At 48.4% G+C, this 69352-nt stretch overlaps 6 protein-coding genes and 1 pseudogene across 12 annotated transcripts; 2 read left to right on the forward strand and 5 right to left on the reverse strand.

Moving 5' to 3' along the window:
* Nucleotides 1-10520: 10520 nt before the first annotated feature.
* SLC37A4 (solute carrier family 37 member 4) lies at nt 10521-14982 on the forward strand (the record flags this gene model as incomplete). 2 transcript variants are annotated; one of them, XM_079709080.1, is made up of 9 exons in its annotated part: nt 10521-10668; nt 11539-11771; nt 12088-12331; nt 12825-12983; nt 13229-13314; nt 13829-13942; nt 14137-14202; nt 14567-14705; nt 14816-14982. In XM_079709080.1, 9 exons carry the CDS (start codon nt 10521-10523, stop codon nt 14980-14982), a joined length of 1356 nt encoding a protein of 451 aa, XP_079565206.1. The 2 variants fall into 2 exon arrangements, with proteins under 2 accessions (XP_079565206.1, XP_079565207.1); XM_079709081.1 differs by lacking the exon at nt 14137-14202.
* Nucleotides 14983-16510: 1528 nt separating this feature from the next.
* Nucleotides 16511-19282, reverse strand: TRAPPC4 (trafficking protein particle complex subunit 4; the record flags this gene model as incomplete). 5 transcript variants are annotated; one of them, XM_079707522.1, is made up of 5 exons in its annotated part: nt 16511-16774; nt 17280-17406; nt 18048-18151; nt 18898-18943; nt 19108-19282. In XM_079707522.1, the coding sequence occupies 5 exons, from the start codon at nt 19280-19282 to the stop codon at nt 16696-16698; spliced, it is 531 nt and encodes a 176-aa protein (XP_079563648.1). The 5 variants fall into 5 exon arrangements, with proteins under 5 accessions (XP_079563648.1, XP_079563649.1, XP_079563646.1 ...); XM_079707523.1 differs by having other exon boundaries at nt 18048-18096; nt 18876-18943; XM_079707520.1 differs by having other exon boundaries at nt 18769-18943.
* Nucleotides 19283-19649: 367 nt separating this feature from the next.
* RPS25 (ribosomal protein S25) lies at nt 19650-21495 on the forward strand. Its single transcript, XM_079709561.1, has 5 exons — nt 19650-19776; nt 20020-20115; nt 20685-20868; nt 21258-21356; nt 21446-21495. Exons 1-4 carry the CDS (start codon nt 19774-19776, stop codon nt 21350-21352), a joined length of 378 nt encoding a protein of 125 aa, XP_079565687.1. The 5' UTR covers nt 19650-19773; the 3' UTR covers nt 21353-21356; nt 21446-21495.
* Nucleotides 21496-21534: 39 nt separating this feature from the next.
* CENATAC (centrosomal AT-AC splicing factor) lies at nt 21535-30624 on the reverse strand (the record flags this gene model as incomplete). The annotated part of the gene is made up of 11 exons (XM_079709560.1): nt 21535-21669; nt 21753-21885; nt 21958-22047; nt 23641-23671; nt 24923-25028; nt 25181-25245; nt 25587-25649; nt 25729-25795; nt 29678-29776; nt 30199-30362; nt 30505-30624. 11 exons carry the CDS (start codon nt 30622-30624, stop codon nt 21606-21608), a joined length of 1002 nt encoding a protein of 333 aa, XP_079565686.1. The 3' UTR covers nt 21535-21605.
* On the reverse strand, nt 26775-27072 carry LOC307056154 (enhancer of rudimentary homolog; annotated as a pseudogene). Its single transcript has one exon. The product of its transcript is annotated as an enhancer of rudimentary homolog (transcript).
* A 9097-nt stretch (nt 30625-39721) lies between the features above and the next one.
* On the reverse strand, nt 39722-48343 carry FOXR1 (forkhead box R1; the record flags this gene model as incomplete). The annotated part of the gene is made up of 6 exons (XM_079708394.1): nt 39722-39750; nt 40218-40456; nt 41297-41523; nt 41765-42012; nt 42114-42188; nt 48283-48343. The coding sequence occupies 6 exons, from the start codon at nt 48341-48343 to the stop codon at nt 39722-39724; spliced, it is 879 nt and encodes a 292-aa protein (XP_079564520.1).
* A 7020-nt stretch (nt 48344-55363) lies between these two features.
* On the reverse strand, nt 55364-57223 carry UPK2 (uroplakin 2; the record flags this gene model as incomplete). The annotated part of the gene is made up of 5 exons (XM_079709310.1): nt 55364-55500; nt 55903-55973; nt 56233-56371; nt 56560-56694; nt 57148-57223. The coding sequence occupies 5 exons, from the start codon at nt 57221-57223 to the stop codon at nt 55364-55366; spliced, it is 558 nt and encodes a 185-aa protein (XP_079565436.1).
* Between the last annotated feature and the right edge of the window lie 12129 nt (nt 57224-69352).

Here is a 69352-nt window from a genome sequence, read left to right on the forward strand (position 1 = left end):
AAAATCACTATTAGGTCTTAATTCTTCGCCTGTGGGTAGGTGAGAGGATGGCCATGGGTAGTTGGTTGACAGACCTGGTAGTGGGAAGGGTGTCCTGGCTTATTAGAGGGTCTCCAGCCTTTTCTGGTCAACCTTCCCTCCCTCCATCCCTCTTCCACCACGAGATCAATGCCACACAGGCCAGTGTCTGCAGAGCCTTGGTTACCACGTTTGATTTCTGAGCATCTGTCTGTGCTCTTGGCCTCCTCCAGGGTTTTTTCTCTAAAAACCCCCACCCCCATGCCTCCTCCCCGTGGGTCTCCTTGGCTTCCTCTTGCAAGCTGGGCAGTCCTCTGCCTCTAGGCCAGAGCCCTTCCATCTGGACTGCCTAAGTCAATCTAGGTTGACTCCCACCCACACGTACAACCCCCGGTGGCCAGAGTAGGCAGGGAGAAAGTGAAGAAGGGAATCCAGCTGCCTCTCCAGGGAGTGAGGTGTGTGAAAACCCTGCAGCTCCCCAACCTGTGGACTCTGGGGCCTAGGAAAGCTGTGTGCAGTGGCTGGCACAGGATGCCAGCGTCCTGCAAGCACTGTTGAAAACTGTGTCTTTCTAGTAGCCTGGTACTCCGTGGCCCTTTGACCTCCTGCCCCCATTCTCTCCGCTCCTGTTCTGCCCTCTCAGACAGAGCCTTTCCCTCACTTCCTGGCCCCCTGGGCTGACCAAAATGTGCTTTCTACTGTGAGCCCCTGTCCTAAGACCCTGGGGGCAGGAGAGACCATGGCGTGAATGTAAAAATGCCACCTCGCTCCATTGGAGGCAGGCCTTGGCGGGGGAAGGAAGAGGGTACAGGCTGGCCTTTCTTATTAATGTGTTGCTCTGCTGGGCTGGGGGCCCTTTACCCACCACACCGGTGTTGGGCAGCCTGCCCTCCAGGATGCCATCTGTAGCAGGGCCAGGGCTGCCACCCCAACTTCCAGGGCAAGGGGGAGCCTGCTTGTGTCTGTCTCTTGTGTTTTTTTCCTCTTTTTTTTTTTTTTCTTTTTTTTGCCACATTGGCAGAAATGTGACCCAAGTGTCCTACCCTGTCCTGTTTGTTTGAGTTGTTTCACTAGCAGTTGAGGCTGGTTGGACAGCTTTGAGTCAAGTTGTACTTTGCTCCATTGTTAATTGAAAAGCTGTTTCAATAAAATATTCTTTTCTACAGTTTTTTGTGCTGTGAATTTTTAAAAATATGTTTATTTTTTGAATATAAATAATGCATGTTTATAATGGAAAATTTGGAAGGTAGAAGTTTGAATAACAAAATTGCCTATAATACTACCACCGAAACATCATTAACATTTTGGACTTAGTTGAGATTCATGTATGTAATTTTTCTTCATGAGAACAAAACTGTGGTTTTATTTTTCCCCTGACATCATTTGGATCCTTATATTCCAGCTATCTTTAGGTAATAATCCATTTTTAAGGTAACAACCTCATTTTACAAATAAGAAATCAGCAGTTCATAGAGGTTCAGGGGTCCAAGGAACCAGAGGTGTTAGGTGACTCAGCTAGGTTTGAACTTAATTCTGACCCAATAACCCTTGCGTTATTACCCTGATACAAGAATGTGTTGTTAGAGCTTCATTACCCGTAGCACAGTTAATTTGGGTTGTTCATCAGTTGTAATGGAGCCATGTTTTACCAAAGGAAAATCACTGTAATTAATTATTATTAACAACAGCCTCAGTCTTTTTTTTTTTTTTTTTTTTTTTGGTTGCACCGGGTCTTAGTTGAGGCAGGTGGGCTCCTTAGTTGTGCAAACTCTTAGTTGTGGCATGCACGTGGGGTCTAGTTCCCTGACCAGGGATCAAACCTGGGTCCCCTGTATTGGGAGTGTGGGGTCTTATCCACTGTGCCACCAGGGAAGTCCCTAGTCATTAATCATTCACATGTCTAAGCAGTTGAATAAACAAATGACCATGAAGTTTATGTTTTTCTCTAAAGGTTGAACAATTCAGACAAGTTTTGAACCTGCAAGTCTCTTTTTGTTTCCCAATAGACTTTTTTTAAGGGCAGTTTTAGTTTCACAGCAAAATTGAGCAGAAAGTACACAGTTCCTATATACCCTCTGGCTGCATACATGCTCAGCCAACCCCAGTATCAACATCCCACACCAGAGGGACGTTTGTTATGATCTATGAACCTACACGTCATTATCACCCAAAGTTTACATTAGGGTTTACTCTTGGCATTGTACATTCTTTGGGTTCCGACACATGGATAATGAAACGTATCCGTTAACATGTCATACAGAGTACTTTCACTGCTCTAAAAATCCTCTGTGCCCTGCAAATCCATCCCTCCCTCCCCTTTAATTCCTGGCAACCACAGATCTTTTTACTGTCTCCATAGTTTTGCCCTTTCCAGAATGTCATGTAGTTGGAGTCATACAGTATGTAGTCTTTCAGGTTGGTTTCTTTTGCTTAGTAACATGCATTTAAGGTTCCTCAATGTCTTTTCATGGCTTGATAGCACATTCATTTTTATTTTTGGCTGCGTTGGGTCTTCGTTGCTGCCCACAGGCTTTCTCTAGTTGCGGTGAGCGGGGTCTACTCTTCGTTGCAGTGCGCAGGCTTCTCATTGTGGTGGCTTCTCTTGTTGCAGAGCACGGGCTCTAGGCACGTGGGCTTCAGTAGTTGTGGCTCGCGGGCTCTAGAGCACAGGCTCAGTAGTTGTGGCGCTCAGGCTTAGTTGCTCCACGGCATGTGGGATCTTCCCAGACCAGGGCTTGAACTCGTGTCCCCTGCATTGGCAGGCAGATTCTTTTTTTTTTTTTAATTTATTTATCTATTTTTATTTTTGGCTGCACTGGGTCTTCGTTGCTGCGTGTGGGCTTTCTCTAGTTGTGGCAAGCGGGGGCTACTCTTCATTGCGGTGTGCGGACTTCTCCTTGTGGTGGCTTCTCCTGTTGTGGAGCACAGGCTCTAGGCATTCAAGCTTCAGTAGTTGTGGCACACGCACTCAGTAGTTGTGGCTCGCAGGCTCTAGAGCACAGGCTCAGTAGTTGTGGTGCACGGGATTAGTTGCTCTGCCGCGTGTAGGATATTCCTGGACCAGGGCTTGAACCTGTGTCCCCTGCATTGGCAGGTGGATTCTTAACCACTGTGCCACCAGGGAAGTCCCAGATATATCTTTATTATTATTATTATTTATTTTGGGGGGCTGCATTGGGTCTTAGTTGAGGCATGAGGGATATTTCATTGAGGTGTGTGGGCTCTTCGTTGTGGTACATGGGCTTCTCTCTAGTTGTGCTGCGCAGGTTTTCTCTTCTTTAGTTGTGGCATGCAGGCTCCAGGGCCCGTGGGCTCTGTAGTTTGTGGCACACAGGCTCTCTAGTTGAGGCGCATAGGCTCAGTAGTTGTGGTGCACTGGGCATATTTGCCCCATAGCATGTGGGATCTTAGTTCCCCGACCAGGGATCCAACCTGCATCCCCTGCATTGGAAGGTGGATTCTTTACTGCTGGACCACCAGGCAAGTCCCTATTATTATGTTTTAATTAATTTATTATTTATTTGGTTGCACTGGGTCTTAGTTTTGGCATGCGGGCTCCTTAGTTGTGGCATGTGAACCCTTAGTTTCGGCATGCATGTAGGATCTAGTTCCCTGACCAGGGATCGGAACCAGGCCCCCTGCATTGGGAGCACAGAGTCTTAACCACTGTGCCACCAAAGAAGTCCCTCTTCAGTTGTTTTTAAGACTGGAAAACACTGCCTCATCCAGAAACTATTCTAGTGGTTTTATTTTCTTCGATGGCACTCTTTAATCTATCTGGGGTTTATTCTTTGTGGGGTATGCAATAGAAATCTAAATGGATCTTTTTCTAAATAGCTAAACAATTATCTTACACCATTAATTAATTAATTACCCCCCCCCCATTGATTTGGGATGTCTTCCTTATCATGGTTTAAATTATACATGTGAAGGTCTGCTTCTAGTACTTCTTGTTCCTTTTAAATGCCTGGCTATGCTCTAAACCACATAATTACCATAATCTTACAACTGTTAATATTTGGCAGTGGAAATTCTCTTCTTTACTCTCTTTTTTTTTAATTCGTCAAGTTTCTTACTCTGATGTTATTTATTCTCCCAGATGATCCTTAAAACAATTTTGCCCAATTTCCAAGAAATCCTATTGGGATTTTGATTGGAATTGCTTAAAAAACCCCAAATGAAAGGAATTCCCTGGTGGTCCAGTGGTTAGCACTCCACGCTTTCACTGCCTGGGTTCAATCCCTGGTTGGGGAACTAAGATCCCACAAGCAGCGTGGCCGAAAAACAAAAAACTCCAAATGAATTTGGAAAGGATTGATGTTTTTACAGTATCAAAATCATAGTTTCATTTTCAGGCATGTAGTATAATTTGCATTTATTCACGTTAGGTTTTATTATCCTGTAGCAAAGCCTGCTTACTTTTGGGGGATGTCATCGTCTTCTTTCCTTTCCTTACTTTTCTTGGGAAATAAAGAGTGAGAAGACTAGCGTTTACATCTCTACAATATCCTGACCATAAGATGCTTTACAATGTTTTCTCATTTAATTCCCACAGTGATGCTAAGGTGGGTTAGATCGTCCATGTTTTATATGAGGGAACTGAAATGGGAGAAGGCAGGGAAATAACTTAGCATACCCCTGGCTGAAAGGAGGTTGAGGATTGTAGTAGCTATGTTGGTGCTGCAGGCGTTGAAGGCCTGTTAAACTCCATTTCTGGGCCATTTTCAGAGCTCTTGGCAGGTGTCTCTGTTCTCACATATGTGGCTGAGCAAACCTCGCCCAGACCTTCTAGCTCTGGCTGACCTCTGAGATCCACTCCCTTCCCCTCCGAGCCAACTAGCTGCATCAGCAGTGGCCAAAGCAAGATTCTGTGCCTACCTCTGCCTCTGAATCCCCATGGTTCTCTCTCTGGTAGGAACTTTTAGCACTTCCCATTGGAATTATGACTCTGTCCAGTTTCTACACCTTCCATCTATTGCTCCTCAATAGCAAGCTAATTCTTAACAGTTTTTTGAGTGTTTCATGCCCCTCAGCCCCAAATCCTTAACTCTATAAAACATGTTTATGCTATAATAGAAAAAAAATCAAGATATAAAAGTATTTAGATGGTGTGAATAATTGTTCATCTAGCAATTTACTGAGTATTACAGTAGTGTTTTGTACCAAACACTTAGCTGGGTACAGTGGTAAAGGGGCCATAGTCCATCCTCAGGGATGGGTTATTTAAGTGTTGAGAACCCAATAGAAAAACACTTTAAAAAAATCTCACAGGGCTTCCCTGGTGGCACAGTAGTTAAGAATCTGCCTGTCAATTCAGGGGACACAGGTTCAATCCCTGGTCCGGGAAGATCCCACATGCCGCAGAGCAACTAAGCCTCTGCGCCACAACTACTGAGCCTGCACTCTAGAGCCTGTGAGCCACAACTACTGAGCCCGTGTGCCACAGCTACTAAAGCCCACGTGCCTAGAGCCCGTGCTCTGCAACAAGAGAAGCCACCGCAATGAGAAGCCCGCACACCGCAACGAAGAGTAGCCCCTGCTCACTGCAACTAGAGAGCCTGCGCGCAGCAACAAAGACCCAACGCAGCCAAAAATAAATAAATACATAAATAAATAAAACCAAGAAGAATACCAACTCATAAATACAGAAGGAATGATAGAATGAAAAAATCTCCACTTTGCAACCACCATATTAATAAATGATTCAGGAAAGAATCATCAATAGATGATAAAACCACTGGGTGAAAGATTGTTGAAACAGGAGGATGTATCTGTAGTATCAAAGTATGGTCCACTATAGATTAGTAATTATAAAGAGGAAAAGTTTCCTCTAGTACAGAAATCAGGTGGACACCATTTTAACTAAATGATCAAATTTATCACATGCTTCCTGATGTGGTACACTGAGAAAGACACATTGTCATCTATACAGTACAATTCTGCCAAAATTATTTAATACGATCCTTATTGCAAACACAGTCAGACAAATCCATATGAGGGACATTCTGCAGAACAACTGACCTGGATTTTTGAAAAATATTAAAATCATGAAAGATTTCTCTTTCTTTCTTTCTCTTTCTTTCTCTCTCTCTCTCTCTCTTTCTCTCTTTCTTTTCTCCCTTCCTTCCTTCCTTCCTTCCTTTCCTTCCTTCCTTTAATAGGAAACTGATTTCTCTTTATTTAGGCCCTAGGAAGACAATTAAATTTGGTCACATATTACTTTTTTAAAAATCTAGTTTCAGGAGTTCTCTGGTGGTCTAGTGGTTAGGATTCTGGGCTTTCACTGCCATGGCCTAGGTTCAATCCCTGCTCCGGGAACTGAGATTCCACAAGCTGCGTGGCGTGGCCAAAAAAAAAAAAGAAGAAAAAAATCTAGTTTTACACAGATAGGACCAAAGTATCAGAGAAATAATTTCTTCTGTAAAAACTGGCCAAACTTTATAAAAAATCTAACATACAATGTAATTCAAATTATATAAAGACTGCTTGGGATCATAACAGTCTGAATGTATGACAGTTGCAATTCCATTCTAATAGGTGTGAAAATATTTGCTCTCCTGTGGCTTTGGTCCAAAAGAGGTGAGCTGAATCTGCAAGAATAAACTAAGTACCTGTGGACAAAGAATGTCGTATTAGTAAACAAAGGATGTTACAGCCATCAAGCCCTCAGCCACTGCAGCCACCACCAACTGTGCATTCTGAGGGGATTCAAAGGAGAGAAATAGGATAGTGGCCCAAAGAATTCATGTGCATATGAAAGGAATGATTTCAATGAGCCCAGACTCTTACATCTTCCAATACATTAACTTGAGATGTCTGGTTTTTCTTTAATTAACAGTAATCGTTTGATGTTCTGACAACCTGGTTTTTGCCCATATATCCTGGCTCCTGCCTTACCTCTTCAGAGCAGTCCCTCAGAGCTATCTGAGAAGGCTGTCTTCCGGGCTTAAGTCCTCAGCAAGTCTACTGAATAAAACGCAATTCTTAACGTTTGTGTTGTGCATTTTTTTTCAGTTGACATACCTAGTCTTTTGCCAACATTAATTCAGATTGCTATTGGTAGCAGAAATGTCCATGATGACTAGTTCTACTATAACAAAGTAAAATAAAAGAATTTTTTCTTTTGGCCACACCGTGCGGCTTGTGGGATTCCCCGACCAGGGATCGAACCCGGGCCACAGCAGTGAAAGCAGAGTCCTAACCACTGGACTGCCAGGGAATTTCCAATTAAAGAATAGTTATCATGAACACATCACAGTATCAGATAAACTTTTTATAACAGAAAAGTATGAAGGAACAAAAAAAGATTAAACAGCTACCACAAACAAAAAAAGTGTCTCCCCCATAACTCTATTTGAAGGGGCAGAAAGTGTGATTAGAGGTTTATTGACGCTAATATGAAAGGAAATTGAGTATTGTATTTATTTCTTATTTTATACAACTCTTACTCTTTATAACAATGTTTATAGTCACACCCATAGAAGTATGACCCATGGCATCTGAAAGCAAACACTCTATAATTATTTAAAAGGGCCTTTTAAAAAGTACAATACTGGGTTTCCCTGGTGGCGCAGTGGTTAAGAATCCGCCTGCCAAGGCGAGGAACAGGGGTTCGAGCTCTGGTCCGAGAAGATCCCACATGCCGTGGACCAACTAAGCCCGTGCGCCACAACTACTGAGTCTGCGCTCTAGAGTTCGAGAGCCACTACAGAAGCCCGCGTACCTAGAGCTTGTGCTCCGCAACAAGAGAAGCCACCGCAATAAGAAGCCCGCGCACCACAGCGAAGAGTAGCCCCCGCTCACCGCAACCAGAGAAAGCCCGCGCGCAGCAAGGAAGACCCAACACAGCCAAAAATAAAATAAATAAAATAAAAATAAATAAATTTACTAAAAAAAAATTCAACTGAGAAAATTCTAAAAATCTTATTGGCTTTATTCAACAATTTATGAATCAGGACACGTCCAATCTAGCAGCTAGAAAGGCGCTCTGAGGAGCTGTACAAAATGAAAGCCTTTTATAGATAGCAGGGAACAGGAACAAGGAATTAAACTAGGCAAAAAGCAGTTTGGCTATTACCAGGTTACTTCGCTTTAGGGAATGGCAGGGAGGTCTATAGGTAGATGACATAACTAGATAACTAGTGCTGAGCAGGCGATTCCTTTTTTATTTTCTTTTTTTGGCGGCACCACATGGCATGTGGGATACTAGTTCCCCAACCAGGATCGAACCCAGGCCCCCTGCCTTGGGAGCACAGAGTCTTATCCACTGGACCGCCAGGGAAGTCCCAGGTGATTCCTGATTGACTTATTTAAGATTCCAATCCTGAGAGAGCCACAACTGTAATTAAGTCTCCCTTTGGTGATGTGGGGCTTAGCATAAGCAACTCCATTTTGGACCTGTTGTGTTTTTAACATCACTCTAAAAGAGCTTTACTCTCAAATTTGAAGCACTTATTTCAGCAATTCTCTGATGGACTCTGTGAAAGCAATTATCTAAATTTTCGAACTCGTATCTGAATCTTCTATTGAATCCTCACAACCACCCTATGAAGTTGGTAAGCAACTGGGGCTCATAGAGATTATTAATTACCCAGGGTCATGCTGTCTGAAGCAGTGCGTTCGGGATTCGAATTTAAGTTTTACTCGGGGCCCATACTTTAAACACTCCGGCTATTTTGTTTTAACTCTGTCCGCAATAGTCTAACCACAGATAAATGTACAAATTGTGCTTACTGAGGACTGCATTAATTTCTTACAGAAAATACTGTGTTCTCTTACAAGATGTTTCCCAGACCGTGAACAACTCGGGAACAGTAATTGGTAGCTGGAGGAACTCACTAATTTGGTTTGTCGAATGCCACCAGTTAAGAAGGGAACGTACGACTCCAGCCCCTAAGGGGCGCTGTCTTCGCCCAACGACCAGCGTGACCCGCAGTCTTATACGAAAACATTTGTGGGTGGCCTCGGCTCTCGGGACTGGAAGACGCAGGCGGAGTCCCCGCCCCACTCTGGGCGCAGGCGCATGCGCCCTCCGGGCCCCGCCCCATGCCACTCCAGCTCCCACCGACGTTCAGGTAGGGGGCAGTGTGCGGGGGAGGGGCGTCGCCTGGGGGCGGGGCTGGAGCGGGAGTCTCAAGTGTTGCGGCTCCTTTGTTGGAGGCCCAACTTCCAATCCAACCGGGAGCAGTTTCTGCGGCTGCCGGTTCAGGGGTGGAGGCAATTGCTGGGTCCGGGAGCAGCACGCTCCCTCTCCTTTCTGTCGCACGAGTCCTGGGGTCTCCGCATCTCTCCAACCCCTGCACTCGGGCCCCCGTCCATTCCCAGCCGGAGTCGGGTGTCCTGGGTAGCTTGAGGACACGGGGCTGGGCAGGTGCCGAGAGCCCGCCGCCTCGCTCCCTCCTCCCCCTTCTTGCCGCTTGGCCCCACCCCGCCTGACCGAGCCACTCGGCGCCGGAAGCGAGGGGCCTCCGGGGCCTACGTGTGGCACCCTGCTCCGCTTGCGCCCACGCCTTCTGCTCCAATTGCTTTCCCAACCGAGCGGCAAAGCCGGGGGCGTGTTGCCGGGGCCCTGGGAAGCGGGGTGCATGGGCACTGTGCCTGGAGTCCGTCGCTGCGCCTTCCCGCCCACGGGGCGTCCGGTCACGGTCCCTGAAGCCCCAGCCTGCCAGACCGGAGCCCATACTGACGTCAAGGGTAAAGGCGACGAGAGGCATCTGAGTGGCACAACCAGGACCCCTGCCCCTAGTGGGGCTTTCGGTGTGCAACCGTGGGTCCTGAGCAGGGAACTTCCTTCCCCCACCCCTTGCTTACAGTTCTGCAACTGTCAATAAACAGTTACACCCTACCGTGTGCTAAGCATCAGGAGTTACAGGGCTTGAGGTCAGCTCTGGAAGACTTGAAAGTGAGGTTGTTGGGGGTAGGTGTCTGAGTGTGTGTGTACGTGTGCGTGTGCGTGTGTGTGTGTAGAAACTAACCCAGCACCTAGTGCAGTGCCTCTCAACCAGTAAGCCCTAATAAACCTTCGCCGAATGAATGAGAAGGTAGGTGGATGAGGGAGCCGGGCTAGAGAGGGCAGCTCTACTCATCCCAACCCTGCCTCCCCTGAGCGCAAGCCGACAAAAATAATTAGGTTAAGCCTTAAATCACAGCTGGTTTCACGGGCAGGCGGAGAGGGAAGAGCCGGGAATGGCAGCAATCCTGGGGACACAGGGTGCTGGCCTGGCTCACGGACACTGCCTCCCTCTCGGACGCCCTCCAGGCCCCCACAGCTTGGGCGTCAGTAACCTCCTGTTTTCTTGTCTCCCTCAGGACACCGGGTTCCCTAGGAGCCGCCCCAGGCTTAATGATTGTCCAGAAGGTGCCTATAAAGGGAGCCTGGGAGGCTGGGTGGAGGAGGGAGCAGAAAAAGCCCAACTCAGCAGATCTGAGCACTTGAGAGCCTCAATCAGGAGCCGTGGTCAGAGGCTCTGTGTCCCGGCCAGTAGGGCCTGCTCTTTCCCACCATGGCGGCCCGAGGCTACGGCTATTACCGCACTGTGATCTTCTCGGCCATGTTTGGAGGCTACAGCCTGTACTACTTCAACCGCAAGACCTTCTCTTTTGTCATGCCGTCGCTGGTGGAGGAGGTCCCTCTGGACAAGGATGACTTGGGTGAGCCCTGGCAGGGCAGGGGCGGGGTGGGCCCAGGAACACAGGACCAGCAGGACAAGTTGGGTGTTTGTGCAGTGTGGTGGGTACAGGCATGTAGTGTGTGTGGAGTGTCTGCACAGCAGATGCCAGGGGACAGTGCACGTGCCGGATGAGGAGGCTCTGAGATCCATGTCTGTGGGCACAGGTAAAGGACTGTGGGTATGGTCTAAGCATGTCTGAGGGCTGCTTATCTGTGTGTGTGTGTGTGTGTGTGTGTGTGTGTGTGCACGCCCTCCTGTGACTAACATGTGTCCCCAGAGGCACTGTGTTAGGGGGATTCTGAGCATGGTTTCTGCATCTGTGTGGGTGCAGGCTAAGACCACAGGGTGAGTGCTGGCCACTGACATTGTGAGCACTAGGAACTGAGGAGTTGGTGCAATGACTCCATGTGGCCCAGCAGGCTACCCTCCAGGAGGAATAAGGTCCCTGACTCCAATTCTAAGCCTTTTGTCCCATGTTCTGAGGTGGGGCAACAGAACTGCCAGAGACCCTGGGTTGGCATCCACGGTGAGGGAGAAATCAAGCATATGAGAATCCCATGGAGGAGGGCTGTCCTGCCCCATGACAGCTGCTGCTGGAACTCTCCAAGAGGCTGAAAAGTCATGGGTCAGCCTGGGGCTAGTGCTGATGAGAGGCGGGAGGAGTAGCCTGGCCCCATGAATGAATGTCAGGATTCCAACACAGGCCCCTCCTATTCCTCTTGGAAGGAACCAGTCTCACCCTGCCAGGCACCTCTACACACCTGACCCCATGCCTTCCTCCACCCTCCTGTGCCTCTGCCCTGGCCCCTAACCCCCCAGGTGTCCTGCTCCCTGCTCCCCTCCCCTGCAGGGCTCATCACCAGCAGCCAGTCGGCAGCCTACGCCCTCAGCAAGTTTGTGAGCGGGGTGCTGTCTGACCAGATGAGTGCTCGCTGGCTCTTCTCTTCCGGGCTTCTCCTGGTTGGCCTGGTCAACATAGTCTTTTCCTGGAGCTCCGCAGTGCCTGTCTTTGCTGCTCTCTGGTTCCTCAATGGCCTGGCACAGGGGCTGGGCTGGCCCCCATGTGGCAAGGTCCTGCGGAAGGTGAGTGTCTGCTTCCAAGGAGCTGGTTCAGATTGGCAGAGAGGACACCTAAAGAGCATGTGGGCACACTGGCACCTCCACCCCCAGCCAGAGCAGGTTCCTCAGGAGTTCCAGTCCAGCTCCTGTTGCTTGTCAAGATATTTTAGGAGGCTGAACGTGGGGGGATCAGGTGGCAGATGAGGGAATTGGCCCTGCCAAGTAGAAGAGCCCTCTCCCTCATCCCTGTAATGTGAGCTTCTGGGTCTGCCCCACCTGACCCTCACCTTCAACATGGACTGTAGGCTGAGCATCTACTCTGTCCCCCTCTGCCCCACAGTGGTTTGAGCCATCTCAATTTGGCACTTGGTGGGCCGTCCTATCAACCAGCATGAACCTGGCTGGAGGGCTGGGCCCCATCCTGGCAACCATCCTCGCCCAGAGCTATAGCTGGCGCAGCACGCTGGCCCTGTCTGGGGCACTGTGTGTGGTTGTCTCCTTCCTCTGTCTCCTGCTCATCCGCAATGAACCTGCTGATGTTGGGCTCCGCAACCTGGACCCCACCCCCTCCAAGGGCAAGAAGGGTGAGTACGCGATAACGCCGACCCCTAGGGGACCTTCCTTCATCAGTCACCTGGCAGACTTTCCTGGAGGACTGGCTGTATGCCTGGCCCTGTACTAGCTAATGGATGTCGGGATGGTGATGGAGAGTGGGTGGGAGTAAATAAAACTCCATCCGGCGAGGCAGTTAAGTACCAGACAAGTGGCAGAGCCAACAAATGCTATGACTCATGTTATAGCCTAGTCCTTCCTTACCAGAGAGCCAGAGTTCCCTGTGTGGACAGCATCCTAAGCCTAAGTGGCTTGGGTGCCTTCCTCCATCCCCACTGGTCCTCAGGTTCTCTTTCGTTCGTTGAGACTTGCAGTGGAGAGGAGAGGGCAGAACCGTGGGGGTGGGAGACCTTCCTGCTGATCCCTGGCTATGTGGACGGACTCTGCCCCTATGGCTAGCTAATGAGTGGTGGGGGCGGGGCAGCCTGAGCAGAGTCCTGAGGCCTGGCCTGCTCCCACCCCCAGGCCCCCTGAAGGAGGAGAGTACCTTACAGCAGCTGCTGCTGACCCCCTACCTGTGGGTGCTCTCCACTGGCTACCTTGTGGTGTTTGGAGTAAAGACGTGCTGTACTGACTGGGGCCAGTTCTTCCTTATCCAGGAGAGAGGACAGTCAGCCCTCGTGGGTGAGACGAGTGTTGGGATGGGGCAGGCCTAGGGAGCAGGCGCCAATGCAGGGGATGGGAAAGTCAGACCCGCTTCCCTTTATCCTTTCTTCTTTCCCTGAGGCCGGGCAGTACTCAGGCAGCTGTGGCCAGTCACCCTTGGGGACCTTGTACCTCTCTGGGTTTAAGTCAGTCTGGGACAACCCCAAGCTGTAACACCCCTCCACCCTTCCTTTCCCTCTTCCCACCACAACTCCCCACTGCAGGTAGCTCCTACATGAGTGCCCTGGAGGTTGGGGGCCTTGTAGGCAGCATCGCAGCTGGCTACCTGTCAGACCGGGCCATGGCCAAGGTGAGTGGGCAGAAGGGACGGGAAGGAGGAGGGTCCCTTTAAATCTTCCCAGCATGACTGGGAGAGGCACCAGAGAGGTAGGAGCCCTGGGGCACAGGCAGCTTGGCATATGCTGGTTTAGGCTGGGTGAGGTGGGAATGATTCCAGGCTCCTCTTCTTTGCTGGGGATGTGGAGATGAGGCTCTCGGGGGGAAAGGGTTTTAACCGATGTCAAGGAGAGCCAGAATTTCTCTCCGCCTAGCTTCTCCACAGCCCCAGGGAAACGGGTTGGGGAAGGACTGGATGCAGCCTGCCCCCACGTGTCCCCAAGCCTGCCCCACGTGGAGGAACGGATGTTGTGGAGTTTGGCCTCAGAACATAACAAGCAGGTCCCAGGGCTTCCCAGAGCTGCCTTGGGCCAAGAACTGCAATGGGATTGCCAAAGACCTGTCAGCAGAGGTCTGCTGTGTCAGCGTCCAGGGGTGAGGGTTCTCTGCTGCTCCTGGGGCCTGATGTTGCTCGACTGTGTCCACAGGCACGGTTGTCCATGTACGGGAACCCCCGCCATGGCTTGCTGCTGTTCATGATGGCTGGCATGACAGTGTCCATGTACCTCTTCCGGGTAACTGTGACCAGTGAATCCCCCAAGGTAAATAAGCAGGGACTGGCCCACGTCAGGGACAAGGATGAGAAAGCAAGGGCCACTGACTGTCTCCCTCTCCCTGGGCTTTCTCTGCTTCTGATGCCCTTTTCAGTTGTTTGTACCTCCATTCCCCTCCTCTGTGCTCTGATACCCCTCCTTGACTCTGGGCCTGGTTTCTTCTCCTCTCTATGCTCCTCTAGGATGTTGCTTTCTGGACTCTGGCTCTTCACCCTCTCGCTGAGCTCACAGGCTTTACAGAGCATGAGGTGCCCTATCTTTATCTCTGGTTTTCCTCTTGGTGTGTCTCACCTGTGTCCTACCGCCTCTGCCTTGCCCTTAGCCAATCCAGCTTGCACAAATCCTGAGAAGAGACAGCAACTCACCTGGAGGGATGGCTCCTGAACCTCCCTCCCCTACCTGCACAGGCCTCTGTGTTGGCTGAATGTGGCCCCCACTCCTCTAGCTCTGCAGTCAGCTGTGCTGGGAAGTGGTGTGTGTGGGAGTCACTTACTGTCTGCTTTTACTACAATTATTTGTTCCTGGGGCCAAGCATTCCTCTATCCTCTGGCAGGGGTAGGTAGGTAGGCGGCTTTCTCAGACTTTAAATGCTACCCTGCACTGCCCTTGCAGCTCTGGATCCTGGTGTTGGGAGCTGTGTTTGGTTTCTCCTCTTATGGTCCCATTGCCTTGTTCGGAGTTATAGCCAATGAGAGTGCCCCTCCCAACTTGTGTGGCACCTCCCATGCCATTGTGGGACTCATGGCCAATGGTAAGTGATACCCCCACTGATGCCTCACACACAAGCCAGCTAGGGGCTGGAACAAGCCCCACTGGCTCTATCCTCACAATGACTCAGGCTCTTTCCCTCCTCCCTGACAGTGGGCGGCTTTCTGGCTGGGTTGCCCTTCAGCACCATTGCGAAGCATTACAGCTGGAGCACAGCCTTCTGGGTGGCTGAAGTGATCTGTGCAGCCAGCACAGGTGCCTTCTTCCTTCTACGAAACATCCGCACCAAAATGGGCCAAGTGCCCAAGAAGGCTGAGTGAAGACAGTGCAGGCTCTGGAGCATCCTGTCCCACTTGTGGCCTCTCCCCTCCATGGGCGTGGGGGAAGGGAGGGAGGGGACTATCTGACAAGCACCTTTGACTTTCCCTTTCTGCTCCTTTTCCCTCATCCAAGTGGCGCTGGAAGTTATCAGTGGCTAATAAGCCCCAGCTTCCCACCTGATCTCTATTTAAAAGACCACCTTTGTTCTTGGACTCCATTAGCTCCTATTTCCTGGCTTTAAAGAGGAAACCCCTGCACTCAGGGAGTCTCCTGTATCCTTCTCCCACTCTTGGGCCCTGCCCTGTCCCCATCCCACCCCATCCTCACCTGAGGTGAGGCTCCTCCTGCAGCAGCAGGGCAGCAATGGCCCAGGACTTCTGCCCTGAGGCCTCTCAGCAGGGGGCAACTGCTCCTGCCAATACCTTGGACTCCAGGGGAAGAGGGTCACTCTCACCAATACCCAGGGCACAGTAGGGGGCTATGGATGGGAGAGTAGAAAGACTTGTTATAGAAAATTAAAACTAGATTTGATACTAAACCCTGTCAGTGAGTCATTCTTTCAAAAAGGGCAGTACAGGGACTTCCCTGGTGGCACAGTGGTTAAGACTCCACGTTCCCAATGCAGGGGGCCCGGGTTCAATCCCTGGCCAAGGAACTAGATCCCACATGCATGCTGCAACTAGGAGTTTGCATGCCACAACTAAGGAGCCCGCCTGCTGCAACTAAGACCCGGCGCAACCAAATAGAGAAATAAATAAATAAAAAGGGGAGGTAATACAAGCCAGAGATAGCTTTTTTTGGGAAATACTCCCTTAATACCTGCTTTTTCCACCCCAGAAGAGAGAGACTTCATTCCCCTGGAAGGGAAAGCTGAAGTGTAGATGGACTCCTTTAAGCTCATGTCTCTACCGCCTTCAACTTCATACTGCATAATTCAATGAACACTTTGAAGATGAAACTACTGGGTGCCAGGCAGGTTAAGTAATTTGATGGAGGGAGATAACAGTGTAGTCAGAAAGCCTGGGTTCAAACTCAGTCTGCTGGTAACTAGCTTTGAGACTTTGAGGCAGAGAGTTTGTACATTGCTTGCTGAAGCCCATCTGTAATAGCAACAGAATGTACCCCCTAAGGTAAGGGAGAGGATTGAGATAAAGCAGTAAAACGTGGCTGTAAGCACTTGATAAATATTCCATCATCATTTTCACTATCGTCATCACCACCATACCCACCACCTAGGAAGTCAGTAGCAATTCTGGAACTAGGACCAAGGCTCCTGATTCAAAGTCCCATGTTCATTCATTCACTTAATGAACATATATTTGTTTTGTTTTCTACTAGAACATAGTATCTCATTTTCCCAGAATTCCCTTATCATTCCTGTCTCCCCTCCTGAGGCTTTTTCCCCAAACCATCAATTAGGATAGCAAACACTGAGATCAAAGGAATGTTTATTATAGCATTTATGGGCCTACCTCCTCCATAAATAATCTGTACAGAGTTGGGAAGTAGGACCATGATAGATACAGGAAGAAAGAGAGCATGGTATTAAGGCTCGGGCATCAGTACATGTCATCAGGCTCAGCAACCTCCCATTTTCAAGTGCACTAACAAATGCCGCTGGGTTCGCCATCGGAGTGGAAACAGCAGGACCCCTGTTGCAGGATCTCTCAAGAATATGCGGGGATTGGGGAGGGGTCCACTGCAGGTTCGGCCTAAGACCCAGGTCCAAAAGTTCCAGCCTTCTCTGCCACCTCCAGGGCTAACTTCAGGTTCTGGTCAAACAGCTCACACCTAGGCCAGACCCAGGAAGCAAAAATAAGGACAAAGTGTGAGGCCTGGCTCTCTCCCCACCTTGGGTGCAGAGGCAGAGCCAGTGGAAACTCTGCTTGAAGAAAGACATAAACCCCAAAGGAAGTCTTTGGTTTCTCCAAAAAATAAGTAAGTAAAAGGCTAGTTACTTTTGTTTCATTTAAAAATAACTCTGGGGCTTCCCTGGTGGCGCAGTGGTTGAGAGTCCGCCTGCTGATGCAGGGGACACGGGTTCGTGCCTCGGTCTGGGAAGGATCCCACATGCCGCGGAGCAGCTGGGCCCGTGAGCCATGGCCACTGAGTCTGCGCGTCCGGGGCCTGTGCTCCGCAACGGGAGAGGCCACAACAGTGAGAGGCCCGCGTACCGCAAAAAAAATAATAAATAAAAAAATAACTCTATTACACTTCAAAATGACACTGGGGAAAAGCACACAGGGAGGGGGAACAAGGAGGCTTTGACCAGAATCTGGGAAGTGGGACCACATACCTGATGGGCATTTCCAGGGAGTAAAATGGATTCTTCAGGGCAAAGTCTGAGTAAATCTCATAAATCTTTCGGAGAAGAGAATCTATCCCAGCCTGCCTAGGATCCGCCAGCACCACAAACTTTATCCCTGGAGAGGGACCAGTAATGATTACCAAAGCGTAGAGAATGCAGCAAATAATGCTGCCCTTTGTTGGTACAGCACTTTCATATGCCCACTTAAATTTTATCCTTATTGCTACATAAAGCACGAAAAGCAAGATTTTGAATCTTCAGGTGAGAGCAGAGAAGTGAAATGACGTTGTTGCATCACCCAGCTGACTGAGTGACCAGGCTTTGGGTTCTAGCTCTGTCGCTTACTTCTGGCCTGGGGGCCCCTCAGCAGAAAGTGCCAGGCAAGGAACAAACTCAGGCAGTTTCCAATGATCTGCCTTCAGGGAGTGATGCAATGACACTCACGATCCAAACGTCATTTCCATTTCACATTCAAATTTCATTTTGGAGCAACACACCTTCCAAAACGTGTGCAACATGAGATAACATTAAGGTGAGTTTATCTGTGGACAGGATAAACAAGGCTGAGCACGCTCAGCGGCATGGACAAAACTGGCGTCAGATTAAATATTGGCTTTAGATTCACAAAACAAGTAACTGTGCAGTTGTCCCAGAAAAGGCTCACCAACACTCCCTTGCTTACCAAACCCAACTCGGGTCAATCCCTTCTCCCAACCTGCCCCATCACATCCCCTTGACCTGTCTAGAGGTGCGTACCTGTCAATGTCTGGAAGCAGTGCAGTTTGAATGTGTCTGTCTCCAGCATCTCAATGCCTGAGCTGCCCTGTTCAGGAGACAGCTGGGAGCCGATTGCGAACAGCCTATTTGCAAAGGAGGCAAAGTTGGGAATGCACCTCATTGCTATAAGGGAGAAGTGCTTCTCGAACTTTTCCGCTGAAATGACCCTTATCTTCTGAAGAGTTCAAGTTACAGCTTGAGATAGTCAGAAGCAGCTGTATGAACTGCCTGGCAGCAGTATCAAAATTTCTTAAAAATTCATTTGAATTCTGCATGTATTTTACATTCATACTTTGCTACAAAACATTGTACATTGAAAACTTTGGGTGAAATTAACACTCTGGGACTATGTACCACGTTTACTCACCCCGTGACTACGCATATCCAGCACATCTCATACCATAATTGACAGCAAGAAAAGATCTTAAAGATCATTTAGCTCAACTGCCTTAAAGATGAAGAAACTTAAGACTCAGAAAAGAGAAGGTGACTTAAGCAAACAAAATCACACCACTGCCAGCATTACCTACAGCCTAGCCATACTGGATCAATTCTTTTCATGACACAAGAACTGACGATTTAGAAGGAGAAAGGTAAGCACCGCCGCTCAGGAAGTCTCTGAGCGCAGAACCACATTAATCCAGCCAGTCTATGAGCCAAGTGCAGACCGACAAAATCTAGGAAGGGTTGTGAGACTTACGAGTGGAACATGGAGGCCAGCATGAGCTTCTCATTGGAGGTGAGGCGAGGCCGGCCGAATCGAATGGACACCGGGTAGTTAGAAGGGTTGCCCAGGTACTCCAGCACCTCTTTCCCATCGGCCGTGTACTTGCCGCTCACATCCACACCATTGATGGCCAGCACTGCGTGGCCCACTGCAGAGCCGAGGCTAAGCGTCAACGAAGCGTCAGCTTGGGGATCCCGCCAAGGGGACAATGGACCCGGCCCCAACTCCTCACCCCCCCCCGCCCCCCGCCCAGAGACACCTGCCCACAACGGCGGCACCTGGCCCCGCCCTCCGGGCCCGAGCCTAACCCACCCCGGATGCCGTCGCGCTGGCCGAAGGCAACCAGCACACGCTCGTCATGCAGTTTGAGCAGCAGATCAAGCGGGTAACTGAAAGTTTTCTCAGCCTCGGCCCGTGGCGCGTAGCTGTCCAACTGGTAAATGAGGCCTCCAGCTTTGTTCACCACAAACACACTGAAAATCGCCATTGCTGCCGCTGCGACTGCGGGCCCCGCCCCGGAACCGCAGCACAGGACCTGCCCCCGGCGCCCCGGCCGCGCGTCCCCTCTCGAACACGGAGCGCGGCCCGCTGCGGCGCTTGCGCACTTGGAGCACGCCTGGCTGTCAGTAACGCTGGGAAGTTAGCTGTCGGGATCTAGAAAATTGTTTTCCGTCCCTTTTCCCAGGTTTTTAGTGTCAGGAAACAGCAGCGTGTGACTGCCTCACAACTAGCCGCAAAGCTCAAAAAGTAGGGGCAGCCTCGAGTGCCTCCGGCTGCAGGGTGAACTCGCACTGTCCGCAGCCAGTCCCAGGCCCGAGTCAGGCCTGCGCCTCCGGACTTCCTCCGCGCGGTCCCGCCCCTTGCCCCGGAAGCACTCGCTGTAGGCGGAGGTTTCTGGGTTTCGTCGCTAGACGCACTTCCTTTTTGTCCGACATCTTAGCGAGGCGAGGTGGTACCAGTTGCTCTCCTGGCTTCGCTATGGTGAGCTCTGTTCGGGGTGAGCCGGCGTGGTTTTGGGAGCCGGCGATGCCGGCGCGCATTTGGGGCGGCATCGGAGGAGGGCTCCCAGAACTGCCGGGCCGCGTGTCGAGGCGGGCGGGCTATTGCTCCCCCCATGTGCTCCGGCAGTGGAGTCTGGGCGGGGGTCGGGGGGGTGGGGCGCAGGGGTAGGGGGAGCGTGGGGCTGCCTTGAGACCTGGCCGCATTCCCGCTTTTCTTCTGTAGCCGCCCAAAGATGACAAGAAGAAGAAAGATGCCGGAAAGTCGGCCAAGAAAGACAAAGACCCAGTGAACAAATCTGGGGGCAAGGCCAAAAAGAAGGTAGGAGTGAATCGCTTGAACGTTGAGGGAGGCTGCGGGCACCCGTCCCTTATCGATATATTAAGTGACATCTAGCAGATGGCCTGTAAGGTTGTGGGGTCTAGAGTCAGGTTATTACAGCTTATGCTTTTATCACCATTTTGTCTTTTCATCATTTGGAGAATGGGGTGATATATGATGTTTGGAAGTTAAACAGATGTGTACAGAGCATTTATTTTTGATACGCAGCACATAGTGTTATTTTAATTGGTTCCGTGGGGCTCAGTCAGTATCCGAAAGTCTCAATAATAGGCTTTTCCCCCGCAACCAGATGTGTCTTTGATGCCTTTAACGACAACCAGCGTCTCTCTTTACTTTGAATTCTGGCTTTCTAATTATTTGAATCTTAATTTGCAGAGTTTCTACAAATTCTGCATTTCATAGATCTCTGCAGGCCAAGGAATAGAGCCACTCTCTCAGTGTAGCCGTACTACAACCAAGTAACAATTCTTTGAGGCAGGTTGTTGCAGAGGAGGGAAAAACTGGAGCACTGATTTTTTTTTTTTTTTTTCTTTTTTTTTGGTGAGCAGAAGTGGTCCAAAGGCAAAGTTCGGGACAAGCTCAATAACCTAGTCTTGTTTGACAAAGCAACATATGACAAACTCTGTAAAGAAGTTCCCAACTATAAGCTTATAACTCCAGCTGTTGTCTCTGAGAGACTGAAGATTCGTGGCTCCCTGGCCAGGGCAGCCCTGCAGGAGCTGCTTAGTAAAGGTGAGAGGGGTGTGTTGTACTGATTTGTATGATTTTGCACCTTAAATTGGCCTGACCGTGCTAGCCATCTTAAATGCAATAGGTGGTTGTTAGTAATGTAATTCTAACATGTTACCTAGGTTATTGGTTAGTGCCCAATAATGGAAACAGTGATTTTCAAGTTCTAGTAAAGGGCTGTGAAGGTGGCCATCCCAAGAGCAGGTGGTGAGTCCCTTGTTTTAAAAGGGTAAGTCAAATTAGATTATAACCAAGAAATGTAGGCATGCCTTCTAAACTCATGCTTAAATTCAGCATTTCTCTTTTGGGATGGGATAGAAAACAAATACTTCTAGTGTCTTATTAAGTATTTCATAGTACTATTGTGTGAAAATTTTATGCTTTCTTTCTAGGACTTATTAAACTGGTTTCAAAGCACAGAGCTCAAGTAATTTACACCAGAAATACCAAGGGTGGAGATGCTCCAGCTGCAGGTGAAGATGCATGAACAGGTGAGCAAGAACCCAGGGGTTCATGGTGTAGGAAGTATGCATCCCTTCACAAGCCTCTATAGTTCTGATTCTTTTTTTTTTTTTTACAGGTCCCACCAGCTGTATATTTTGAAAAATAAAACTTTATTCAATCAAATAAGTGGGCATGTCTTGTTTCCTAAGGAAGGCAGTTACAAAGGGTAATAGTAGGTATCGGCTTGTTGATTTGGCTTTGAGCATTATGGTGGTTGAAAATGTATTAGGAAACCATTAACTTTTCTTTTTATGTGACTGCTGTTTGTTTCTTGCTGCGGCTTCAGTTTTGAATTGATGCCTGAAAGGAAATGAAGGGTTAGTAGGACGAAGGGTGAGATCTCCAAGGGGGAGTGGGTTGGGGTCCTGACACTGGGCCCATACCTGGATTGCCAGCGGCGTCCATTATTCCAGACCCGGCCAAAAGAGGGCAGCCAGCCTGCACTGGTACTGGAGTTATGATCAAAATTGGCCCCAACTCTGTCTGGTGGGAGTTTCTTCAATTTCTGTTTTTCCTCTACAATAAGCAGTTTTATTTGAGTAGGAAGACTTAAAGAACCCATCCCCATTTCTGAATTAGTTAACTTACTTTCTTTGAGAAACTCTTCATAGGAGGGTCCTATTTGTTGGTTCCCAAAGCTACAGTCCTCATCTTGGACCATCCAGGGAGGTGTGGCACCTGGAAAAGGAAGACCCTTTAAGCAGAAATGAAAGTACTTAAAAAAGTTGTTTTTAACCTTCAGGCTATTGTGGAACATAGCTAGCTATAAGTTCCTACTTAATTGAAAACTATAAATGTTCGTAAACAAAATCCAGGAATTCTGGACCATGGGAAGTTGAGGGGCCTAGGCTAATTTAAAAGGTGCTGATACGTAATCGCTGTATTGAGGCATGACTGACAAAAAACAAACTACACACATTTAAAGTGTACAATTTGAAATGTTTGGGGTGAAATCACCACCGTGTATCCTTGTGACCCTTTAAAATATTTTCTAGCACACCTCCCTTATACCCCTTTTCCCAGGCAACCACTGACGTGCTTTCTGTTGCTGTAGGTTAGTTTGCATTTTCTGTAATTTTGTATAAGTGGAATATATTGTGTACCCTTGTGTACCTTTTAGCATAGTTACTTCGAGGTTTTTGTGTTACGCGTGTTTTCAGTCGTTCCTTCTTTGTTATTATTTTTTGAAGTGTTCATTTGCTGAGGCACGTTGGGATTTGTTTTTTCAACTTTTATTAAAGAAACTGCCAAAGTGTTTTCCAAAGTAGTTATGCCATTTTGCATTCCCACCAGCAGTGTATGAGAGTTCTTGCATATATAAATGGTCAGTCTTTAGCCTTTTTTAATTTTTTGGTCATGCCACGTGGCATGTGGTATTGTTCCCTGACCAGGGATTGAACCCCTATTCCCTGCATTGAGAGTGCGGAGTCTTAACCACTGGACCGCCAGGGAAGTCCTAGTTTTAGCCATTTTGATGAGCATCTTTTTATATGCCTCTATTGAGTGTTGAGAAGTTTTCATATATTGAGAATACACATCCTTCATCAGATGCTGCTTTACTTTGGAAAAACGTAATTTATTATGCTAAAGTTTGTAATCTTCCGTTTTTCAAGCAAAGTATTTTTTCCCTTAGTTGAAATACAAGGAGACGAGTGGCTGTAGCGTGGCTAATGCCATGGTGGGCACTGGGTATAGAGACTTCTCTGGCCCTCAATTGCAACGAGTTTTATTTTTAAAATTTATTTTATTGAAGTATAGTTGATTTACAATGTTGTGTTAATTTCTGCTATACAGCAAAGTGACTCAGTTATATATGTATTCTTTATCATGTTCTTTCCCATAATAGTTTATCACAGGATATTAAATATAGTTCCCTCTGCTATATACAGTAGGACCTTGTTTAGTTTATACTCTTTATTTTCACTATTAAGTGTATTTCAAAAAACACTTTAACGCACACTCACATAGTGGTTGAACAAAAACCCTTATAAGAATTACCATGTCTGATACCTTCTAACTTTAAAGCACCTTAGATCTGAAAGTTAAAAAAAAAAAATCCGGTAAACAGGTGAACGTACATCTGTTACTTTGCTGAGTTACTCAGACGCATTTGACATAGGTGTCTTTGATACCCTTCTACCAGTGAAAGGCCTAGAACTCGGGTGTGTCTCAAAGATCCCAAGTTCACTGACAATACTGTATCTTAATCAACTTTATTCTTTAAAAAAAAAAAGCTTCTTACAGTTTGAGAAACATTGCCGTGGGTCTTACCTGAGTGGATGTTACCAATTCCTGGTGTATCCTGTAGTTGGAAATGGGGGGAAAAATCATAAGAAAGCCAAGAGATGATAGGATACTCATAGCCTAGAGGAAGAAATTTTACAGGAGGTGGAGGGAACCACTGCCATGATGCTAGTTCTGCACTGGGTTGATGTTAAATCTTACAGAGCACAGCAAATCACTGAAAGACAGTCTTGCCCTCACCAGACTCAAGGTCTTAGTAGCAGAGATGTCCAAAAATAAGTGCCTACTAGATGGTAGGTAAACGAAATCCTTTTTTACAGAGCATACATACTACTGGGAAAGAGAAGTATGAATTACACAAATTCACAGCTTTTTTTTTTTTTTTTTTTGCAGTACGCGGGCCTCTCACTGTTGTGGCCTCCCCCGTTGCGGAGCACAGGCTCCGGACGCGCAGGCTCAGCAGCCATGGCTCACAGGCCCAGCCGCTCCGCGGCATGTGGGATCCTCCCAGACCGGGGCACGAACCCGCGTCCCCTGCATCGGCAGGCGGACTCTCAACCACTGCGCCACCAGGGAAGCCCCTCACAGCTTTTTACATGGGGCTACATTTATAACAGTTTCCATGAAAAAGTGACATTCAAGCTAAGAGCTAAAGGCAGGTGAGGGTTAAGTAGATGATGAGGGAAGGAAAGCATACCATTTAAGACTGGCAATTACATGTTCAAAAGCAAGGAGCACAGCACAGCTGGAGGATAGAATGTAAGATAGCAGGTGATGCGATTATTTTTTGTTGTGTATGGGACAAGATTGCAGTAGTAGGAATTGTTCCAAGGTGGAATAGAGACCAGCTTGTATTCAGGAGATAAAATAGATAAGACATACTCATTGAGGGAATGTGAAAAATGAAAGGAGGGGATAAGAATCTTTATCTACAGTTAATGGAAACACAGGAGTGGTAGGGGTTAGCTTCAGGTACCTGCGGGGTATCTATAAATGTCCCGTATTGAGCTGGAAATGTGGATTCTGCACAGGATGAGATTTAGGAGTTGGTACCTCTATGTGGCAATTGGGGCAGTGTGTGGATAAGATGACCATGGAGGGTGAGGAAAAAGTCTAAAAACGTGATACTATGGGCCAGGGCAGCAAGAGGGAAAAGCCTGCTAAGACAGGAATGGCCAGAATACACAGAAAAGCCAGGAGAGATGGGTGTCCTGGGAACTGAGGGGGCATTGTCCCTTTCCCAACTTCCGTATCCACTGTGCCTGATGGCCAATGAATGTCCCTTTCCCAACTTTCGTATCCATTGTACCTGATGGCCAATGAATGTCAGAGGTTGTCCTGTCTCCATCCAGTCAAGCTCTGGGGCTGGTGGCAGGTCCACATATGAGGGCTGCTGTGAGGTGGAGGCTACTTGGCTGAAAAAGACAAACAGGAGCCAGGCTGGCAGACAAGGTCCTTGAGCCATGAGGATAGCAAAGATGAGATCTGTTGCCTTTTCCCAGGCAAAGTTACAGAATGTTCTAAGAGATGTCAGAACTCCCAATAAGAGGTTTCCTAACAATCTTACCTGTCTGTCCCTTTCCAGCTTCCAGGTGCCGAAGAGCCCTCTTCTGGGTCTGGCACTGTCTGAGGCTGAGTTTGATTCAGGAAAAACAAATGTGTCTAGGATGCTTAAGAATTTGCCTAGGCCATGCTCCCACCCTCCAGAAGTAAACAAATTGACATTGAGGGTACTGCCCATATCTTGCAAACTTCCCTCCCTCCCTCCCTCCCTCCTCCCTCCCAGCCTGGCCCACATCTTCTCCACTGACAAAGGCCTGCCCCCTGGTGGGCAGGTAAGGGAATTCAAGCCGAGCAGATAAAGCATGGAGTCCATGAATTCTCATAAGAGCTGGTAGGTGAAATGTTGGACCTGGGAGAAGCGGGAATCAGTGGATTTGGATACTGCTCTGGCTCCTCCGAGGGAAACCAACCTCTAAGACAGACTGAACCACCTCCTGCCGGCTGTGCTCCACCTCACGGATCTGAGCTGCCATCTGTGGGAGAGAGGCTGCTTAGATAGGTACAAAATGGTGGGGGGGGCTGGGTCCTTCAGAGGCCTTTCCTTTAACTCACCTCTTTAATCACTTCATCCTCTTTTTCCTCATAGGAATCCAGACTTTTCACCATGGACTTCTTGAATCTAAAAAGAAAAAGGGCAAGTCCCGGCCAGTTGTGCAAAGATCCTCAGTAGATCATTTTTCTCTGAATTTTGAGTAGTGTCAGACTCCCAGAAACAAAATAGTACAATGAACACCCATGTACCTCTCCCCCAGATTCACTGTTAACATTTTGCCATACTGGCTCCAGTTCGCTTATAAACACATTTCCTTTCTGCCAAGAACATGAGACTTAATTCTAAATTTTTCAGCATACATCTCCTGGGAACAGCAACAGCCTATGAAACCATTACCATACTTAAGAAAACCAGTTTCCCTTTCTTGATGTCCAAATTGTCCCATATTTAGGACAATATATTTGCAGTTTTTATCCTGCAATACGAAGGTATCCGAATAACATCAATGCTGCTATCAACAATAAGACTACTAAGCAAAGCTCAAGATTTCTTTGCAGTTCATTAGTCCTCAGAAAACCTTCTAAGGGTGTACAGTCAGATTTTTGTGTTCAAATGTTACTTTTATTCTTTCGTCATTGTTACCAGTTGATATATAATTAATATAACTGTCTTTGTTTGCCTAATTTTATTATTATTTTTTGAAAATATAACTAAAGGACATTTGTTTTTCACTAAGACTTTGTCTTGACATAACTAAACCGCGTCACCACCCCCCACCCCGATTTGAAGAAGGGTTTAGTACAGTGAATGTTATAAAGCAGACACGAACAGTTTGAAGGACTGGAACCAACAGTAACTGACAAAAACCAACTTCCATCTAAATCATCATAAAAATGTTTTAAGTTAAAAAAAAAGGGGGGGGAGAAGGGGGCAAAAGGGGTTTCAGATTGAACAAGATCCTCACATTTCATCTAATACATTCAGCCCTGGCTAGTGTATACGAAAATGGAAACCGGATTACTATAATACAAAACTTCTACTACAGCACTCTGTACACACCTGTGTTCCAAGCCCACCCCCATCCCCCTAATGCTTCCAAACTCAACTATTTCCCGGCCTGTTGACGAAGGAGCACATAGATCTTCTCTTTAATCCAGTCTTTGTTATAAGGCTGGTATGTCTGGGTATCAGCTCGGTAAACAAGGCAGCTGAGGTCTTCCAGGTCATCAATAAAATCAAATAACTGATACCATACGTGATGGGCTGTTGGGATTCACTCTCTTCAGATGTTCTTCATACACTATACAAACACCTTCCATGCATTCATTCACAGATTCATAGTCAGCCTAAGTTCTGCCTTCTGGCCTCTTGGTAGGCTGTACCAGCAAAATGGTGTGAGACATGGCGCCAAACTCTTGCTGCAGCCGCTGCCGACTACTCTGCCGACTACTCTGCCGACTCCACCTCCGCACACGAGCTTATAGCCTTTTTGCCTAATTTTAATATGTAAAACATTTACGTAGGGGAATGGCTCTATCACGGTGCCCTGGCAGCCTTGCACATATCCTTACAGGCAAAGCCTTGAACTGCAGCTTATCAGAGTTTTGGCTGAAGGTCTGCGTGATCCTCCTGGAACACAAGAGGACAGGAGGCCTGAACGGAACTGCTAGGAGGCCATCTCCCACTCGTCTCCCTATCTCTCATGGGAAACCATTATGAAACAGTTTCTCATCAACTCCCAGTTCTGATGGGGTATGGGACTTTGTGCTCTCAGATTTGAGCTGTAGACATAAAACACGTAGCTGCAGTCTAGACTTGGCTCCCCAGCAAAAGTATCGCACAGCTCACACTGCAGTCACCCAGTCCTATTCGTATCAGTATGGTCCTTTTTGGTGTGTTGGACAACCTGGGAAGCTGGCACTTTGTGCTTACTCTTTTCACTGCCTATGTAACAAACTGCCTGAACCCAAAAGTAGCTCACTGTGGGACTTTCCTGGTGGTCCAGTGGTTAAGAATCCCCCTTCCAATGCAGGGGACTTGGGTTTGATCCCTGGTCGGGGAACTAAGATCCCACATGCTACAGGGCAACTGAGTCCACACACTGCAACTACTGAGCCCACATGTGCCACAACTAGAGAGCCCACGTGCTCTGGAGCCTGTGCGCACCAGAACTAGAGAGAAGCCTGCGTGCTGCAATGAAGATCCTGCATGCCGAAACTAAGACCCGATGCAGCCAAATAAAAAGACTAATATTTAAAAATAATGATTAGGGCTTCCCTGGTGGCGCAGTGGTTAAGAATCCACCTGCCAATGCAGGGGACACGGGTTCGAGCCCTGGTCTGGGAAGATCCCACATGCCGCGGAGCAACTAAGCCTGTGCGCCACAACTACTGAGCCTGTGCTCTAGAGCCTGCGAGCCACAGCTACTGAAGCCTGCACACCTAGAGCCTGTGCTCTGCAACAAGAGAAGCCACTACAATGAGAAGCCCGCGCACGCACCGCAATGAACAGTAGCCCCCACTCGCCGCAACTAGAGAAAGCCCGCGCGCAGCAACAAAGACCAGACGCAGCCAAAAATAAATAAATTTATTTATTTAAAAAAAGATTTAAAAGGGCTTTCCTGGGCCTCCCTGGTGGCGCAGTGGTTGAGAGTCCGCCTGCCGATGCAGGGGATACGGGTTCGTGTCCCGGTCTGGGAGGATCCCATATGCCGCGGAGCGGCTGGGCCCGTGAGCCATGGCCGCTGAGCCTGCGCGTCCGGAGCCTGTGCTCCGCAACGGGAGAGGCCACAACAGTGAGAGGCCCGCGTACCGCAAAAAAAAAAAAAAAAAAAAAAAAAAAAAAAAAAATAAAAGGGCTTTCCTGGTGGCGCAGAGGTTGAGAGTCTGCCTGCCGATGCAGGGGACGTGGGTTTGTGCCCCGGTCCGGAAAGATCCCACGTGCCGCGGAGCGGCTAGGCCCGCGAGCCATGGCCGCTGGGCCTGCGCGTCCGGAGCCTGGCTCCGCAACGGGAGAGGCCACAACAGTGAGAGGCCCGCGTACCGCAAAAAAAAAAAAAAAAAAAAAAGATTAAAAAATAATAAAAGTGGCTCATTGTATCTTTACTGGTCAAATCAGTCAGGCTTGGCCTGGCCTTGTCTTGTGTGAGCTTGAAATTTATAAAGCTCAAAAGTCAAACGATATTTAAATAAAAAGTTCAAAGAGTCCATCCTCATAATTCTCAATTATAACCTTTGCTGCTCAACTATCCTTTATTCACCCACCAAAAACCATATGGAGCTGAGCCAGGGTGTGAGGAGTGAGTGGCCTCAGTTTCTTATCTCCTCCCAGTCTGAACCACAGATTTTAAAGCAAGGTGGTGGGATCTAGGCATTTCTTATTTCCTCATTATTCTCCACATTGGGTAGAAAGAAATAACAAACACCATGTGTTTTCTTAACTTTGGCCTTGGGATCCCCTTGGGTTCCACACTCCACAATCTCAATATGGTCCCAATAAAAGTGATGATGTGAGGCTGCCTGAGTCCTCTTCCTGAGGCAGTCAGGGCTCATTCCCTCTCTGTGCTGTCCAGCTTCCTGCACTCCGGTTTCTTGAGGCCCTCCGAGGCCAGTTAAAATAGAGTCTAAAACTATTAAAAGTGGGCACTGGGTGAGCACCAGTTTCTTGCACACTATAAAAAGCATCTTCTGCTCCTAAAGAACCTTAGTAGTTTCTGTGTCATACATTTAAGTAGTTGATTATGGTCAGCTTTAATTACACACTATTCTCTATTTGCTAAATACATTGTAAATCTCCCCCCACCCCCGCAACTAGATTATAAACCTTTCAAGGACTCTGTCATATTTCTTTTGTGTCCAATATGGTGCCTAGGATAATGAGTGCTACAAAGACAATGGTTACTAATGAAGTCCTTACTAAACTTCCCAAGCAGTAGAGGAAGCTCCAGTACCTGACACAGGCCCAGAGAATCCACACTCTGCTACTTCATCATGTGAAGTAGTGACTTACCGTGCATAATCCTGGGGGGAGATCAAAAACTTCTCTTTCATCTGGAACTCAGCCTTGTTCTCCCACCAGAATCTGTTGGTTGCTTTCTTGTGCTCTGGACTGAGAATGGAAAGGACAAGTACTCTCAATGATAGATTGCAGAATATTACACAGATATCTAGGCATTAGATAAATAATGCAAACTGACATCTGGGTTTCTGTCTCTGGGCAAGGCTGAGAGAAAAACACTGATAGTAGTCTCTTCAAGATCTCCAGTCTCCCCCTTCCAGTAAAAATGTGAGAATCTGAGAGGAAGTGATGGGAGGGAAACTTGATTGAGCCAGCTGCCCAGCTGACTTTCCCAGCTAGACCACCAACACCACTGGGACCATGGCAGCCGTAAGCCCGCTACCCTCAAGGCTAGCAATGCCTACAAGATGACTCAATCAAATCACAAAAGCGTTCTTCCTTTCACCCACCCTAAACCCTCCCTCCCACAAATGTACACGACTGTTGTATGCGGCTCCCGGCCCGGCGCTCACCTGGCCAGATGCTCCAGCAGCCCCCCATGCAGCACGGTCAGGTTTCCGTGGCTCAGGTGTTTCTTAACCTCACAGCCGCAGCACAGGCACCAGCAGCACCGCTCGTGCTCGGGCACGTAACGCTCCACCTGAGCGGCGCGGACGGCCTTGCGGGCGGCCTCCACCTGCCGCGGAAAGGGTACCAAGGGGAAGAGGCTAAGTAGGACCCCGGCGGGACCCCCAGATCCCACCCCCTCGGGCCCTCACAGCCCCGCCCGCATTCCCGCCCCGTCCTATCCAGGGTTTCCTCCAGCCTCCCGTCCGCACCTGAGGCAGAAGCCGCTCCAAAGCCACCTTCAGCTGCCGCTGGTGCTTGCGACTGTAGACGTGTCCGCGGCCGCAGAAGAAGGTCTGGCGGCAAACAGGGCACCGTTCCGCCGGCGCCATCTACCCAGGACTGGGGATCTGCGACGCGCAGCCGCCCCTTCGCCGTCCGGTGACCTCTGACCCCTCAGGGGCGGGGCGAACCCAGCGGCCCCAGCGGCCCCCGCGGCCCCCAGCGGCCGGCAGGCGCCACTGCAAGTCCTACTACGGTTGCGCGGGTTTTTCTCCGGGAACCCTCATTGCGCACAAACCCAGCTTGTCGCCAGTACCGCCAAATGCAGTCTGGCTGGAAAAGGTGAGGGGAAGGAGCGCACGCAACAGTTAGGGGGGACCGCGCACGTATCTGGTCACTGACAAGGACCCGTAGAGACAATTTAACAAATCGTAACTAGTATTTATAGGGTGCTCAGTGGGGGTCCAGAGCTTTACCTTAACTACCTCAGGTAATCTTCACAGTAACCCTGTGTGGTGTCCTGTTATTACTGGCATTTTACAAGCGGGAAACTGAGGCGTGAAGGAGGAGGTAAGTTTGTGGAAGGTTACACAGGTATAAAGCGGCAGAGGCATTGCCAGCAGGCTGTAGGGAACACAAGCTGAAGGCCTAATCTAAGACCTGATAACGCTCATACCCCACAGGGGTGATCTGAACGTTGCTCCTGTAAAGCTGTAAAGGGAAAGCTATAAAGGGTGCAGAGTCATTGCTGAGGGTTAGCAGACGTGTTTAATCTGTAAACGTGCTAAACTAGTGGAACTTTATTCTCTACAAGCCACTTCTCCCAGAGTCAACAGCCTTCCTGTCTGTCCCGCTCCCTTAGCACCTAAGGTGAACTGCTCCCTCCCAGGGCTGAAATCCCCAGACTGTGATCTCCACCCTAGAACTCCCTCCAAAAAGCCTGGGGCCTGGCCCACACCTTAACTTATTGGATGTGCAAACAGAGCTGGCACAGAGTCCCCGGCTTCCCTTACATTTGTTACCTGTATTGGTGCATTAACCTGGATGGGTTACAATGTCTGTGGGCATATCCAGTCAACTCTACATAATTCAGACCCAGAAAGTAGCCAGACTCCCCTTCAGATCTTGACTTCCTGATGGAGCTTCCCTTTAGACTCAGGCCTTTGCCAGATGTGATCCATTTTGATGACCTTGCAGTTCTCAGTTCCTTGACCTCTCATCACTCCCCTGGCAGGGGTAATCCTGGACCTTGTCCACCAAAAATTGCTCCTTCTCTGAATTCAAACTCTGAAGTTCTACTCTGACCATCGTCTTCCATCCTCCCATGTGGACTTACCTTCCATCTGGTCTTTAACCGCAGGGAGACCTCCATTCCTGAATATGAGTGCTCTTATCCATTCACTTGGAAAATTATTCATCATCTGCCAGCTACTAAATGCTTTGCTCTAGGCCAGGTTTAAAAATTTAAAAACCTTTTGGGGCTTCCCTGGTGGCGCAGTGGTTGAGAGTCCGCCTGCCGATGCAGGGGACGTGGGTTCGTGCCGCGGTCCGGGAAGATCCCACATGCCGCGGAGCGGCTGGGCCCGTGAGCCATGGCCGCTGAGCCTGCGGGTCCAGAGCCTGTGCTCCGCAACGGGAGAGGCCACAACAGTGAGAGGCCCGCGTACCGCAAAAAAAAAAAAAAAAGAAAATTTAAAAACCTTTAAAGTGTGGCCTCCAAGTCAGCAGCATCAGCATCTGGGAGCTTGTTAGAAATGCAAATTCTTGGGCCCCACCCCAGACCTACTGAATAGGAAACTCCGGAGTGGGTCCCAGCACTCTGTGGTTGAATGAGCCCTTCAGGTGATTCTGATGCTCAGTCAAGTTTGAGAATCGCTGGTCTAGGTCTTAGGTCCTCTTGACTTCGCTTTACCCACTGGATCCCAGGAATCCTTCCACCACACTCTCATGGCAACATATTACTTCACTTGACCTACCAAGACCTCTCATTCCGTCACACCCTAGCCATCCCATCTGTTTCCGTCATTTGTCCCAAAGCTGCTATTACCATCTGCTTAAACTCCTAACTTTTCAGCCCTCTGCAATTTGGCTTTTGAAACTGTTTCCCTAAAGTCTTCCATTACTGAGTATTCATTCAGCTGCCATCTGAACTAGACTGTGTGAATGGAACTCAATTTCTTCCTCTTCAGGTCATCCCCTGTTTTCATCCTCCCAGTGAATGATACCACTAAACTAAAGCCTGGAGTTTTGGGGTAAGTTATCTTTTTTTTTTTTTTTAATTTTTATTTATGGCTATGTTGGGTCTTCGTTTCTGTGTGCAGGCTTTCTCTAGTTGCGGCGAGCAGGGGCTACTCTTTGTTGCGGTGTGCGGGCTTCTCATTGCGGTGGCTTCTCTTGTTGCGGAGCATGGGCTCTAGGTGCACGGGCTTCACTAATTGTGGCTCATGGGCTCTAGAGTGCAGGCTCAGTAGTTGTGGCGCATGGGCTTTGTTGCTCCGCGGCCTGTGGGATCTCCCGGACCAGGGAAGGACTCGAATTGGTGTCCCCTGCATTGTCAGGCAGATTCTTAACCACTGCACCACCAGGGAAGTCCCTGCGGTAAGTTATCTTTGATTCTCCCTTTCACTTAGTCCCCACATCCACCCTGTGCAAGCTGTCTTACTGGATTTCTGAGATGTCTAAAATCTGTTCTCCACCTTTTATACTCATAGACCATACCTTATTTCAATTCCCTACCTTTCTTGCTTAGATTCATGTAAAATCTTTCTGACTGGTTTCCAAGTGTCTGGTGTATTTCAGCTCCATTTATCCTCCACACGCTGGTCTTAAGGTAGTCTCTAAAATGACTTTCCTGATTAATGTCTCTAAGTTGCCTTCAGGAAATATCTAAATTTCGCAACATGAATTTTACACTAAGTGTCCTAACCTCCTTTTCAGTCTTGTGTCCCACACTCCACCCCTCCCCCCGCCACCCTCCTCCAGGCAATATTCCTGCAGTTCTGTTGCTCCTATGCACTTTAGCATCTCCAGCCCTTGGTCCCCTCTGCCTAGAATTTACTTCTTTCCAGCTCTGCCTGATAAATTCTTTCTATTATATAGGGCTCTGAAATATGAACTAGAATGGAATTTCCACAAGGCTGGTGACTTTGTCTGGAACATGGTAAGCTCTCAATCTATTCATAAGCTCTTAGATCAGTTCATAATTGAATGAATGAAATGTCACCCCTTTTGTGAAGCCTACAAGAGTGGATCCTGCAGAATTAAAATTTCAATTCCAAGGTCCTTTGCTCATCCTCTTGTCGTTTTGTTTAGTAGTCAGTTGAAAACCCAATAGTTAAAAAGCTCTTCAAGTGCGGGGACTGTGTCTTGATCATACCTGACTCAGTAGAACTAGCAGAAAGGGACCTTCTATGAATATTTGTCAAATTAAGTTAAATCATCAAAACTCCAGGTACCCTGGTGTTAACATGCCCATGGGGTGGGGGTCTGTGCTGGGAAGGAGCCTCAGAAGCTTGCAGCTAACAGCCTGCTAATTATGTTGCAGGAAGGGGGACCCCTTCCAGGGCCCAAGAGTGGGCTCTTGTCTAACACTCGGAAATGAATTGTCTGAGGAGATACATGTGCTGACGAAGCAAAAGACTATTGGGAAGGGGCACCCGGGTGGAGAGCAGCAGGGTAAGGGAACCCAGGAGAACTGCTCTGCCATGTGGCTTGCAGCCTCAGGTTTCATGGTAATGGGGTTAGTTTTCAGGGTTGTCTCTGGCCAATCATCTTAGCCTATATTTGGTCGGACTCGGGGTCCTTCCTGGTGGCGCATGCATCTCTCAGCCAAGATGGATTCCAGTGCGAAGGATTCTGAGAGGTTGGTAGGACAATATTATGGGCTGGCGTCTCCTCCCTCCTTTTGGCTCCTCCCAGATTCTCCTGGTTAGTTTTCCTGGCAGCACCATGTTCCTTACTGGGAACTCCTGTTGTGAGACAATTCCTGCAAGTGGTTATCATTGTGCCTGGCCAAGGTGGGTGGTATCAGTCAGTGGTTCCCTAACAATTAGAGTATCAAACTACAAAACAGGCTAGTGGATAGCTTTATTTTTTTAAAAATTCTAAAAAGTAATTTCTTATTAAAAAAGAAAAAAATAACCTGTGCCGAAGCTATAAATAAAAAGGGGGACTTCCTTGGCAGTCCAGTGGCTAAGACTCTGTACTCCCAACGCCTGGGGCCCAGGTTCGATCTCTGGTCAGGGAACTATATCCCACATGCTGCAACTAAGAGTCCGCATGCTGCAACTAAAGATCCTGCGTGCTGCAACTAAGACCCAGCACAGCCAAATAAATTTTTTTTTTTTTTTTTGCGGTACGCGGGCTTCTCACTGCTGTGGTCTCTCCCGCTGCGGAGCACAGGCTCCAGACGCGCAGGCTCAGCGGCCATGGCTCACGGGCCCAGCTGCTCCACAGCATGTGGGATCTTCCCGGACCGGGGCACGAACCCGTGTCCCCTGCATCGGCAGGTGGACTCTCAACCACTGCGCCACCAGGGAAGCCCGATAAATATTTTAAAAATAAATAAAAATGGATTGGCCTCCATATCTTTTTGCCACCCGCCAATCCCCAAAGATAACTATTACTGTCTGATACCTGTTTTCTTTAAGACATCTTCTGTGCGTAGACAACATACTTGTATATATATAAACATAGTTTCTGTCACCTTTGGAATCATATCGAACATACTGTTCTGCTACTGTTTGTTTTTTTAAGCCCTAAAAATGTATTATGAATATCTTTCTACACCAGTACTTTGAGTATGATTTAAATGCTGTCTATATCCCCCCTGACTCTCAAATGTATTTACGTCTTCAGCTCAGGCTTATCTTCTGAACTCCAGACTTACAACAGTGATCAACTTGATGTAACCACCCTGATGTCTCACACATTCTAAACACAAAACTGCTCAAACCTGCTGCTCCTACACAGGCTTCCCCTCCTCATTCATCCAGTTATTCAAACCAAAAACCTCAGAGTCATTATTTTCTCCTCCTGCATCTAGTCAGGACCGTTGACGTGTTGATTCTGCCTCCAAGCTATATCATCAAATCAGGCTGCTTCTTTCCATTTCTACTGCCACCTGGATTCTGCAGTCACCTCCCTACAGGCCTTCCTGCTTCCATGTTTCCCCCTTCCAAGCCACTTTCAATGAGTGGCTAAGCATCATTTTAAAAATAAAAGGGAGTTGGACTTCCCTGGTGGCACAGTGCTTAAGAATCCGCTTGCCAATGCAGGGGACATCACTTCCGGAGAAGAGCTAGCTGTTGTTTTCCAGACCTGGAAAAAAGACCCCGTGCTAACGTCTCCTGTGAGAAGTCTTCCCCAGTTCCTCTCACGCTAATTGCCCTCTTCTCTGTGCTTCCAGAGAACAAGGAATCTGCCTGTTAGGGAAGTTACTAGTGACAAGTCCCAGCAAACAGAGCATTCTTACTACCTAATGGGCCTCCTGCTAGGCTCTGGGGTTTGGACATGAACGGGACTTATTCCATTGTATTGTCCTCACTGGTTGCCAAGGTCACTGAGGGTGAGCGCCTCTGGGACAGGGACTATATCGTATACGTTGCTTGGTTTGGTGGTTTTCTACTTCATCAGCCTTAACACCCTAGGAATGGAGCAAATACTCTGTAAGACCGTCTTTACCACCCTGAAATGAACCTTACTGATAAAATAACCTACCTACACGTACAATTAAAAAAAAATCAAACTGTAATGCTCTAACGGTAATACAACAGAAAAATAAAGGGAGAGAAATGTATAAAAATGTATTCTAATGGATAAACTATATATATATTCTTTTTTATAAATTTATTTATTTATTTTTGGCTGTGTCGGGTCTTCGCTGCTGCACGTGGCTCTGGTTGCATCGAGCGGGGGCTACTCTTCGTTGCGGTGCGTGGGCTTCTCATTGAGGTGGCTTCTCTTGTTGCGGAGCACAGGCTTTAGGCATGCAGGCTTCAGTAGTTGTGGCACACGGGCTTCAGTAGTTGTGGCTCGTGGGCTATAGTGTGCAGGCTCAGTAGTTGTGGCACACGGGCTTAGTTGCTCCGTGGCATGTGGGATCTTCCCAGACCAGGGCTCAAACCCATGTCCCCTGCACTGGCAGGTGGATTCTTAACCACTGCGCCACCAGGGAAGTCCAATAAACTATATTTGAAAATATGAGACAGTTAAAAATTTGTAGATACTTATTGTGAATAGCTTAAAGAGATGTCATTCAAATGATTATTGAAAATACCTTTTTAAAAATGGATATAGAGCTATTCTGATTTTTTAATTTATTAATTAATTCATTTGCACCAGGTCTTAGTTGTGGCTCGCCGGCTCCTTAGTTGCGGCAGGCATGTGGGATCTAGTTCCCTAACCAGGGATCGAACCCGGGCCCCCTGCATTGGGAGTGCAGAGTCTTAACCACTGTGCCACCAGGGCAGTCCTGAAAATACTTTTTTCTGTATATTGGCTACCTTGAAATAGCTAAATATTTGTTTATACATGTAGAATCCCAATGATTACAACAAATACAAACAGACCAATACAGGCATGTGGTATTGGTGAGTTAAATACCAGAGCAGCTTTGCTGTCAGTGAAGTGATTTTCCGAAATGGCAAACAACTCTCAGAAAACTTCCAAACTAAAAAAAGTAGAGTCTTCCTTCACTTTACATAAGAGTTGCACTCCTGGAAAATTCAGTATATAATAAAACAACACAACAAATACTTTCTGCTTAGGTGTAAAGCCGGGTTGGGTTCTTGGCTCAGCTCAGTCTCAATGGCCTTCGGTATGAGGCTCAGCTCTTTAAAGTGAGACACTGCCTCCTGCACTGACACTTGACACTCCTGGGCCTGCCAATCCCCCACATCCTTGCGGCAACCATAGGGCCAGTGAGAGCCCCTGGCCTAGAGCTGCTTTTGGTGCATATTCCAGAATGAATGCAAAGCTGGAGTGGGTAGAGCAGAGGTGGTTGTGGTGATGGACAGGTGACCAGGGCGAGACTGCATGCCTGTTACCAAAAACGTGCCAACCAAGCAGATGAACCGGGGCCTTTCTTCAAAGGTAAAGATTTTGGTCAGATAGGGCATGGGCCATGCTTTTCAGGAATACCATGTTTCAGAGACTAGGGAGGAGGCAGTCTGATTTTATAGTGCTATAGACTGCAAGGGATTAAGGGCTGAATAAGTGGACAGAAATGAAGGCAACTCCTTAAATAGCTATCACACTCAACTACCAGAGAAGAAAGTACCTACTCCTTAAGGCCTCTATATGGATTAAACCTGCAAATGCACTTAGAATGATGTCTGGTCCAACTGTAAGCACTCAATGTTAATATGCCAGGCACAGGACTACACACTTTCCATTGTCCTATTTAGTTCCCAAATCAAATCTGTGTGTACTTTTTCTGTTTTGTTTTGTTTTTTTGCGGTACGCGGGCCTCTCACTGCTGTGGCCTCTCCCGTTGCGGAGCACAGGCTCCGGACGTGCAGGCTCAGCGGCCACGGCTCACGGGCCCAGCCGCTCCGCGGCATGTGGGATCTTCCCGGACCGGGGCACGAACCCGTGTCCCCTGCATCGGCCGGCGGACTCTCAACCACTGCGCCACCAGGGAAGCCCAGTGTGTACTTTTATTATCCCCAATTTGCATGCAAAAGAAACTGAAGTTTAGAAATGTTAAGAAAACTGTGCTAAAGAAGATACAGTGAGAGATGACAGGTGATCTGCTGAGCGGGAGCAGAGTGGGGAGTCAGAGATGGAGCGAGGTCCTGGCTCCCACTGAGAGCTGCCACGTGCTGAAAGTAAATCCAGGCCATTACTAGCCCACCAGCATCCTGGAGGAAGGAGGCGGGTCCTAACTAGACATCACAAGAAGCAAAGAAACAGCTACCATTTATTTAGAACCGGGAGCCAGGTTTGGTATGAAGCACCCTACTCCATCCCCCGCCATCTCCATGCTGGTACAGTACTAAGAAAGGGCCATCAGGGACTTCCCTGGCGGTCCAGTGGTTAAGACTCCACGCTTCCACTGCAGGGGGTGCGGGTTCAATCCCTGGTAGGGGAACTAAGATCCCACATGCCATGCTGTGTGTCCAAAAATTAAAAAAATTAATTTAAAAAAAGAAAGAGCCATCATCAACTCATTTTCCTGATCAAGACACTCAAGCTTAAAGAGAAAGTGGCTGCCTGAGGCAGGTTCTTCTAGAACGAGGATGCAGGAGCAGCAAGCAGCTACATCAGAGCTGAGAGCCGGTGCCCTTCTTGAGACTCACGCACCAGCCACTGCTACCTCTGGGGAGTAGTGATGCCCAGTCCCCTGGGACAGTGTCTGAGGCTGGAGCCATGTTTCTGTACAGGCCTGTTGTGGGGTGAGGGAAGAGCAGGAGAGGGAATGAGAAGGGTCATCTCAGCCCTGTGGGAAAGCCAGCAGGAACTTCAAGCACTGTGGGAATGTCCATGGCATCCCGACACAGCTCTGAATCTCGTTCCTTCCTTACTTGTCCCCCTGGCTTCTCCCTATCCCTCAGGTCTGAGGCTGGCAGCTGGCCTTGCCCTGGACACGGTCTACTGCAACCAAGGAAGCCACAGCAGCCCAGCTGTGATCTGCAGCCTCTAAGGACAAGTGCTCTGGTTTCTACTGAAACCGGAAGTATGGAAGGGCCATGCCTCTCAGCTCTGAGTTCCCACCCCTCACCCCCAATGCTTAAATGGGGGAAATGAGACTTAAGTCTGGCTACTCCTTTTGTCAAGAAATTCTTGCCTTTCACCTTTCTCACTGCTCCTTCGTGGCCTCCTATAAGGGTCTTTCCTTCAACTGTTCCATAGATGATGTGTTTCCCTAGGCCTCTCCTCACTGTCCCCAGCTGATTACATCCACTCTTATGAGTGGCTGGTGATTTGGGGGGGCCTTTTGCGGGCCTGGCTGCTTTATGCTAGCATCTCCCAAGAAAAATGGGACCCTAAGGAGGGTTGAGTGTTTTCTTCCTTTGAAGAAAGAAGAGTATGGGCTCCCTTTGCTGTGCACCAGGCAACTTGCCCACCCATCAGCTCTGAGGGCATCCCATTTCCAACCTCAGAGCTCGCCTCCGCCCCCAACCCTGCCCCATCCTCAGACCACGCACACACCAGGGTGCTGCAGATAACTTTAATAAGGCATGGGCTGACAGATGGTTTGTGGAACTAAAGGTCGAAGAGGGAGGGCATCACATCTGTAAGGAAAGAAGTCAAAGGGATCTATGTGTCATTTGCGGACGCTGTTCCCTAAGCCTGGAAAGCTCTCTCACGGCAAACGATCTACTTTTCCTCTCTCAAGGCCCAAGTGCCACCTGGTCTCCAGGAGAAGAAAAAGCCCCCTTTGCGGAGAACCTCTTATACCATGCTTCTCACACTGTGTGGTTACCATTTCCCCAGGCTGCGGGGCTGTGAGTAGGGCCAGCTGCACCTTAGCTGTTTCTCCATCAACTCCCAGCACCTCAGGTTCCGTGCTTGTGCGTGGGGGGGCCCCTGAGGCAGGCACCACCCCAGGGTCTCAGAACACTGCTGTCCTCTCCCCTTCCTACAGTAGGTGCCACCCCCTCCCCCCCGTGTGACCCTGGCTCCTTCCCTGCACACTCGGCCTTGGGTCAGGATCTTCAGGGCCCCTCCCCTCAGCCCCACGTGTGACGAGGCCTCACACCTGGCTGGCTCATGCACTGTTGGATAGTTTCCAGCTTAGTGGAGGCCAAGGCGCGGGCCTCCTCTGCAAAGCGGCGGTGTCCCTCGTCGGTCAACTTCCAGAGGCAGGATCGGGGCCGTGTGCTGGCGCCACCCTGCATGCTGACCGGCACTTTCTCAAAGCTGTCTCGGAAACAGAGATTGTGACGCACGGTATTCTTCCAGCCTTCAGGAGCCGTCCGGAAAAAGGGGAAATGTTGTCTGCAGATAGGGAGGAATGGTAAGGAGAGGTGTGGTCTCTCTGGGAGATGCCTTACCCTGGAGAATGTTCTCCCCCGGGGCCAGGAGCCTCAGCCCTTCTCTCACGTCGGAGAAGGGCAAGCTGGCCCACGGCGCACTCTGCCGCCTAAGCATGTGTCAGACCTCCACCTGGTGCAGTGCTTGTGCAGAGCCTCACCTTATAGACCCAGTTCACTGCCCCCACTCCCTGGCTCGCTTTCCTCCCTCCCTCCGAGGGCTCAGGAGTTTGACTTGCAACAGGAACTCAGGCCAACAAGGTCCTGTCAGAGGAATCCTGGTCAAGGAGGACGCCTCTTGAGGATTAATACTTTGCGACTCTTCTGATATCGAGGGAAAAGGTCCGAGAAACTCGTCATACTCATGGGTACCCGACTCTCAAAGCTCAATGTAAATCCCTTCTCAGCCCGGCTTCCCCGGGTCCTTGGGGAACAGGCTGTGCCAGGCAGTTCAGTCCAAAGGGAAAGCATGTGAGAAACTGTTGGGGAAACCAGATTTTATACTGGGTGTTCTTGAGAGGGAAGATGGGAGAATTTATGACCCGGGTGATTTTATATGTTAAGGAACTAAGGTATAAAACGGTTGGAGTTTCTTAGATGTGGAAGGGGGTGGGGTGGCTATCTTCCTGTCTATGTGAGGTGTGGACACACAGCCGGGGGCAACCCAGAACCAGTGCCTGGGAAAGGAGAAGTATCCTCTCAGACCCAGATGGGGGAACTGAAGCAGCAGCTCAGCGCCTGGAAGGTATCTGAGCAGGGCCCTGCCCCCTCCCTTCACCCTCCTCACAGGGCCCCCGGCACGTACCGAGTGAAACTGTAGATCTGTTGCACGTTGAGGCCACAGGGGGAACTGTTTCTTAATGCCAGTGCAATTAGGTGGAAGTAATTGAGAGGGGGCCGGGACCACAGCCCCCCCTCCTGGCTGTTGGCTTGCCGAAGCCTCCGACTCTGGAGGGGGGCCCTTTTGTGAGGGGACCGGAGAGCCACAGAGGAGCTGTCATCCTGGTCCTCAGCCTCCTCCTCTTCTGTGAGCTAGAGGAGCACAGAGTAGGAACTGGTCCTGACTCCACGGCCTCTACTCCAGGGGTGCAGTGGCAGGAAGGGGTGGTGGTCTAGGGCCACCATCTGGGCTTCTCCCCAACCCAGGGGCACAGCTAATTTCCGAACCCATTAACCCTTCGTGAACCCTAAGAAAACAGAACTCTCTGCTGCATCATCCCTGTGCCCACCCTGCCTACATCCCAAGTCCAACCCACAGCCCAGAAATCCCTACCTCCCAGTTGCCGGGGGAAGAGGCAAACCGCTTCCGAGGGGGATACTGGTCTCCAGAAAGTGATGGCGACTCCACCACTGTGGCCTGTGGGCATTTGGCAAAGTCATCTTCTTTTGGGGGTGGCTGAGGAGAAGGGACTATGCTTGTCAGATTCTTCCCCTTACTGGGTTCTGGGACCTCCAGCTTTCCAGGAGGGAACACGATGTTGGGGTCTACCCACATCCACAGGTTGGGCTCGAAATCTGGACCTGTGCAGAGAAAAAAGAGATTGCGGGCCATAGGTCATGGGCTTTGGATGTCCCGCCCAAGCCACAGGGCCGTGTCAGAGAACTCACTCCCATCCACTCACCATCTTTGTCAGGGTTGGGATTTTTTTCCAGAGGTAGTTTTGGTGGCTCAACTATTCGGAGTTTATATCTGGCAACTAGCAAAAAGAAAAGAAGAGAGAGTCAAAACATCCTAGGATTTTCATTTTGGCCCCTTGAAGCTTCCCTGGGAGATGGCTATGGGCCCTGCCTGGGAAGTTATGATGCCATATTCTACTGGTTTCCCCTTACCTCTCTGACCTTTTCATTCTCCTCTGCATTATTCTCTTCTCACCCCACAGTACGGCCCCTAAACCATCTCATTAATGCCTGTTACTTTAGTCAGTCACCATCTATAAATTCAAGGCTTACAAATCTTTATCTCTAGCCCAGACTTCTCTGCTAGCCCGTAACTAGAACTGCCCATGGGATAGCCCACAGGCATTTTGAACAAAACTCAACTCCATTTTCCTGCTCTTGCTCCTGCATTCCTTGTTTCAGCATATGGCACCATCTAACCAGCTGTCCAGGCTACATACTTGGAAGTCATTCCTTTTTTTTTTTTTTTCTCCATTTTTTAATTGAAGTATAGTTGATTTACAATGTGTTCATTTCAGGTGTACAGCCAAGTGATTCAGTTTTATACACACACACGCACACACACAAGCATATATATACACAGATTCTTTTTCAGATTCTTTTCCATTGTAGGTTATTACAAGGTATTGAACATAGTTCCCTGTGCTCTACAGTAGGCCCTTGTTGGTTATCTATTTTATACATAGCAGTGTGTATCTGTTAACCCCAAGCTCCTGATTTATCCCTCCCCCACTTTCCCTTCTGGTAACCATAAGTTTGTTTTCTGTGTCCGTGAGTGGAAATCATTCTTGACTCCTCTTTCCCGTACAGCCACACCCAATCAATCACCAAGTTCTACCATCCTAGTCCAAGCCTGTAACCTAAAAGGTCTGTTTTATCTTCTTTTCTTTAACTTACCGTATTGCAGTTTGAGTGATCTTCCCAAAATGTTAATCCAATCATGCCACCCTTCAGTGTAAAACCTTTGGCCTTTAGGCCAAATCTAAATACCTGAGATAGTCTACAAGGCCCTGGCCCCTCATCAGTGTTGAGTCATTCCTCCCAGGCTCTCCACCCATCTCCAACAGACCACATCTAGATCCTCTGCCTTCCCTTAAGCTGTTCCCTTTGCTGGAAACACTCTTCCCTCTACCTGCTTGCCTAGTTAATTGCTACTCACCCATCAGGTCTCTGTTTAAACATCTTTCTAAAGAAGGCCTTCTCTGACTACCTGTCCAAACACTCCCGTAGCACACATTTTATTGTAACTACCTGCTTAGTGTCTATCTCCAGGTCTGTCTCCTTCACTGCCTGGCATATGGGAGGAGCTCAACTTAACTGGATGAATGAATACATGGTGGGCTCAGAGTAAATCAGGTACATATTAGAGCTAGCTGCTCGACAGAAAGCTGGCTTTTGTCCCCCTCATTGTTCCCATGAGTGTCATCATATTACAGATGAATCTAGGTTTTTGTCTGGAAAATGATGATATACTTATTAGAGAACTCGGTAATTAGAAAGGATGCCCATTACATCATTAATGTTCAACACAGTATTCTAAAAAGGAAAAAGTAGTAAGAGATATAAGAAAGAAAAAGGCAAAACTATAATTATTTACAGAAAAAAACATAGACTAAAAGAAAACCATACAAAATCGATATATAAATTATTAGAACCAATAAGAGTCCAGCAAGTTTGCTGGATATAAGACCAACATACTAATCACCACTGTTCCTCTATACCAGCATTAAGAAACTGGAAAATAAAAAAAATTTTTTTTCAGAAAGGTGCTGTTCACAATAGCAACCAAAGTTATAATGTATCTAGGGGTTAACTCATCAAAGAATGGACCTTTATGTGAAAAAGATGTACCTACTACTTAAGGACCTAAAAGACTTCAATAAACAAAGACATATAATACATACTATAAAGATGCCAATTATCCTCAAATTAACCTATACATTTAATGCAGATATTATAACACATAAAGATTGAAAGGTTCTGCACAGTAAAACTCACAAGGGGAAAAAAATCAATAGATAATAAACCAGAAAAAAAAATCATTTCCAGAACTCTCAATTCTCTGATAGACAGCTCCTACAAATCAAAAAATAAAAGGCTAAGACAAATCTATACATGGGTAAGATACGAATCAGTATTCAGAAGGAGGGGCTACCTGAAGATGCTCAGCCTTACTAGTAATAGGAACACAATAAAAGAATGATATAATACTTTACATCAAACTGACAAGAATTATAAAAAGAGGTAATACCAAGTGTTGGCAAAGATGCAGTGAAATAGGATCCTTTCTTACATCTGAATAGCAACTGGTGCTGGTGACGAATAATCAGGCAGCACTACAATTTACTGTCTAATCCTGGGTGTGTCTATTGAAGTTAATAGAAGAATTTATATACTAATTTTCATTGCTACCATCATCTACCAAATTCTCGGCCACTCCCCCTCATTTAGAGGAATTTAGTTCCTGGCTCACTGTCACTAGCGCTACTCCTGCCTTAAATCTTGGCTGTTTCAATAGATACATAGATGATTATCCTAATAACCTGGCCTCTAGTTTCTTGAACTCTTCTCCCAAAATTCTGCCTTCCATCCTAATGTAGACAGTCCTCACTGTCATAACCTAAACCAATAACTGCAACCTCTCCATAACCTCATTTTTGCACCAGGTAAAAATGCACCACCTCCTCTTTCCAGCCATCTCTTTTGATACCAACTGATAACCCCAATCCACTGATCTATGGCTTTGGAGCACTTGTTTGGTAGAGCTGGATTTAATCAGGGTTGTGGTTTGGCCAAGCAAGTGTTCCAAAGCCATAGAGAGCCAAAGGAGTCAATGGTGTATGCAAGAGAGTGAGCCTGTTTGGGGGATTCCAGGTTAGTTACAGAGAGGACATCCTCTCTAACTCTGCTCTTTGAGAGCCGGGAAAGGGTGATGGGATCAACAGATGGGTGATCTCAGTGGGATCAAAGGATAGTGCCTCTGTCCATCTCCCTCCCCTGCTCTCTCTGACACACGTGGCCCCACACCTCCTCAAGGACAGTGTCTGAAATTTATTTTGGCCTCTGGAGGCTTGTGGGATCTTAGTTTCCTAACCAGGGAGCAGTGAAAGCACCAAGTCCTAATCATTGGACGGCCAGGGAATTCCTGTCTCCTCTCTTTTCTGTTATAAATTTCTGTCTCTGGACCATTATCATCATTCAAATATGCTGTTAATTCTCTCATCTTATTAAAAACAAGAACTTCTTTTGTCCCCACTTTCTGTGCCAGGCCACTACTCCATATTTTTGCTTTCCTTTGAGGAAGAACTCGAAAGAATTGCCTATACTTTGTCTCCACTTCCTCTCCCTTCCACACTTAAACCCTTGCCAATCAGTCTTTCTTCTCCACCACTCCACCAAAACCACTATGATCAAGGCTGCAGTCCACCAAAACCATATAATCAAGGCTCTGCTTTGCTAAATCCAATAGTCAGCCCACCTCTGACCTGACCTCTCACGGCAGTGTTCCTGTCCTGTGACCACTCCTTCTTTGAAACACTTTCTTCACTTGGTTTCCAGGAAACCACAATACCAGTTTTGATTCTTAATGGTCATTTCCTCAGTTTTTTTTTTTTTTTTTTTTTTGGTTTATCTCCTCTCCAATCTCTTTAGAATGGAATGCCCCCCAGGGCTCATCCTTGGTTCTTCTCTATTCTCACCCCTTAAATGCCAGGCATGTACCAAAGACTCTCAAAATTTATATCTGCATACCTCTGTCCAGAATTGCAGACTTCTGTATCCACCAGCTTACTCAACATTTCTACTTGGATATCTAAAAAATATCTCAAACTCCGCATGTTCAGAACAGAACTCCTGATTTTCCTCCCTAAATATCCTATCAGGAGCTTACCCCATCTCACTACAAGACAACTCCATCCTTGCACTTGATCAGCCAAAAACTCTGGAGGAGTCATCCTCTCATCTCTCTTTTTTACACCACACATCCAATCCATCAAGCGAATCCACCTGGTTCTACCTTCTCACCACATCCTCTGCCACCACCCTGGTGGTGCAGTCTGCCATCAGCTCTTGTCTGGATTACTACAGTAGCCTCCTAACTAGTCTCCTGGCTTCCCAGTCGCTCTACATTTACAATGTACCCTCAACCCAGCAGCCACAGTGATCTTTTCAGACTATAGATCATTCAGGATCGGCTACATAATTTGCAGGGCCCAGTGCAAAAGGAAAATGTGGGCCTCCTTGTTCAAAAATTATTAAAAATCTTAAGACAGTGACAGCAGGACGTTAAACCAAGTATAGGCACACTATGCAATGGCACAGGTCACTCACTAAGCTGGCGATCATGTTACTCCTCTGTTCCAAACCTTTCAACCATGCTGCATCTTACTTGGAGTCAACCCTAACGCCCTCAAAGGGGAAGACGGCTCTTCCTGATCTCCGCTCCACGACCCACACCCTCTGAACTCTCCTCTTTATTTACTTTGATCCAGCTTCACTGGCCTCTTTACCGGTTCCTCCAGGCATATTCCTGAGGGTTTCTACACTGGCTATTTATTCTGCCTGGGAAGCTTTTCCTCTAAGTATCCTCTGGCTCACTATCTCACCTCCTTCAACTCTGCTCTGCTCATATACTATGTTCCCAATGAAGACCAACCCTATTTAAAACTGTAGCTGCCACCACCTCCCAGCCCCCATTCCTGAGCCCTCTTACCATGTCCTTTTCCCCCCATCTCAGTTATCACCTTATAACATACTATGTATCTATCTATCTATCTATCTATTTATTTTTATGTGGATTGCCTGTGTGGCCCCAGTAGAATGTCAGCTCCATGAAGACTTGTCTGTTTTGTTCATGATGTATCACATGAGTGTCCAGAACAGTGCCTGGCAAATTGGAGGTGCTCAATAAATATTTCTTGAATCAGTGAAGATACAAGAATGTTCGTCAGCATTACTTATGGTGGCAAAGAGTTCCAATGGAGTTTTGTCTCCATCAGTAAGGAGAATTAAAATGCAAAAAGTAATGTATGCAGATGGTAGAATACCACACAGCAATCAGAAATGATGAACCAGGGCTTCCCTGGTGGCGCAGTGGTTGGGAGTCCGCCTGCCGATGCAGGGGACACGGGTTCGTGCCCCGGTCCGGGAAGATCCCACATGCCGCGGAGCGGCTGGGCCCATGAGCCATGGCCGCTGAGCCTGCGCGTCCAGAGCCTGTGCTCTGCAGCGGGAGAGGCCACAACAGTGAGAGGCCCGTGTACCGCAAAAAAAAAAAAAAAAGAAAAGAAATGATGAACCAGATTTGCACTTAGCAACTGAAATAACTCTCAAAAACAATTTGAATGAGGGGAAAAAAAAGCAATGAGTTTATGTAAATTAAGGTCACCTATAAAAGCAAAATAATGCTAAACAGTTTTCAAAGATACACCTACCTATCTAAAGACATTAAATGGATTAGGGTAGATACTTGAGAGTGTGGGAGGTGACAAAAGTGGGTGGGGATTGAATGAGTTAATCCAAGTACTTTGCCCAAACAGATGGCAATCATGTACCATGAATGTAGGAGGTGATTACCTCAAATCTCAACACTTGAGGACCAAACAAAAAAAAGTTTTTAAAAGACAGCGGTCAACTATCCATTCAGCAAATATTGAGCACCTCTAGATGTCAGACAATGTATTAAGAGGTGGGGATACAGCCATGAACAAAACCGATTTTAAAAAGATTTTAAGAGAAAGATGAACGAACACGTAGTGTGCCCTGATGGCGTAGGCGCCACGGAGAAAAGGCCGAGAAGAGGCCTAGAAAGTTCTGGGATTTAGCCGGGGCGGATGGGGTAGGATTGAAAGGCCGTATTCAGGCAGGACCGCTGCCCTCCCTGGGCTTTCCATCGAGGCGGGGACTCCATTGCCCCTCGGAAAAAGTGGGGGCGGGGTGGGAGCGCCGGGGCTCAGCAAAGGGGGCGCGGGGCCCCGAACGCAACATAGTCACGGGGCTCACGGGGGCAAGTGGCGAGCAAGTCAAAGGCTGGGGAGCTTCCGGCCCGGCGCGCCCACGAGCCTCCGACCCTCCGCGGCGCGCCCATCCCCCACGACCCCCCTCTCAGACACTCACGGTTTTGTTCCGCTAAGGGCAGGTGCGTAGTGGTGAAGGCCAGAAAACACTCGTTCCCCATGTCCCAGTCCAGCAATCCCGGGACCTGGCCATGGAGGCTGGCCCAGAAGTCTAGGTGCTGGAGCTTCAGGTCCACGATTAGCTAGAGGAGGGAGAGCCGGCACAGGGTGGGAAAGTCTGGAGAGAATGAGGGTGAGGCCTAGGAGGCACTTCCTCAAATACCCGCGCTCTGATTGACTTAGGTCGGAGCCCGCTCAGGTGTGCCCAGTCCTGCTGACACCCTTGCTCTCGAGCCTCCACGGAGTGCTCCTTGCCACGTCTTTCTGCAAGCCCCCCCCCCCCACTTTAATTTGGGAACCTTGGGGGTCCAGAAGGGAGGTACCCCAGGCCCTCTTTCCCCTCTACATTTGCACCAAGCTCTTCTTTTATTTAGTAAATCAGTCTACCATTGAAGAATGATCCCGTGGTGGTATTAATAGCTACTTTCTGGAAGTTTGGAAGATTTCATGGTTTATCCAAGATTACATCTGTAAATATATGGTGGAGATAGGATTAAATGGTGATTTTTTTATTATTTTATTTTTTTGAATGGTGATATTTAAATTTTGTTTTTCATAATTTCAAATTTACAGAAGTCCCAAGAATACTATAAAAAATTCCAGTATACCTAAATCCTGTAACTCACCAATTATACCAATTATTAACATTTCATCACATTTTTGCTTTTGTCTCCATGTATGTAAGACAAACATTATTTTTTCTGAACTGTTTGAGAGTAATTTGCAGACGTCATGTCCCTTTACCCACAAATACTTAAGTGTGTATTTCCTAAAAACATGGATATTGGTTTACATAACCAGAAAATCAGAAACAAGAAAATCATCAAAATTTAACAGTGATTCAATACTATGTTCACATTCTATTCCGATTTCACCAATTGTCCCAATAGTGTCCTTTATTTAATTTGTTTTCTGGACTAGAATCCAATTCAGGATCATGCAGGGCATTTAATATTTATGTCTCTTTAGTCTCTAATCTGGAGCAGTTTCTCAGACTTTTATTTATTTATTTATTTTTAATTAAAAAAATTTTTTTTTATACAGCAGGTTCTTATTAGTTATCTATTTTATACATATTAGTGTATACATGTCAGTTCCAATCTCCCAATTCATCCCACCACCCTCCCACCAGACTTTTAAATCTTTCATAACACTGACATTTTTGAAGAGTACAGGCCATTTATTTTGTAGAATGTCCCTAATTTCCTCATAATTAGACTTAGATTATGCATTTTTGGCAACAATACCAGAGAAGTGATGTTGTTTCCTTCTTAGTACATCACATCAGAAGGCCCATGATACCAGTTTGTCTCATTATTTGCTGTATCCATCATGTTTCTCAACTGTGAAGTTACCTTTTTTTTTTTCTTTTGTAATTAGTAAGCAATTTGTGGGGAGATACTTTAAAGTGATCTAAAATCCTGTTTCTCATCAGGTTTGGACCCACAGATTCTAGCGTCCATTTACTATTCTTGCCTAAATCAATCATTACTATCATGGGCGTGAAATGATGATTTTTTTTTTTTTTTGACTGTGGAATCTTAGTTCCCCAACCAGGGATTGAACCCAGGGCCACCATAACGAAAGCACTGAGTCCTAACCACTGGACCGCCAGGGAATTCCCTGATTTTTCTAAATCAGTCATTCCATCTCCATTTATTTAGTTGGCATTCTGTTGTAAAGAAGAGCTTTTCCTTATCTCATTTTGTTTATTTGTTATCAGTATGGACTCAAAGGATTGATTCTTTTTTTTTCTCAAAGGATTGATTCTTATTTTACAGAGTGGATCATAATTCAGAACTGTAATTATTTGTTTTAATTCTTAAATTGTTCAGATTTGGCCAGAGGGTGAGGCAACCCCCTCTGGTTCCTTTGTGCATACTGGGTTTTCCCATCAGAGCTCATCCACCCTATACTGTGTTGCCTGTTGCTTGTCTACTAGACCAGATTTTTTTTTAAATAAATTAATTAATTTATTTATCTCTGGCTTCATTGGGTCTTCATTTCTGCACGTGGGCTTTCTGTGGTTGTGGCGAGCGGGGGCTACTCTTTGTTGTGGTGCATGGGCTTCTCATTGCAGTGGCTTCTCTTGTTGCGGAGCACAGGCTCTAGGTGTGCAGGCTTCAGTAGTTGTGGCACATGGGCTTAGTTGCTCTGTGGCGTGAGGGATCTTCCTGGACCAAGGCTCGAACCTGTGTCCCCTGCACTGGCAGGTGGATTCTTACCCACCGAGCCACCAGGAAAGTCCCAACCAGAAATTTTGAGAGTAGTACCTGGTGCATCGGAGACCCTCAATAAATATTGTTTTAACTATGGTGAAAACAACAGCTTTCTTTTAAAAAATTTACTGGGACTCTACCTTTAATATCAATAATAACAATAACTTTTATGACAATTTACGTAATTATAAAAATAACACATGTTTGATGCATAAAACTTGGAAGTATAGAAAGAAAAAACAATAAAATAAAAATCATTCTTGTTATCAACCAGAGGTAATAATTAATTACATTCTGATGTATATTATTCCAATCTTTTTCCTTATGAGTGTTTCATTTTTGTTTTATAAAAAATGTTATTGTAATGCATCCACCCTTTTGTAGCCCTTTTTATTTATTTTTTATTTTTATTTTTTTTCCTTTTATTTATTTATTTTTGGGGCTATACTGTGTGGCATGCGGGATCTTAGTTCCCCAACCAGGTATTGAACCTATGCCCCCTGCATTGGGAGCACAGAGCCTTAACCACTGGAGTGCCAGGGAAGTAAGTCCCCTATAGCCCTTTTTTGGTTGTTGTTGAATTTTATTTTATTTATTTATTTTTTGTACAGCAGGTTCTTATTAGTTATCTATTTTATACATATTAGTGTATATATGTCAATCCCAATCTCCCAGTTCATCACACCCCCACCCCCACCCCCATAGCCCTTTTAAAATTAGAGTATCATTTAAGAATGTTTATATCATGTAAATCATATCTCTGATAAGGGGTTAACATCCAGAATATATAAAGAACTCCCACAACTCATCAAAAAACCCAAACAACCCAGTTTAAAAATGGGCAAAGGACTTGAATAGACATTTCTCCAGAGAAGAAACACAAATATCCAACAAGCACATGAAAAGAGGTGCTTTTATATCATTAACATTAGAGAAATGCAAATAAAAACCACAATGAGATACTACCACATCCATTGGGACAGCTATTATAAAAATAAACAAAACACAGAAGATAGCAGCTGTTGACTAGGATGTGGAGAAATTGGAATCCTTGTGAATAACTGGTGGGAATGTAAAATGGTGCAGGCCCTCAAACCAAAAAATGTAGGGACTTCCCTGGTGGCGCAGTGGTTAAGAATCCGTCTGCCAATGCACGGGACACAGGTTCAATCCCTGGTCCAGGAAGATCCCACATGCTGCGGAGCAACTAAGCCCGTGAGCCACAACTACTGAGCCCACTCACCGCAACTCCTGAAGTCCGTGTACACTAGGGCCCACGTGCCGCAACTACTGAGCCCGCATGCTGCAACTACTAAAACCTGCATGCCTAGAGTCCGTGCTCCGCAACAAGAGAATCCACTGCAATGAGAAGGCTGTGCACCGCAACGAAGAGTAGCCCTCCACTCAGCGCAACTAGAGAAAGCCCGTGCATAGCAGTGAAGACCCAATGCAGCCCCAAAAAAAAAAAATTGAAAAAAAAATGTAGAATTACCATATGATCTAACCATCTCATTTCTCAGTATATAACCAAAAGAAGTGAAATCAGAGATTTGAACTTACATCTTTATACCCATGTTCGACAGCCTTATTCACAATATCTAAAAGTGGAAACAACCCAAATGTCCGTCAGTGGATGAAGGTAGTATATACATACAGTGGAATATTATTTAACCTTAAAAAAGAATAAAATTCTGATGCATGCTACAACATGGATGAACCTTGAAAATATCATGCTAAGTGAAATAAGCCAGACACAAAAGGACAAATTTTGTACCCTTCCGCCTGTATATCTAGAATAGCCAGATTTATAGAGACATAAAGAACGGTGGTTGCCAAGAGTGGAGGAGGAAGGAATGGGGACGTATTATTTAATGGGTACAGAATTTCCATTTGGGCTAATGAGGTTCTGGAGATAGATAGTGGTGGTGGCTGCACAATGTAAGTGTACTTAATGCCACTGACCTGTACACTTAAAAATGGTTAAAATAGTACATTTTATGTTACATTCATTTTACCACAATTTCTAAAATGTTTGTGTCAGTAATATCCAAACTTTGCTGCACATTGGAATCCCCTGGGGATCCTTAAAAAGTACTAATGCCTGGGCTTCCCTGGTGGCGCAGTGGTTGAGAGTCCGCCTGCCGATGCAGGGGACACGGGTTCGTGCCCCGGTCCGGGAAGATCCTACATGCCACGGAGCGGCTGGGCCCGTGAGCCATGGCCGCTGAGCCTGCGCGTCCAGAGCCTGTGCTCCGCAACGGGAGAGGCCACAGCCGTGAGAGGCCCGCGTACCGCAAAAAAAAAAAAAAAAAAAAAAAGTACTAATGCCTGGATCCTACCCCCAGTCATTCTGATTCTGGTGTGGGGTATGGCCTGAGTGTTGGGATTTTTAAAACCTCCCTGGATGATTCTAATGTGCGGCACAGTTTTGCTCCTTGTCTGATGCTCTTCCCACAATACAAGAGGGGTGGGCACCAAACCTCCCTCACCTGGTGCAGTTAGGGTGGGAAGCAGGGCCTGAACCATTCTCCCTGACCCTCCCTCTTGACTCCAGGCCTCAGCTCAGTCAGGCCCACTGAAACTAAGGAGGGTCCCAGTGTTCACCTCCTCTCATCTATCATAGCACTTATTACAGTTTTATTTATTTACTTGTTCACATTTTGGGGAATCTGTATCTTCCACTAAATTCCATGTAAGTTCCACGAGGGAGGAACAGTGTCTTTTCACAGTTTATTCCTAGCACCTCCAGTAGCACCTGGCACATAATAAATGCTAAGTTAGTGTTCGTGGAATTAATAGATATTGTTGTTCTTCTCTTCCATTGCCTCCCTCTCCCGGGCTCCTGGATTACTCTAGAAAGGGATCATTAGACCATTGTTCCAGCATCTTCTAACTCTGTGTCATTTTTTATTGTTTTTGCAGAATTTTTGGCACTTTCCTAGCCCCCGCCTTCTCTTCAGGGGCTTGTTAATTCATTCGTTCGTTCACTTATTCAACAATATTTATTGAGTATCCACTGTGTTCCAGGCACCGCAAAGGTACTATAGGCCCTTGGGAGCAAAGCGACAACTCCCAGGGAACATAAAGTCTGGTGGGAAGACAATTGAATCATCACATAAACATAATAATAAACATAGTAATGCTATGAAAGATGGGATAGGAGAACCCAGCCTAATGGGGGGTGGAGGTCAGAGAAGCCTTCCTTGGGGAAGCTGGCTTAACTATGCAAACAGAATGCAGTGGGCATGGGGGCAGTCTTCAAAGCAGCCTGGGCTTAAGGAATAGTCTGTGCAAAGGCGCTGAGGCAAGAGGAAACACAGGACATTAGAAGGCACATGGTGAGAGCCAGAGGGGCAGTTAGGGGAGAGACCCAGGGCTGTCTTTGAAGGTCACCTTAAGGATTTTGGTCTTTACCCTAAGAGCAAGGCAAAGGTCCTTAGAAGGAATATATACTGGAGAGGACACAAGTGAATGAGGATGCGCACTCCCAGTCTTCTCCCTCCGTTACCCCGTGGTACCACTCTTGCCCCCTCCGGCAGGGTTCTTCCATTTCTGCTCTCTCCTCCTAGAGGAGACACGAACCCGCGTCCCCTGCATCGGCAGGCGGACTCTCAACCACTGCGCCACCAGGGAAGCCCAGGCATTAGTACTTTTTAAAGGTCCCCAAGGGATTCCAATGTGCATCCTCTCTCCTCCTCTTTCGCCTATTTTCCACTCCCCTTGCCTCCAGCACTCTGTCCCTGGGTCTCACCCTGGTGGCCCTCTGTCTTTTCCTGGTCAGAGCCTCTCTTTCCCCCAGCGCTTCCCCTTGTCCTGCTGGTCCCCACAAAGGCCCTCAGGGCCCCATGTGATGTACCAGCCTGGGCCTCACCCCCACCCCAGGCCCCTGCTTGGGTGGCCTGCTCTGGAAGGTGCAAAACCCACAGCCCATGTGTGAGTCTGAGAACCCTGACTCTTGGATTCTTTTTTATTTTTAATTAATTAATTAATTCGTGGCTGTGTTGGGTCTTCGTTGCTGCGCACGGCCTTTCTCTAGTTGTGTCGAGCGGGGGCTACTCTTCATTGTGGTGCGCGGGCTTCTCATTGCGGTGGCTTCTCTCATTGCGGAGCACGGGCTCCAGGCGCGCGGGCATCAGTAGTTGTGGCGCACGGGCTTAGTGGCTCCGTGGCATGTGGGATCCTCCCGGACCAGGGCTCGAATCCATGTCCCCTGCATTGGCAGGAAGATTCTTAACCACTGTGCCACCAGGGAAGTCCCTGACTTTTGGATTCTTATCTCATCCAGCCCCTCCTACCTCCTGGGAAAAGCAACTTTGGGGTTCCAGGGCAGAGAGAGGACTGGGAGCAGCTGCAGCCTGGACATAGATTCTATAGGTTCACCCCAAAGTGGAGCGCGTTGAAGAGAAACACACACAGCAACATGGCATCAGGTTTTATTGTAGGGACTAAATTCACTGAGGGAAGGAAAAATTCCTGTCTGTCAGGGGTAGGGATCGGTTAAAGAGGTGAAATGGGAGGAAAACCAGTTCTGACACGAGTGGGATGAGGGGAATAATTGGGAGTGTTGGGCCAAGGTGAGGCCTTAGGGGACAGGGAGGGGGAGAGAGGGAGGAAGGGGCTGCGGTGGAGAGAGGGCAGGGAGGGGAGGGGATGGCGCCAGAGGAGCCAGAGCCTGGCGACTGTGGCCTGGGAGCAGGCAGTCTTTTCAGCAGAGGAGACAGGAGCAAAAGCAGAGCCCTGAGCTGGGGAAATGGACGGTGCCTTGGACTTCCTGGCAGAGCCTGCTGCCTGGTGCTGTCCTCCTCACTTTTGGGCGCCCAGTGCCAGGGCGATGATGAAGCCCAGAACCAGCAGGAACATGGCTACAGAGAGCAGCACGGTGATGACCACCATGCCCCCCGTCCGGGCCATTCCCAGCCCGATAGATTCTGCCTTCCTTCCTGTCAGAAGAGAAGAGGGAGGCCGTTGTGGTCAGGAGCGGCCCCCATCCTTCCCAAGGCTCCCAGCCTAGCCCCTCATCCATTCATCCAACCAGCCATCCCTTCACCCATTTATTCACCCAACCAACCAACGACTCGTTGGAGGGATGCAGACATCCATCAAAAACACATTTATGAAGCATCTCCTATGTCAGGCACTGAGGATACAGAAATTAATCAGACACAGTCGCTACCCACAACGTTTAGCGGTGCGGGCAGATGAGTCAACAGCCACCTAAAATGCCAAGGGCTCAGTGTGAAGGTAGAGGTAAGCAAAGGAGCCAAGGGAGCACAGGGAGGGGCAGCTGCGGGATGGGGTGGGAGGGGCCTGGAAAGCCTTTGGGACCCTGAGATGTTACTTACGAGGAAGTGTGGACATTGGGACCTCTCTACTGGACTCAGTGGATGCCCCCTTCGTCACTAGGTAGGAAATGCTTTTGTGGTGAGATTTGGGAGAGAGAGGAGAGAATCCTCAGTGAGTATCTGGGACTTAGGGTAAGAGGGAGCCCAGGCCTCCCTCTTCACAGCTGTGCCTCCTGTTGTGCCCAGGAGAGGTGCATTCTTGACCCCTTTAGCTGTGCCCTCACTCTCCCCCATGCTGACCACCTCCCACAACCAACACCAAAGTCAGGACCCAGCTTCTCCTCCTGTAGGCCCTCCCACAGATGCCCCAGGCCAGGGTCCGGTACTTACTAGTATTTGGTTCCTGGTACTAGGTTTGTCATCTGGTATGCACTGAGCCGGGTGACCGTGAAGCCAGACCCACTGTCCACCACGCTCACCAGCTCCCTGCGTCCGCGGCATGGAGGCACCACGAAGCTAGATTTCACCACTGGGCAGGAAATTGGGGGTGTGAGGCAGGGTCAAGTTTCTGGAGACCCCAAGGAGAAGGGCAGTATTTAAGAGTATGGATGGCCCAAGAAGGGGGTCAATAGGAAGGGATGAGTGGGAGCAGGGATGCCGGGTGTCCTGGGACAGGACCTCTGGGGACTAGGGTATGCCTGGGAGGGGGTAGCAGACCTTTGCTGTCATTGGCTCTCCGGGCCATCAGTGTGGCATTGCCCCCTGTGAGGTGACAGGGGGGCAGGGCAACTAGCAGGCTTTCCGTCAACGCTGGGGACAGCAGACCAGAGAGGCTTGAGATGTTGAAGTCGGCTGGGGGGCCAGGAGGGAATACAGGGGAGGATCAATCCCCCTCTCATCAATAGATCTGCCCCCCACCCCTGGGGGGCCTCTCTAAGGATGAAGAGTCCTATTCTGCAGTCCATTTGCAGAACACGAATCTTTGCCTGTGCGACCACCAGGTGGCAGGCTTGAGCTGCAGAAGCTAGGTACTCCACCAAGCCGCTAGACCCTGGGTGCCAGGAGGGGCAGAGCCCAACCCCACCCATATCCATAGCCTTGGACTCTTCCCCACACCTCCCTGCCTCCTGGATCTGGGACCAGGAGTGTGCCCTGGGCCCCAGTGACTGATGCCTGGTCACTGCCATCACCAGTCCCCCAACCCCAACTGGCCAGACCACCCCCTCTTTGAGAGCCCTGGAAGGCACAGTCCCTCCTCTCCAGACCCCTGAGCCCCTCCCCACCCTGGCCAGAGATGGCAGAAACCTGCAGCCCCGGGGGCCAGGACAGCCAGCAGAATCAGGATCAAGGACAAGGTCCGGACAGGCAGCGGAGATGCCATAGCTGGGAGCTGGGGTGGGTGCTGGCAGGCTGTGGCTTCCTAAGGAAAGTGAGGCCCTGCCCTGGGGGTGTCTGATTTTGTCCTGGGGGTGGGAGGGGCTAGAGGGGAATCCTGTCCAACCTGCCCCTTGGGCCCTACAGCCTCAGGGGAGGCCCACAGACAGGTTTTTCAGGATGGGGAGCTAGCCCTCAGGCCAAGAAGGGGGAGGCCCTGGCTGGATCTTGGTGGCTTAGTCACCTGCAGAGGGGCAGGGTAACTAAGGTGGGGGGAGGAAAACCCCCTTCTTCTGGGGCACCCACGTGTAAGGGCATGAGTGGTCCTGCCTGCACGTGCATCTGGAGCCCAGCCTGTAGAGGACCGTTCCCCTCAGGTGGTGCGGGGCTCCTCCTAGGAGGGCGACAAGTTCTGAGTTTGCCCTGGTGTGCAGGGAGAGGAGAATAACCCTGAGGGGCTCCTGAAAGGGCCTTGACTGGGCAGGAATGGGAGAGAAGCTGAGAGAAACAGGTAGTAGGGGGTGGGGGCAGCAGAGCCAGGGGTTCCAGTTCTTGGCATCCACTGAGGCCCAGGCCCTGAGCTCTGGGAGAGGCAGAGGGGTGTGGGTGCCCGGGAGCGCACAGGGCTTCCCATTCTTCTATAGAGTGGGACCAAGGATGCCGCGGAGGACTTCCAGTGTTCAGAGAGGTGGGCACTGACCCACCCAGTGGGGGTGGGGGTGGGTACAGTCAGCCTTGGTCAGCAACCTTTGTGAACTGTTTGAGAATAAAGAAGAGAGAGAGGGGCTTCCCTGAGGGGCTTCCCTGGTGGTACAGTGGTTAAGAATCCGCCTGCCAATGCAGGGGACACGGCTTCGAGCCCTGGTCCGGGAAGATCCCACATGCCGCGGAGCAACTAGGCCCGTGCGCCACAACTACTGAGCACGCGAGCCACAACTACTGAGGCCCGCGTGCCTAGAGCCCATGCTCTGCAACAAGAGAAGCCACTGCACTGAGAAGCCCGCACACCACAACAAAGAGTAGACCCTTTTCACCGCCACTAGAGGAAGCCCCCACACAGCAACGAAGACCCAATGCAGCCAAAAATAAGTAAAATAAATAAATTAAAAATAAATAAATAAAAATAAATAAAAAGAAAAGAGAGAGACCTGGTAGGAGAAAATGAAAAAGAGACACAACTTCTCTGATGGCACCATCCGTGTTAGAGACCATCAGTGTTAGAGAGACGTGAAGGAGGAATTGTGAGTGGAGAGAAGACAAAAGGAGAAGGCACCTACCCTGAGCCCTGGGCAGGGTCTTTGCTTGCTCCACACTTACCCTCACAGCCATCCTGGGTGATAGATGTCATTGGCTACCTTTTGTGGATGTGGAAACTGAGACTCAGCACTAGAACCACTTGTGGAACATGGAATACTTTGTCAGGAGAGGTCGTAGACCTCCTCAGAGAGTTATGTGTGTCTTTCTGCTCCAGGAGTCACTCTAGCTTCCCCAGTCCTGGAAGAGGCCCGGGGTCCTGGTAAGGAAGTAAGGGGCTGGTAGGGTTGTGTCCTTACCCCCACGGTGGGAAGGTAGGCTCAAGGCCTGGGGTGTGAGCAGGCGGTGATAATAAAGATAGGACTCATGGGCCCAAGCAGAGTAGAAGGGCCTCAGACCAGCGCTTCTCCAAATTTGATGTGCATATGAATCACCGGGGATCTTGTTAAGATGCAGTTTCTGAGTCAGTGGGGCTGAGGTGTGGAGCCTGAAATTCTGCATTTCTAACGAGCTTCCAGGTAACGTTGATTGATGCTAGTCTGGGAGACCCACACTTTGAGTCGCCATATGCTCTGTATTGCCTCCCCCCCCCCACACACACATGCTCTGGATCCCGTGATGGAGATCAGGAGCAGGTGTTTTTCCCCAGTCTCCCAGGACAGGCTGCCTTTGGGTGAAGAACTGAATCCCGTTTTTCCTGCACCTCGGCTTTTGTCCCCTTTGAGATCAGATCTTATCATCGTTCTACAAACTGAAAGAGGATCTTTTGCACATTGAGAACTTTGGAGATCGGGAACAGACTAATAAATGGTGGAATTCCAGGCATGAGGGATCTTCTTAGTACTCTTCAAATCCCATCACCAACTGGGAGGATGTTTACACTTGGGCTTGGGAGATATCCCTTCCCATTTCAGTCACAAACCAGGAGGAGAAAGGAGAAGAGGTTGAGTTTATTGCAGAGTGCGTCGTGTTGGGTCCACTCCTAAGCCCTCATCCCCATCTGAAATTATGAGGGGGACGGAGTTGGGTAGGGGAGGGCAGAGCTCTGACCAGATTTTAAAAGGATAAGAGGGGCCTGTGCCTTTAAACCCTCCTTCCTCCCTCCAATCCCCCCGCCTTCCCCACCCCTGGCCCTCCCCAGGTTTCTGGAGGAGCTGAGAGTTGCGTCTTCTCCCTGCCCTGCCGAGCTGCTCACTGGCTGCTCTGGAGGCTGTGCTTTGCGGTCTCCATGGAAACCATTAGTTGCTAAGCAACTGGAGCATCATCTGTGCTGAGCTCTCGCATCTAATTATCCCATCATAGCAGCCGAGAAGGGTTTGGGGAGCTGAGAGAAGGGGGAGGACAAGCGCAGGAGCAAGAGGATAACTCTTTTAGCAGAGCAGATTCATTGACAACGCTGAAGTCATTTAAAGCCACAGCACTCTCTTCCTCTGGAGGATTTCCTCATGGCTTGGAGAAAGGGAACCAGGGCTACAAAGGCCTGGAGTCTCTCTCTTGGACCCACTCTTTCTAGGCTGTCTCCGCCTTGGATTCTTGATTCTCAACTTACTCAAGTTCCCTCCCCTGCCTCCTTCCTTCCAAATCCCCTAGTCAAGACAACAAACATTTATTAAATACCAGTTATGTCCCTGGAACTGTGCTAGGCACCAGGGATATGAAGGTAAGATAAAATTTTGCCCTCAAGGAGCTCCTGATCTCTCTATTCTGCCACAAAGATTAGCTCCTAAAACAGAACTACTCTTTCTAAACTGTGGTTCTTCCTTTCTTCCTTCCTTCCTTCCTTCTTTCTTTTTAAATTGAACTATGGTAGTTTTGCAAGCAAAAGAGCTCAGATCAGAACTCAGGTCTGTCTGATATACTTAGTGGTTCTCCTTCCCTAATGCCACTCTTCTGCTTCCCAGTCAATTAGAAGAACATGTCCCCTTGGTTCCGTGGGCATGTCAACTTCTGATGGGGACTACTGTCCTCCTGTTGAGGAGTGATACCATGTGACTTTAGATGAGTTACTTTGAACCTCAATTTTCTCACCTGTAAAATGGGAAGACTCTTTCTTTCCCATCTATCTAGTAAGATATGACAGGTGTAAATATGCTCTAAAATAAAGGTGCAGAAGGAATGTAGAGATGATTGTCAGAATCTGTAGGAGCAGACTGGGGGAAACCCTGGCGACTTGGACCTGGGGGTAAGATGCAATGCTCACCAAATGTTGTTCTGATGGGAAATGTCAGAGCCTCTATCCTTGAGATACTAGGCTGGAAAAAGCTGTGAGAGTAAGAAAATATCAGTTGTTCAGTGGTGGAAGACAACTGGATGCTTCTTTATTTTTTTCTAATGTTGCCTATGATACAACCACTTTCCTCAGATCTTCCAGTTTTCTGACCTTGGCCAAGTTACCTACCTAACTACTCTGAGCTGCAGTTTCCTCTTCTGTAGAAAGGGTATAAAGTCTGTCCCACCAGGATACTATGACTATCGCTCAAGCTAATTTATTTAAGGGTGCCTAGCACAGTATCTAGTTCAATTAATATTAATTTAAGTAATTTATCTTATCCTCTCCTTTTTATTAACCCTTGGTGCAGATGGAGACTAGAGGCTCAGAGGCAATAAATAATGTTCCCAAGGTCACAGAGTGAGCAAGAAATGAGGTGGGTTAGAATTCAGAATGTGTTTTCCAACCATATCATTGAAGCAAAGGGAGGTGGTTGGGCAGGAAAGGTAGTCTGAGAGGGGAGAGTGACTGAGAGGTGGACAAGCTGTTCCTTGGATACCACAAATGCCACAGGGGTACTAGGCACGCAGGAACTGCCTGCTCACACACTTATTCATTCAGTAAACATTTGTTGAACAACTCCTCTGTGGTGGGTACTATGCTAGGTGATGAGATACAGAGATGACAAGACACAATTCCTGTTCTCAAGTTGCTGAATTTTGGAGAGTTGCAGAGTTAGCCTTCCTAAGTGGGATATTTCAAATATCCCTAAGTGGGATATTCCAAAAAGAGGGAACAGTGCATGAAAAGGCTCAGAGAAGTGAATTATCCTGACACCTCCTGGGAGCTGTGAACCATACATCTTGGCTAGAAAGAAATATCAAAGGATGGACATGGTGAGAGCTCTAGCTACCCGGTTGGGTCACCAATGGCTTTGTATGCTGTGTTAAAGAGGTTGGTTTTTATGCTGAAGAAAACAGAAAGCATTTGAGGTGTTTTACTTGCTTAAAGATCATTCTAGAAACAGTGTGGAGAATGAATTGGCAGTGGGTAAAAGACTGGTACGTTGTGTCAGCGTTGGTCTATGTGGCCAATAGAATATGACAGAAGTGATGGTAGGTCACTTCTGAGAGTAGGTCCTAAAAGGCATTGCATCTTCCTCCTTCTCTCATGGATTGCTCACCCTGGAGGACATGGGAGCACCTCCATGGGGAGGTCCACGTGGCAAGGGATTGAGGCCTCCTGCCAAGACCCAGAGAGGAACTGAGGCCTCCAACCAACAGCCAGTGAATGAGCGAGCTTGGAGACAGAGCCTCCAGCTCCAGTCAGTCCTTCAGATGACAGTGGCCCAGGTTGGCATCTTCACTGCAACTTCATGAGACACTCAGCTAAGCCTTTCCCAGATTCCTGATTCTCAGAATAAATGTTTGCTTTTATAAGCCACTAAATTTGGGGATAAGCTGTTATGGAGTAATAGATAACTAATACCAATATCTTGGGCAAGTCAGATGAAAATGACATTTTCATAATTGAGTATATGAGTCTGGAGCACAGCGGGGAGGTCTGGGATGAAGAGAGGGAAGGCAGGCGATGGTTAAAATCATAAATGTAGAAAAGATTCCTTGAAGAGAGTAGTGGAAGGGAAGGACGAGACAACCAAGGACAGGATGCTAGGAAACACAGTGTCTAGAGGACAGATGGAGGGCGAGGAGCTGATGAAGGAGGAATGAGCATTAGGAGGAGAACCAGTAGAAAGTGGATGGAAGGTTTTGCAAAGGAGGTGTCAGACGGTATGAAGGTCAGGATTGAAGGCAAGGACTGATACATGTCCCTGAGCCCAGCATCTTGAGGGGTGTGTGTGTCCTTCAGAGCAGGTTCCTGCAGGTGAAGGGGGCGGAAGCCAGACTGTGAGAGTCCAGGGGTAAGTGGGAGGAGGGAGAGTTAGAACTGTGTAGACTGCTCTTTGAAGAAGCTTGGCTGGGAAGGGAAGGAGACATAACTGGAGGGAATTGGGGGTGCAGAAAAGCCTCATCTGTTTTGTTTTTAAAGTTAAAGATACAGGAGAGAAGGAGGTGTAATTTATGGGGAGGCTCCTGAAGGAGGGAGAAGATGGGACTCAGATCAGAGGTGGAGACATTAGCCTTTGGCCACAAGAATGACACTTTCCAGAGAGAGAAGAATGGGGGCAATGGTGCAGAGAAATCTTATACTTTGGGGAGGTTTGTGTTGGGAAAGGTTGGGGGATGAGAGAAGTAAGTTAAGGGAGCTCCCTCCTGAATGTCTCTGCTTTCCTGGGAAGTAGGAAACTCAGCGGGGAGAAGGGTTTGGGGCCTAGCTGTTGTGGGAGAGGAAGGCACAGCTACACACAGCCCTGAGGAAGGCTGTGTTTGGAGGTGACAGCCCAGCTCAGCGTGAGGACTAGTGGTCTTCAGGGGCACGGACTGTATTAGTTAGGGTTCTCCAGAGAAACAGAACCAACAGGATGTGTATATATAGACAGATTTATTTTAAGGAATTGGCTCATGCAATTGTGGAGGCTTGGCAAATCCAAAATCTGATGGGGGAGGCCAGCAGGCTGGAGACTCAGGAAAAGAGTTGCAGTTTTTGAGTCCAAAGGCAGTCTATTGGCAGAATTCCTTCCTTCTCATGGGGAGAGGGTGGAGGTCATCTTTGTTCCATTAGGGCCTTCAACTGATTGGATGAGACCCACCCATATTATGGGGTAATCTGCTTTACTCAAAATCTGCTGATTTAAATGTTAATCTCATCCCAAAAACACCTTCACAGAAACATCCAGAATAAAGTTTGACCAAATATCTGGACAACATGGCCCAGTCAGGTTGACGCATAAAATTAACCATCCTACTGACCTTGACATTTTGGGAACTTTTCAAATTACTCAACAGCTAGAGCATAGAAATGATAAAACTGTCACATTGTACTGACTCGGTGTTAGGGTTTCCAAAGTAGGGAAAGTTGAGGGTATTGACAAGATTGAAGGGATGGAGAATAAGATCTAGGCTAGTTTTGAGAAGGAGTGATAGATGTGACAGGAAAGAGGACTGAGTGAAGGGGTGTTCAATGAGGTCAAGGTAGAGCAAAGGTGTGGGAGCGGTAGAGGAGCAGGAGTGGGGGCTGTCTAGGTGGCTGCTAAGGAGACAAAGCCAAGGTCCTCACTGCAGCTGGATGGGATCAAAACGTTGCTGGGAATTCCCTGGCGGTCCAGTGGTTAGGACTTGGCACTTTCACTGCGGAGGGCCTGGGTTCATTCCCTGGTCGAGGAACTAAGATCCCACAGGCCTCGCAGTGTAGCCAAAACAACAACAAAAAAAGTTGTGAGGCCGGCAGGGGCTGAAGACCCCGGTGTCTCCAGGGTCCAGGCAGATAACAAAAGTAGTAAAACAAGGTGAGTGAGACTGGGCCAACTAGAAGGAGTATAGCAGCACGAGTTCCATCTACTGGGCCACCCCAGGCAGCTCTGGAAGAGTAGCCTTGTGGAAGGTGGGGACCTAGTATGGCCACGCCTCCTCGCTTTTTCAAGAGAAGCCAAAAATCTGAATTTTTTGATAAAATGATCTTATTTTCAAATTTTAAACTAAATATATATTAGGAAAATGCACTTTGTGAGCCAAACGATATACATCTTCGAGGCCAGCTTTGCCCTCGGATCCCCAGGTTGTGTCATCTGGGACACAGGGTGTTGGAAGGATATTTGAGGCTGAGGGCATAGAGGCTGGAGGGTGTGGAAGCAGCAAGGGGTTCAGCACAGCCAGTGGGCAGGACCCTGGGCAGGAGGGTTTGCAGTGGAAGGGGTGGGGTACAGAAGTGAAGGAGCAATCACCCTGTGATTTCCACAGACAGGAGGAGTCTCCGACAGGGTTTGAGTAGGGAAGTCGCATAATTCAATCTAGTTGTAGAAAAATTACTGAAAGAGTAGGTGGAGGCTTGATTGCAGGGTAATTAAGCCTCTCCTTAGGCTGAAGGAGAGCTAATCCATACAAGAAATAATGATGGCCCGAATTAATTTATTCAATAAATGTTTATTAAATGCCTTTACATCAGTCACTGTGCTAAGTGCTGGACATTGAGGTGAACGAGACATTGTTCTCCCTGAAATTATGGTCCAGTGGGAGATACTGAAGAGGCCACTACTCATTGCATCCGGATTTTAGTAGAAGATGTAATAATAACAGCTGTTATTTACTGAGTGCTTACAACATGCCAGATGCTGTGCTAAATCCTTTATGTATATTTTCTTGCTTGATCCTCATAACAACCTCTGTGATGTGAGTACTGTTATTGTCCTCATTTTATTAGTGAGGAAACTAAGATCAGACTCGCCAAAGAGGCTCCTCACAGAAGTGGCAACTTACATGGGCTTGGGTAGTCCCGAAGGGCTTCCTGGAGGAAGTGGTGAATAAGTGAAGACCTGAAGTTTGAGTAGGAGTTAGCAGCATGAAGGCGGGGGGTGGAGGTGGGGTGGGGGTGGAGAGTGGAAATTGTTCTAGGCTGTAAGCAACCAAGATTAGAGAATGGGCCCATCGGAAGGTTAGAGTGGATTTTGAGGGAGTCACTGGAGAAGTAGCTGGGACCAGATGAAAAGTACTGTAAGCCCCTTTAAGCATTTTAATTTTTATCCTAAGGCTAAAAGGAAGCCCTTGAAGGGTTTTAAACTGGAGAGTGTCATGATCAAATTTGTATCTTATAAAGATGGTTTTTGCTGCAATGCAGAGATTGTGCTGGGTGAACAGCTGGGAGATATTTTGGATGTCTCTGACATGCTGTTGAGATAAGATTCCAGGCAAAAGATGATAGAAGAGGAGATTTGGGGGTGATGGTTTGGCTGGGAGGGCTGTGGAGGGGGTGGAGAGCAGAGTTAAGGGTGCCTCTCAGGTCCTGGCTGGGGCAGCTGGGTGGATGATAGCACTGTCGCTAGCTGGGCATGAGTGGGGGTGGGAGGAGCAGATTTATGGGAAGGGGATGGAGATCACTGAACTTGCTGAGTTGAGGTGCCTGGAGGACACCCAGGTGGAGGTGTATGGAAGGTGGTCGGATGCCTGATCTGGAGCTCAGGAAGGTTGTCAGCTAGGTGTGACAGCTGCAGCCTTGGAGAGAAGTACAAGCCAAGTAAGAGGACAAGGTCAAGGACAGAGCCTGGGGAACAGCAACACTATGGGCAGAGGAAAAGAGGAGCCTACAAAGGAGAATGAGAATCTCCCCTAAAAGAAAAATAAAGTGCCAGGAGGGAGTGGTGTCCCAGGTACCCAAAGAAGAATACTTCCAGTTTGTTCCCTAGCAAACTGGTGCTCAGGGCATAAAGAACCATGAAGCGTACTCCGTGGATGTGGCAAGTAGGAGTCATGGAGATTGCTTCAGGCTAGGGGAACAGGTGGCTGAGCGAGACTGGGCTGGCGAGAGGGTGTTGAAGGCCTGCAGGTCGGGGTGGAGTTGGGCCTGGGATTCGGTGAAGGGGTGGGAGACCGGACAGCCTGGGGAGGGCAGGTGTGAGGGCGGAGGACAAGGAAGGCGCTCTTCTTCTCACCCCCCGGCAGTTCCTTAGACCCTCTTGGGTCCGGAACCTATGACGGGAACAGGGAAGGAGGGTCAGGAGGGGTGTCCTGGATATTGGTGGCATGTGGAGGAGGTGGTGTGAACGGAAGCGGTAGAAGCGAACTGATCTGGATCGGCCTTCCCTTCAGGCCTGAGGAGGAAGGAGCTCTATCCACCGATCCCTCTCTACAGGGGTGTGGGGCAGGGACCTGGGATCTCCAGCTTGGTGACAGGGGATGTTTTGCCCCTCTTGGGGCCAGCCATCTCTTACACACACATGGACTTCCTGGTTAGGGAGTGGCTCAAGCCAGTCCCCAGAGAGAACGGGGAGCTGTTTCAAAGTAACCAGGTAGCCACTAAGACAGCAAGGTATGATGAAAGGGCACCAGCATCCTCTTGAATCTCATTGCACCCTCGTGGTGGGGAGGGGTGGTCTTGGCATAACTGCCCAGGCCATAACCCCAACCTCTGCCTTCTCCCACCTCCCCAGGTCCTGTTTAATGATGCATCAGATATGGTGCGCTTTGCAAAACTGTTATATGTATAGAAGCCAGAGGGAGGGGGAGGGAAGCCGTGCCCTCCTCCTCCCCGACTCCAGCCACTTTACTTGCAGAGAAGAGACCTGCAGTCAAATACCAACCCCCAGTCCCCCTGGCTCACTAGCTCAGAGACTTGCAAACTGAGAGCTGCCGGTTCCCCAGCTCCCCACGTGGCCGCGCTGTTTCTCGCAACATCGCCGGAAATGGCCTGGCCTCTGAGCTTCCCACACTCCCACGGTCCTCTCCACCTCAGCCCTCCCTCCCCACTCCCCCAGCCCTGAGCTCAGAGCACCCCTTCACCTCCCACTTAGCCCAGAGTCTGGCCGCTGTGGCGTATTTGCCTCAAGTGTCCCCAACTCTCTGTATCTCTCAGAATAGAATGAGAGCCTCAAACTCGTCCATCCCCTGAAGCCCCCAGCCTGCCCCGTCCTGTTCCAAGGGCACAGGAAAAAGCCGGGGAATGGGACACAGGCTCTGCAAGGTAGGCAGAGGGCTAGGAAGAGAGGAAACAGCTTTGGAGCAGATGGGCCTGGCTGCACCCCACTCTGGCTGTCGCTCACCAGCTTGGGGCCTTGATCTCAGTTTCCTGCCTGTCAGTGGAGGCGATAAACCTACCTCTGAGGGCCGTGCTGAGGACGAAATGAAACAAGTCCTGAGGTGCCCAACACAGTGTTTGGCACATAGTAAGTGTTTAAAACAAGTTCCCTCCCCTGTCTTCACTTCGGGGCTCTGATGAACAGGTAGAATGAAAGAAACTAGGGTCGATGGAGAGAGCTCTCCCAGAGTCAAGGAGGCACACTGGGGTGGGAGTACAGCTCTGCTTCACCCAGGGGGAGGCGAGGGGAGGGAGTGCCAGAGCCCTGGGCCCTCCAGTGCTTCTGTCCTCACTGCACTCCTTGGACTGGCCTTGGGACACCCCTGGGAAAGGCATTCCTTGTGGGTGAAGGAGGTCTGGTGGGGAGGACCTGGGGTGGGGGCACTGCCTCTGGGTCTTGAGCAACACCCCTCCCCGCTCCCCCAATTCATAATCCGATTTATATTCCTACTCCCTCCTCTGGACCCGTCGCCATGGCAACAGTTTTCTCAGTTGCACTTCATCAGTTTCTCGGCAAATCCTTTTTTCTTCCCTGCCCTTCCGTCTCTCTTTTTCTCCTCTATCAGTCTGCCTTTCTCCATACCCATGGTGCTCACCTTTCCTACTCAACTTCTCTGTTTCTCTCTTGCGCTCCCTTTGTCCCTGCCTGCTTCTGTTCAAAGCTCTCTTTCTACACCTTCCCCCCTCATCTCTCCTTTCTCAAGTCCAAGATCGTAGCAACAAGCTAGAGTCTATTGGCTGGACAAGAGCTTGAGTTCCTTCTCACGTCAGGGCAGAAAAGTGGAGAGTCATGGAGGGACACAGTTTGGGTCCCAGTGGGCTCTGCACAGAGGTCAGTGATGCGAGAGTAGATTTAAGGTCTGGTCTATCTATTTGACTCCGACCAGGAAGCAGGGAATGGGGGGCAGAGAGGGAAAGCAGGATTGGGCAGTTTCTTCTCTAGTCCCAAGTCAGAATCAGCATGGCTAGGCTTCCCTGGTGGTGCAGTGGTTAAGAATCCGCCTGCCAGTGCAGGAGACACGGGTTCAAGCCCTGGTCCGGGAAGATCCCACGTGCCGCGGAGCAACTAAGCCCCTGCGCCACAACTACTGAGCCTGCGCTCTAGATCCCGTGAGCCACAACTACTGAGCCCATGTGCCACAACTACTGAAGCCCACACGCCTAAAGCTCATGCTCCACAACAAGAGAAGCCACCACAATGAGAAGCCTGCGCGCCTCAACGAAGAGTAGCCCCTGCTCACTGCAACTAGAGAAAGCCAGCGCGCAGCAACGAAGACCTAACACAGCCAAAATAAATAAATTAAATAAATAAATTAAAAAAAGAAAAGAAGGATCAGCACGGCTCTGGGGGGTCCTGCATGGCACTGTCCTTGGTTCGCTTCCCAACTCACCCTCAGAGAACTTGCTGCATGCCTACAGCTCCCACTGGCAAACACATAAATTTGGCTCTGACTTCTCTCTCTCCAAATTCCAGTCGTCTCTCTACCTCCTCACTGGTCATAACCATGGGGATGCCTACCATCCTGCCTAATTCAACAACTCTAAACATGAACCCGTCTTCCGCAAAGCATCACCCCTCTTTACAGTACTTCCCTGTCACTACCCAGGGTAAAAACCTCAGTGCTACCTGCGACTCCTCTCTCTCTGACATTCTCCATATGTAGCTAGAGTCCAAGGGGTATCAATTCTTCTTTTGAAGAGGAGAATCTGCTTTTATCCCTTTGCCCTTTCATCTATACCACCTGAGACTGAGTGCCCAGCAAGTCATTCGAGGCTCACACTATAGTCCCATCCTCACCTGGGCCTCCTAGAAAGGTAGTCTCCTCTAAGAAACCAAACCCACCTGAAACATGATTTTCTTCTCACCCTCTTTTTCTACTTGATTTATTGAGCACCCATTATGTATTAGGCTCTTCATATATGTCATCTCATTTAATTTTCACAGTAATCTATGAAGTAGGTATTACTCCATTTTACAGGAGAAGGAAT

The sequence above is a fragment of the Hyperoodon ampullatus genome (assembly GCF_949752795.1).
Source record: "Hyperoodon ampullatus genome assembly, chromosome: 7".
Taxonomy (NCBI): domain Eukaryota; kingdom Metazoa; phylum Chordata; class Mammalia; order Artiodactyla; family Ziphiidae; genus Hyperoodon; species Hyperoodon ampullatus.

Excerpts from the sequence above, each read along its gene's own strand:
- RPS25 (XM_079709561.1), top strand. Across the intron at positions 20,116-20,684 it reads GGGGCAAGGCCAAAAAGAAG|AAGTGGTCCAAAGGCAAAGT; the intron begins GTAGGAGTGAAT and ends TTTGGTGAGCAG. Across the intron at positions 20,869-21,257 it reads GCAGGAGCTGCTTAGTAAAG|GACTTATTAAACTGGTTTCA; the intron begins GTGAGAGGGGTG and ends CTTTCTTTCTAG.